This window comes from Lagopus leucura, unplaced genomic scaffold, assembly GCF_019238085.1.
Source record: "Lagopus leucura isolate 7727_CA_CO unplaced genomic scaffold, USGS_WTPT01 Super-Scaffold_760, whole genome shotgun sequence".
Taxonomy (NCBI): Eukaryota; Metazoa; Chordata; class Aves; order Galliformes; family Phasianidae; genus Lagopus; species Lagopus leucura.
The window spans coordinates 11,199,065-11,271,153 of NW_024962257.1; positions in this window are offsets into that span (position 1 = coordinate 11,199,065).

Consider the following 72,089-nt stretch of genomic DNA (forward strand, 5'->3'; position numbering starts at 1 on the left):
TCTTTCTTTTTTTTTTTTTCTTTTTTTTTTTTAAATGAAACTTGAAGCAATAGGTCATTGTAAGCATTGAAAACTCACAAGGAGTTTGAAAAATCAATGTCATTTGAAGTTAAAACAAGAAGTAACAGGTCAGTGACTCAACTCCAGTGGAAAAGAAGTTCATTAGCTTTGAGCAAGGCAAAACATGTGGAATAAATTCCAAAGAACTCAAGAGGCATAAATAGAACGTATATGCTTAAATACCATCACCATCTAAGCATCATCACCGTTTGCAGAACATGGCACAAGCAGCACTAGCTGAACAAGGGCATAGTTAACATAGAAATAAAAAAAATCTTGAACAGTTAAACAGGAAAGGAACTGAAGCACAAAACTTGCATTTTTTAGTCATAAGCATCTAACTTACAAACATTTAAAATTACCTCCATTTGTTAGATAGATTTACGATAGCAGAAAGGAAAATGGGTGTCTTTGGTTTTGTTTCTGAGTGGTCAAAACTATTAAATGTCATCTTTACTAAAAATCTGCCAGCAAGCATTATCTCCCTGAACTTCAGAGAACACAGACAAACCTAATTAACACAGAACTTAAAACCTTCCCCAGCTTTTTGCATTGGCATGAAAAGGTGTTGTTTTTCTTCTTTCATTCCTGTGGAGATTTTTTTTTAAAAAGTACATAGCAATTCCTGTGAAGAATAAAACTAATACTGCTGTTTTATACCTTCCCTTTTAATTATATTATACTCCATTGTCATGAAAATTTGGACTTATTTAAAACAGTGTGTACTTGAGTATTAGAGGTAATTTCCATTTTGGAATAACCCCCAATTATGAATCACTGCTGCAAAGGCGTAGGCTGATCCAAGACATCCTCTAGTTACCAAGACAGTGACTTATACAATATATTTAGAGAGAAACAGACACAGAGTGCTGCAACACTAACTCTACAAGAAGCACTGGCTGCAGGTATGTGGCTCAAGACAGCTGCCAGTTCTTTTCCACAACAGCAGCAGCCAGAACACAGCAGGCAACTACAAGGGACTGTTCAATGGACAGGGGAACGGCCACGTATGTTCCACTTAGAACACATCAGTGCCAATTACCCAAGATTTTAAACTTGTCTTCTCCTATCTCTCAGTTTCATGCATATAAATGTACCAGCCACTTAAAGAGAGACAATATTTTTTGCTCTTTTCTTGCATCATATTGAGGAGCGTGTGCAAGAGTGGTCGAGAGATATACAAACACACACACTGTGCTGTTGTCGGGACCTGTATTCTTTTACCTTATGAACTCATTCTCTCAACCAGATTCTCATCTTACATTTTCAGTAGATGATACAAAACTCGGAGAAGCCATCAATTCTCTTAGGGGTAGAGAGGCCCTACAGAGATCTGGACAGATTAGAATACTCGATAATCACCAACTGTATGAAATTAAACAAAAGCAAATGCTGGATTCTGCACGTGGGAAGGTGAAATCCTGGGTGTGCATACAAGCTGGGGGACAAGTGGCAGAGTCAGGTGTTTGGGACCACAGTTAAGTGAGCACTTGATGCTTTTAACCTTTTAACCTTGATGCTAAGAAGATCAAAGCACACTTTGGTTTTCTTCAAAAGTGGAAGAAAAACACTGATGTCCAACCAGATAGGTCTTAGCTAAATATCCCACAGCATAAGACTTGTCTTGGGTCGTGCTCCACTTCAATGACAAGAATATTCCTTTGAACAACCCTACTTGTATAAATGGTGAAAGCTCCGACTGCTCTTGTACTTTCTGGTTTATGAAGCACCCACCTATGCAGAAAGAGAAACTCTTCTGATGGTTCAGTTTTCTCCTTAGCTGTCCATGAACGTTTAAGCTCACGTCACGTGTTACGAACACAAATGTCAATGCAATACAAATTACTGAGAAGTATTCTTTGTTTGCCACATTGCAACAGAATAAGAAGTTGATCAAATATGTTAACTGCAAATTTGGGGTAGCACGTCGTTATCTCTTGCTCAAACAATTCCAGCATGGATCAACATGGTACTCCTCAGAGAGGGATTAAAATAACTATTAACATTTAAGTTATATGCACGTTTTTTAAAATTAACTTCAATGCTTCCAAGACTTCTTTTAACATCGTTTTACACTGAACAAGTGCTTGGCCAAAAAAGTTTTCTACTAAACGTTGCATGCCAAATCCCTAGGACTGCTTTCCTGTCTCTGGTTAGTAACAGTAGATGACAAGTCAATATAAATGGTATTCATCAGAACTGGGAACATTCGATAATCCAACTGGATAAATAAACTTAAGCAGAAACTGAAAAGATTAAATTTAGTTAATCGTTCTTTGTATAGTTTACTGCTGAGAAGTAATAAAGATGCTACTTTCTAAAGCAATGATACTTGGTAAATAACCTGTTATGTCAAGAACAACAAGCAGTTATTCAATATTTTAAAAGGTAGCTTTTAGATGCTTCTGTCTTCATAATCTTCTTAACTACAGCTAATGTCAAATATTGATTTTGAATAATTTAAACAGCAATAAAATTGTTTTTTTTATGACAGTCAGAGATATTTTATACTTAATGCTCATTTAAAGAAACATACTGCCTTCCTACCTCTTGAATTTCAAAGCCATTAAATTGCAGGTCATTAAGCTAAATTTCTTTGAATAATCAAGATATTTAATCTAACTCATACACCATTCAAAACAGTGGACAAGAACAACTGGAACATCAGGCATGTATTTTTGAGAGGTTCACCAGATGAATTTTCAGATGTACTCACTGGTACTTCCTTGGAAGAGACTTCCTGTATACTTCAAGAGGTTGGAACTTGGAACTGTGTTCCATTGAGATTTTTCTAAATGAATAACCTTCGGAAGAGAGGATACTTAAAAGAATGATTTTCTTTCCTTTTAAATAACCTTCATTCATAGTCATGCAGATCTTTATTAAGCACTACAATGTTTTACAGGATTTTTACAGGAATATTAGTATAACAATAATTTAATAATAAATATTAAATCTTTACAGGATTTTGCTTTATGGGAATATTAGAATGTAAGATCTCCCAAGTTGGAAGAGACCCACAAGGATCACTGAGTCAGAAAAAATATTTTGTGAGTACGTTCTTTAAGTGCATTTAAAAAAAAAAAAGGAGGGAGGATTAAGAGGAGGCAAGTGGATGAATATCACTGAAATGATCACACTACGAATCGAACTGATTTTTCATCAATGAACGCAATGAAACATGACCCATCACACACAGGACCAGACTGCTCAAATTTACTTACAAATGCCAAAATATCTATAAGCACCTTAATTTTTAACAGCTGTTATCTATAAGCTATCGTCACTGACTCCCGTTATCAATTCTGATCGCTTCAAACTCTGGATATCAAATAAATTACAATCAAGTACACACCTTCAGGTACCTGAGTTTGATAACTTTGACCTGAGCAATTTAGCTCTATGCAAAGCTATTATATTACTCAATATTGTTGTTACTTAAAATCCATACTACATTTATTAATTCAAGTCACTTAGTTGCTAAGTTTCTTCCACATTCTTTACAGCCCACTCCTAAATTTCTAGGCTAGAATTTATTTCAGAGACCTTCCCATATGAAATACATTTTCCCCATCAATACACTCTAGCTCAAACAATAGCATTAAGAAGATATAGCTTTCTTTTTTTTTCCCCCCACAAAATAATCATTATAGTGCATACTAACATCAGTAGGAAGAGGCAAAACAATAAATTACAGCACTGAAATATAAACAGCATGTTATGCATTTTGCAACAGCAATTTGTACTTGAGTAGAGATAAGCCATTACTGTTTGTGGTGCATTATGGATCACGAACCAGCAACTGCACACATTTTAAATGAAAAAATGGTACGACTTAAAAGAAATAAAGTTCTTTTGGGAAACATTTCAGAACTCATCCACCTACTAAAGAGCAATTACTTTCGTGGGACAGTTTCTATGCCAGATGCAGGACTGCTTTGTGTTCCCGAGGCACGTAAAACCAATAGGCACATTCTCAATAAAGACACAAATCACACGTTATGATAGTACCAAATGGAACACTTCAATTGCCTAGCTACTACAGAACACTGTAGCCAGAGTTTTATAGAACTCCTAGCTAATTTCTAAGTAGTGTAGGCCTACAGCAGCTACTACTGCTAACTTGTAAAAATTAAGAATTCTTATTTAAAAATGCTCTATTTCACAGAATTCGAGGGAAAAATATTCCCACCACTCCCACTGGAATAAAATTTTGGACTAACTCTGGGTATTACCAAACCTATGTTTTGTGGGATTATTACTGCATACTTCTTCAGAACTACAGCTATGAAAACTTCCTAATAGCTTATGTGAAATTATGAGCTCACTTTAATCATGCCTTCAACTTAATTCTTATAATGTGGCCCAACAGCAAAAAAAAAAAAAAAAAAAAAAAAAGAAAAAAAGAATCAACTGACTTTAAAAGCTTACAACGAATGTCATTATAAATACTGGATTTGCATTTGTTTCTTCAAATCGTATTGAATAATCGTTTGCATTTTATGTCCAAATGAAGTAAGAGTATCCCTAGAATGGCCCAGGTTAAAAGGACCACAGTGATCATCTAGTTTCAACCCCCCTGCTATGTGCAGGGTCACCAACCACCAGATTAGGCTGCCCAGTGCTGCATCCCATCTGGCCTTGAATGCCTCCAGTGACGGGACATCCACAGCCTCCTTGGGCAACATAAATTTGAGTAATTTTGAATCATAAAAACTGTTCTAAAAAATTATGTCCATCATACAGATTATACTTTTTTTCCCTCCTATTCATATGAATGTCACCACAATACACTAAGACAATTTGAGAGAATGAACTCAAAATTAATTCCTCTCTACAAATGCGTAGAGAAATATTGGTGTTAGAAGAGACAAAACATGAACAGCAGAAAAGATCGCTCAATTTTATCAGTGCTCTTTGGAAAGATACCTCCAAAAAACTCTTAAAAGAATTTAAAATTATACATGGAACTGTAATAGTTAAAATGCCCACCTTAATGCAGCTTACTTGGAATATATTGAAGATCAAAGATACAAATGACTGATATTGAAATTTCTGATTATTTACTATTTTAAACACTGTTAGGAAAGTACACTTAAAAACAATGAAAGCAGTAAGAAATCATAAAGACGTTAGTTTCTTATTATAAAAGGCTGTTTTTAAGTGCAGAATCTTCCATGGTATAGATAATGTTGGACTTTCCTGCAACAACAGAAAGAACCTTACTGTCCCCTCTTGTGGTTGTTAAAACAAAGTTAAAGTTCCCTCTAATCCCAGTCACATAACTTCACACAAAGTTCTTTTTTAGATAATACTGAGACTGAAGTTGGTAGAAAAGTATTGATGTCTGTGAGATGCCTACTGGAAGTTACATTCGTAAGTCCAACATACGAGAAAACAGATTCTTGATCAGGAGAGAGATTCAATATTTGAACAGCCAAAAGGAACATTCTCTGTTCTAAAATGTGTAAGAACTTTTTTTTTTTTTTTTTTTTTTTTAAGTTAGGCCTTCTCCTCTCATCAAGGAGTGCACTCCAACATTATGCATTTTTCTATGAGCCTTTTTTAAGATTTTTAACAAAGATCTTGATCATCTACATTACCTATTACAAGACACAGAACAGTGACAAACTTATATATAAAAAAAAACCTCAATGGCTCCTTACAGAAGCTATATGTGATTTCATTTTAAAAATCATGAAGTTATTCCATGCAAAATTTAACTTGGGAAAACAAAACATCAAAACGTAAATGGGAAGGAAATGTCTTACAAGAGCTTTGTAAAATAGTAGTACAAGTTTTCCACTTAAAACAGTGACTATACTTACAATATTTACTAGACAAAAGTGGCATAAGAATCAATATTTGTTGGCACAAGATTTGTTGTCTAAGGATTGAAATGATAATAATAAAAGCAATTCAGAAGAATGCTGTACGTGTACATCCATTTACAAGGATGCGTAAATGGATGAGCTGAAAAAATAAGGGACTGGGAAACCAAATGCAGCAAAGAATCATTTAGAAACATGAGATGTTAAACCCAAACCTAAGCCAGGCTCACAGCAGGGCTGGCTCTTACAACCTATACATCGGGAGCAAACAGCGTTTCTACCAGGACAAAATACACTTCGTTAGTTTCCCAAATTATTCGACAAACATTCTTTCTGTCAACACCGTATCAGTCTGCTTTCCCCATTCTGTGTGACATCCAATGCCACTGATTTATTGCCAATACAAAAAAAAACCCTGCTTTCTTCTTGAGTTTCTTTATATTCTATCTTGAGCACCACTAAGTGATGGAGTTCATGCCCTTGCTTAAGAACCTATTACATTTTGGTCATAACGTTCTTGATGGTTAGTGCAAATGTTGTAGAATCAGTATCTAGTGATAACCAAATAAAAAGTTTTGCCCTTTGAAATTAAGATTAACTGTATCCTAGCAGATGAAGATCTAGAAGAGCTTGCCCTATAACCAACGTTTGTGCTTTTTTAAATCCATCTGAAATGACAGATGATTTTAAGTCATAAGAACCAGCAGCATCAGGCCATCAGTGTAAACACTGCCTCCCACACTCTGCCATGCAATCAACAGATTTCGTGCTAAGTGAAACTGCCTGTTCCTCTACAAATAAAGTACAAAAAGATAATCACATATTTCAGAGAGATAAAACTAAGCTGCTCACTGCAGTTTGGAAATAATTGAGCATGTGTGCTCAAGCTTCACACAGATGTTACAATGCTCTGAGATTCCTTGCTGATGAATATGGTAAACCAAAACACCCATCTGGACACACAAACAACAATGCACAAATGAAACCCTGGTCAAGTAATTCACTCTGCAGTGATGACTAGGGTCTTTGCTCGTAAAAGTTATGTAATTGTAGACTATTCAAATGTGGCAGGAAAATAATAAACATTTTATTAATCTGAGAGAAATACATAAAAACATTCATAATCCTCTAAAGTTATCGCCACAGAAACTGCTTCAGGCTTTAAAAGACAAAGTACTTGGCAATTATCCTGCTTCAATATGATACTCACTGTATTAAGTTTAATCAACTGTTAATACATAATAAAGAGGTCTTCTAAGCACTGCATAGAAAATTCCTGTTAGTATTTCAATACGGTGTACAATGTGACACACCAACAGCTGAAAACATGAAGAGCACTTACACTGTGCTTCTCTAGATCCAGAGAGACAAGGCAGACTTCAGGACAAAAGGACTGCTATGGACTACTGGTCAAAACCAAATTTGCTGTTTTAAAAATTAAAACATAATACAAGCTTAAAATAATTCACTGAAGCACTGAAGGAAAAGAAGTACATTATACTGAACTTGATAAACAAACACCAACCAAAGGCAATACTGTTGTGGTAAACCTTAAGCTCCTGAAGTGGACCTTGTAATGAAAAGAAATGGAAATTCATATCCGTGTTTCAACTGGTGATGATTCTGTTCGCGATCTTCTCATAGACTTTCCACCTTAGGTGACTAAAAACTACACTGTTATTTATACTGATTAAGTTTCAAGGCTGTTATGTTTTGAGGTATTAAATTATTTATACTGTACTTCAATCAGGCTGAAATTAAGCATGTTCAGACCTGGGATGATATTCTGAAGTTGGGAAGAAACTGGGATGAGGGAAACTATAATAGAGGGACTAGGCAAAGAATACTGTCAGTTACAGAGAATGAAAATTGTAAAAGACTTGAAAAAGTACATTTGAAATGAAATTCTTAGAATATCCTCTTGATTCAAAGTATTCAAGGTGATAAAGCTACAGAAGAGTGTCTGGTGATGTTATTGTCTTGCATTAGCACCAGAATTACAGAAATAGAAAAAAACAAGTCATTCAAACTTACAGTCACAGGGCCCTGTATGTTCCGTAGAATGCTTGGAATGTGTCTTAATGCAAGATTTCTGGATTCTATTCAACCAGTTGCACAGCTGTATACAAGACTGCATACACTATCTGAGGTGCTATTAGAGATGTAAATAAGCAATTGGGGAAATGCCTGTTTGAAAAGATTGGATAGAATATACAAAAAATAATATAGCTTTAGTGACAAATAAATCTACCTATGAAATTTCTGTCAGCAACCGTATTAAGACCTCACACCATGCAGAACAAAGAAGTACTGATCTACAAAGGCTCTACTCATTACTATAAGAGATTGAAAGGGTTTGAGGACCCATATGCTAATACATTCTACCATTAATTACTGTAAAAGATAAAAGAAAGTTGACAGGTTTAAGGAATTAAAATAACGTCTAAATAGTATATTTCTCTATAATTAGTATATTTTTGTATATCCTGCTTTTAAAACAAGCTTTGATGCCTTTTCCCTTTAGGTTAAAGATCTTCCCTTTAGTACTACATGATGCATACTTAGTAAAAATAGAAAGAAGTATAAACAGAATATGGAATGGGTTGCCAGAGGAAAGCTAACTATCTGAATAGATCACAACACCTTCAGTTAAACACCTCACCTATTTGTATTAATGGATTCAAGTATTACAAATCTTCTCCAACCCCTATCTCAAAGATTAAAACATAGACAAGCTGTAACCTGTTAATCTATTCTTGAAGCAACAGAGCCTATGTTGCAAGATATTAAGTGTGCCTATAATAACATGAAGATCCTATTATGTAAGTTGCTACAGAGACTAAGATCGCATGGCCTGGTCTGCTTGCTTTGAATTTATCAACGCAGTCATACATCAAGCATGATTTAACACTTACAACAAGAGACTAGTTATAAATACAGAGTAGCCCCACTCTTGTCATGTGCTTGGTATAGATCCTGAGGCAATTCACCACTTTTTAGATGCCTCATCTATATGGAAGGAGTAGATAACAACAAACACATATCTCACACACATTTCAAAGTTCGGTTAATGCTCGGAGTTGGATTTTGAATGTCTTACTCAGATGATAAAATAACTGCACTGATATTATGAAGCTACAGCAGTAGGTTAGTACTTGTGCAGCCTTTCAAAACAAAGTCCTAAAATGTTAGTCTCTTGAACCAGTTTACTAGCTTCCAATAAAGTACCATTAGGATACTTTCAGTTGCATTTATATGACATAAATGATACTATTTTAATCATTTGTTCTTGTGATATATGGTGATAAGGGAATTATTGCTTACCTGGGGAGACAACATAATTAGAAAAGTGACACAGAAGGGACATAAAAATGAATTAAAAAGCTTCAGAAAATAACTAGTCTCACCACTCCACTGATGTTTAAGTTGTTGTAGGAGCATCCAAGTGAGAAGTATGAATGGAGAATCAAAAGAATCTGTGGTATTATAAATCATTAAAATTTCCGCCCTATCATTTCTCAAGGCTCACAAGGAGCAAGGGCGTGCAACCAACTGGGTCAGACAAATGAACCCATTCACACAGCTGGCAAAGAAGCCTGTCTGAGCATAGCTAATGTGCTGGTGTAGGAATATTTGAGTAGGTGTAATTATACTAATGATTTATTGAATGTTTGATTAATTGGAAATTAAGTGAATGCACAGTGGCAGAATTGTCATAGCTAATTGTTCAGATGTTTGGTTAAAAGGTTCTCAAACTCCTTTCAGAAAGGCAATTAGCAACATCTTAAATCATAGAAATGAATTACCTGTGTAGAATTATCTGATGCAAAGGTACACTTACACACAAACAAAAAACCTAACAAACTATTCTCACAAGGAGTGAATTCATAATTGTATTAATGTAGGTCCTGGCTACCTTATACTGCAAACGAAAGCAAAGGAATAAGTGGTTCTTGTGACAGTGAGAAATAACACGGGAGAGAAAGTTGTACAGTCAACTGCCAAACTGAGGAGGCAGTCCAGAAACATCTGGAAAAGGCTCCCACAGAAACTGATCATCAACTAATTGTTAACAAAGCTATTTCCCGGGTAAGCTTTAGATTTTATGCTATAAATGAATGTCATTTTAGAGTAACTTAGTAAAGAACACTCACTATTGTCTTGTTCGTTTTTCAGTGAACGGTACAGAATCAACAAAAAATAGGGTTCTGAAATTTCTTTTTCATTCTGTTTTCACTGATGACAAGTCAACTCCAATTCAGAACAAGTTGGAATGCTAGAATTGCAAGCTTAGCTTGGTATGTGAAACCTAGTTGCTTCCTGGCACATCCCGACCTATCATTACTATCTAGATCCAAAATCTGTCTGCAGTAGCTTCTTGGTAATGTAGTTAATGGAATAAAGTAAAGTCTCTTTGTAACAGAGACGTTATGAAAAAGCTAACATTATATAATGCAACTATGGAATCAGAACAAATGCAAATGAGTACTCAGACTACAGTTGATAATTATCACACAATAGGTTTACTATTCTTATCATTTCCATTATTTCGCAAGGCAGTTAAGAAAAATTTCAGTAGAGAACAGTAAGCCTCCAGCTAATTCCTGGAACATACTATTTCTTCAGAAGTTCTATAAAAAAAACACACAGACTTTACTATTAAGCTGAGCACTTTCAGTCCAAGACTTGGATCAGGAGACCAGAGGCATGCTGGAAACACAAACTAAAATTAGGGCCATTACCTTTGCACTTTGCTGGAAGATAGAGGTTTTTTATGAATGGGATACTGGTAAAAGATTGAAAAGCAATATCACGGAGGCACTACCATCCTGTTTGAACATTTCTGCTCAAGTTAATGCATGTTATGTGTGATAGCTAAATGAGTTTCATAAACAAGCTGCTTTCTGTATATCCTCAAACAATAAGCTTTTGGTTTTGAAGTTATCTATAGATGGGTGAAATGCTTCATTCATAGAAAGCAAACAGCTCACGGTAATTACTAATCACAACCATGACTTAAGAGGACTTTGCTACCCTTCTTCGAAGATCTTGATAGCAAATCACAATGACTGTTTTCCCCACAAGGAACTACGCCATTGTGTAAGCCACATAGTATTTCTAGTTTAAGCACAGATTTATAATGATAAAAAAATAATCTATGTTTTGTACATTTACTCTCAACAAGCAGGACTGTTGTTCTATCTACTGCTTTTTCTCATTAAGACGAAGAAGAGCTGAGCCCTAAGAGCTTGTTGAGACTGACAAAAGGCACAGGCCCAGAGAGAGATGAAGTGAGCTTTGCTTTTACTTGTACACTTGCTCTCAATTTGAATAGCTCCTGTAATGCTTGAAAACACCTCATACTGCAACCACAGTAATATGGATGCCACTTGACAGAGTCAAACGTGGAGCAAGTCTATAACATCATACTGCTCCTCCTTTCCCACTTAGTAGCAGAATCCTCTGATTCTGATTAACTGAACAGCTTAATTAAAATAAAATTAGCACTCTTTGCCTTCCCTGCTGTCCTCCCTACTGTGAAAATCTTCTGGTGTTCCAGCTTCTAATTACCAAATTGACTTACTTAAAAACATTTTCTTTGAACTTCCATTTATCATTTTTTGTTCTCCTGACAGTTTCACATTTTGCCACTTCAACAAACATCACCCTTTTAACCACACAAAAGATATAAATAAAAAGATCACTCAAGAGCTCCAAGCCATTTATCTTATGATAAGACCATGAAGTAAATAAACTAAAAAACACCAGGTCCAAACCTAACTTTATTTAAAGGAGATGTATGTAAATTATCAAGAAAACCAGCTACGGTATTGTCAACACAGTCAAATTGATGAAATTAAGAGACGATAAGAAAGAATGAATAAATTCTAGGTTATTTTCAACAATATCATTCATATTTGCTGTTGTATATAATAAGAAGACTTCCTTTAATTGTTTAAGTTTCAAAAAACGAATGTGAGCGACTATGACTTTTTTTGATGCTTTCTTCATCAAAAAAAGAAAGCCTCTTGCCAATCAGAAAGTCTCCATCTAACATCTCACTTACTACTAACATGACAAAACGTTTCTGTGCTAACACAACGACGGAAAAGAAAACACGCTCTGACAAGATGAAAAAATAAATACTAACTTTATGGGTGTTTTTGGGATACGGTATGCTATGCACAGAAAGCTGTAGACGATGTAAGGACATCCAAATAATGTTCATAAGGATGTATTAATTCCACTTCTGTTTGCACAATCTCAACAGATTTGAATAAATCTTAATACTGGAACCATCTACCACATAGTGTTCCTGCACTCATAAACTGCATTTTTTAATGAAGGACCAAGAGAGATTTTCCTTTGTGAAAGGAATGCTGAAAAATTAAGAAAGAATTCTATTATTTGATTAACTTGCTCCAAGGAATTGTATTATATCAACAGATTAGAACAAGGAACAGCTAATAGTTCATCCCTGAATATAGGAGTTTTTTTTTGTTTGCTTTACATACACATATACTCAACTAGAGGTGATGATATTTCTCTCATGAACACATGGAGAACACATTTCAATGAGACACTTGATATCAAACTACTGTGACGCATCTCTTGTCCTCAGCGGTTTCCTAAGGACCTCTTTTTTTAGAGTAAGACAAACATTATAACTCAACTATGCAACTGAAAACAGCATATAATCCCTACCCATATTAACTAGTATTGTTTTGTGTATACCTTGCAGAAAGCCTCTAAGACAAATGTATTTACACCAGAAAGCGAATATTATAAGGAACAGCCATTTTTTAAATTGCTTATTGGTTAGAAGGCTTGAATCCATTGTCTGCTACATAAAACAGTAGAATGCACGTGCATATTGCTCAAGTACTTCAGTTTCCTCAAGAAAAATCATTTCATCATTGGATGTATTTATCAATGTAAGTATTTCAGTTTTACAATGAAAAAGAGTAATTTATTAATCTATATAAGTTATATAATAAATTAATCTATTAAATCTCCTTTTGAGGGATCTTCCACACTTCATTTTCAATTTTCAGTTCAATTTGTTGTTATTTATACCATTAACATATGCTACATACAGCTGCAACTGTGTCAGCACAGATTGCGAGTCTGAAATCGTAGAGGCAAACAAAAAACCCTTTTAATGTATCTCATATAATTTAATTAGTAACTGGATTGTATAAACAACATACAATATTAATATGTAATCACAATGTAATATTACATATGTAGTATTGTGTTGTTAATACAGTTCAGTTAGTAATTAAATTGTGACAGAGAACACACACATCCCACAGCCCAAGCTGTGTTATTGTTTTTGATACGTGTACAGTACATGGCAGATCTCCAGGAAAGAAACTACAAAAACCTATGGCAGCAGTTGTGGGAAGATGCTATAGAAATTCCACTGTTTTTCCTTTCTGTTAAGAAAGATGCCTAGGAGACTTTAAGTAAACTAGGAATTAGTGATGGAAGGTGCTGCACAGTTCTTCAGATATTACTGCTCAGAGCATCCTTTTGCCAGTTGTTGTAGAGATGAGGGCCTGCCACTTGCCACCAGGCAGAAAGGTTTCATTAACTCACCAATAGGATTCATTCTTTATCGTGTTTTTGACATTTACAGAACATTTTTCATTTTCCATTACCTCAAGGAAAAACAAGAGGAGAAAGAATAAAGGACCTTTCATTTGCCAAACCATCATTTAAAGAGACTAAGCTGGTTTCATTAACCTTTTTAATTTCAGTCATTTTTGACTTAGGACAGTATTACAATCAGTAACAATCAATTTTTAACATTCTGTTTTTATTTAGGAAACCACTAGAAAACAACATCCTCTGTGTTTTATGTTATACTAATACACACACAAAAAAGGAAAAGACTCATCCCTTACATCAGTCCTGGCATTTCTTTCCATCATCAGTAGGGTTAACACCTTTGTGGGTGTAAATACATTACATTTGCATCAGTTGACAGTGTGATAAGACTGCTATACATATCACGTATCAAAATAAACTGGTGTAAATATTTTTCATGCTTCCAAAAATGAATTACTGCTTTCCTTTTAAGCATTTTTTTTTAAGCCTACTAAGTTACTTTTTCAGCCCCATGTTGGCTAAATTGAATTAGCCAGGAAAATTATAGATATACCAAATCAACTTGGTGATTTACAAGAGGAAAACAAGGATGGAAATACTGTTTTCTTTCTTCCTTTTAAGCATTTTTATATCTCAAACTATGCACGTCTTATCAATTTTGCAAAGAAAAAAGGAGGAAAGCTTTATTAGAGCAAAATGTTAATATCTATTTTTAGATTTTTTTTTTCCAAAGCAATCAATCAGTCTACCTTTGCTTTAATGCACAGGAATGAAATATACCCATAAAAAGACATCTGCATACTTTTCACTACTACATTTCTTTTCCTCAGCAGCTCCTACAATCACCCCATTCTTTCAGGGGGAAAAAAAAAAAAAAGTCAAAATAGGTATTTTTGCTGAGAATGCTGATGTTCAGCAACTCTAAGCATCCATTTTCTTTTTTATAATGCAAAAGTATTGCAGAGCTGAGAATCGTTTACTGAGTGATATCCAATCCCCTCCTACCTATCATCAGAGCACTAGAAGTAGAAACCTGTCTATCAGTAGCCATACAAAAATTGAAAGCCAGTCATAAGAGTGTTTCATATAGAAAGCAAATACAGTCTTAAGAGTTCAAAGCTCCGTGGAAAATATCCCTCAAATTTCTTTCCCTTTGTTTCGACAGGTGAAGAGCACCCAGTGATCTGCAGGTTTGGCATATAAAATCTACCCAGATGAAACATTTCATAATGCCTTCCTGATTTAAGAGAAGTGTGGTTCTACACAAGTGCATGAGAACCTTACTGAAATCTAAATATGGTTGTCCAATTGCCTATGCTGAAGAAATACTGTTAGACTATGCGTTCTATTAAGGCAAACAGAAGTAAGCTTTTTCCTACTATTCCCCAAAGATTCTGGTATTAGTGTGAAGTTTCAACTGTCTTTGATTATCTTTGGTTCATCAGGTTTTCTATTGCACAGAATTGCAATGGGGCTGCTGGAGTTGGGATTAAAGATATCACCAAAAAAAGCATTAAGTGGACCAGACAGCTTTCTACAGAATGTTATAGCCAAAGGAAATTTGAAGATCGGGACCCTAAAACAGTCTTTTTTTGCAATTGGAATAAACCTCAGGGTACAGCTTTCATTTGTTGTTCTCTTTCTACTTGAACATACGTCAGTATTATACATGAAGAACAACGTTCTTAGGAAAGCATTAAAAAATTGTATTCTTCATTAAAAAGTCCATTATACAAAATGCTGAAGGTTTTTGACCTTTTCCTCATAAAAAAAAAACAACAAAACACTGCTTATACTAAAAAGTAAATCCAATTTTACCGCATCTTAAAATGAAAAAAAAAGTGCTTTTTTTTTTTAATTAGTGGTTTATTTAACATACAAAATGAAATGCTGCAGTGTTACTTTCACAGAAGCAACTTTGAGCATTTAGACAAACTACCAGCCTACCTCAACACTTCCTTAATCTATATCTGAAGCCCTTCACACTCATCCATGCAGCAAAAACATTTGTTCCATATCTAAGAAACACTTAACATCTAACCACAACGCGAACAGGATGCAATTAAATATACAAACAGCAATGCTGTTCAATAGTAGGCACCAGAGAAATTCTAACGTGAAATCATTGCCAGGGATTAGAACAGTCACAGAGATGACAAAACAAGACCATTCCTAAAAAAAAGAGAGATTAATTTTCAGAACCACTAGTGATTAGCAGTATAGGATTCCCACTGTAACAGACATTTAGTTTTCTAATCATTTGGACTACCTGTGAAAGCGAGGATGGCTGCCCTATCAGGAGGCCCACACAGCTCCCTGCTCCAAAACCTACGTTAGCAGAAGGGGAGCCACAGGGAGTTGGATGCCAGTATAAATCATCAAGTCAGTATCTAAAAGGTCCTTTTTTCTCTGTATGATTATTTGGGAAATCAATATCCACGCTGAATTCTAAAAGTAACTTTCCAATCATATAAACTAAAGCAACGTTACACATTTATAAATCATTGCATTTTCAAGCTTTTCAGCACCATAAGAACTGAAATTGGTGTTATCATTTATCAACCCTAAATTATGTTAGGCTAAAATTAAGAAGAAGACAATAAGAATACTCAAGAAGTAGACATTTAAAGAAGTAACTGAGAGAACAACAAAATTCAGAACTAAGGAGAGGTTTATAAGAGAGCAGCACATTTCCATGAATGCACATGTAGGTATAAGAGAATCTTTAAAGAACAGTTATAATGATTCCTGAAACCACAGAGCCATAGAACATCAGCAGCTGTTTTTATTATTACTATTTTCTTCCTAAAAAAAATCTGGAACATCTAATTAGATGTCAGCCTTGATTTATTTTTTTTTTCCCCACATTTTTAAGTTTGAATTTAGTAGTTTTGCTTTCCAAAGACTCACAAAACCAAAAAAATAAAGAGAGGGACAAAGTAAATACAGTAATAGAAGTCATGTATGACTTCATCAGGTACTGTATTAACCATTTTAGTAAGGCTGATTTAGTATGTGGGATTCTGATGAAGACAACTGATACAATCCGTGTAATTAATCTGTGTCAATTCTAAGACATTCTTATCTTCTAAAGGAAATGGGTCACGATAAGAAGCATTGATTTCCTGCCCCTCCCATCTCACAGATGAGCACACGTTTGAAGAACAGTATTACTGCTTTATTTACTGTACACCAAAATCTCACTAATGTACTCAAAGAACTTAAAGGCATGAATGAATGGCTAACCTCACAGGATCAGCACACACAGGAAACCGCACACTTCTACAAGTATGGAGCAATTCCCAAATATTCTGTGTATATTCTAATAAACATTAGGCTGAAATTTTAGCTTTACAGACTTTAATGACAATAAAAATTCCTCAAGATCTTCGCGTAAATGCTTTACTTTACTTTGTATGTAGTATCTATATGCCTTAATCATGCAATATCAGTATAACCACTGATGCTTTGAGTTTCTTTCCTTCATAATGTTCTCTTTGAAAAGGCCAAGACCATTTCATATATTAAAGGATCTGAGGGACTTTCAAACAAAGCTCCGTTGATCACGTTTATAAACGTCCTGTTGCTTATGCCTGTTAACCAAATGATGCTGTCATGGAAGTTACTGTTTTGTACAGACCTACATGATGGAAATCAGAATAAAAATAACTGTATCTTTAAGGCAACTGTCCACATGTAGTATTGCAATGGAATGCCTCTATAGAACTGCGTCCTTCAAACCCTTTGCTCAGATCACATTTTCTGCCAAATACAGTGTTCTTTGAAATGTAATTAGTCATCAGCAGAAACCCAGTTTCACACAACTGTTTCTGGTGTTCAACAGACTTCAAGAGTCCTCTAATTCAGCCAGGGTTACGCTCATGAATTATATAGAGAAAGTTGTGATTAAAATTAATCCATCCTGTAACACAGCAAAAGGAATGTATGGTCTGTTGACATACAGCTTTGGAAAACCAGACACACATCTTGGATAAGTTGTAATGAATGCTCTGTTAGTGACACTCACTATCTCTGAAGAGCAAGAGCCACCACCAGCTCATAACAAAAGCAGACAATTAGCTTAACGATCATTTCAAACAAAATTAAAATATGAAGTAATATAGTGGGAAGAGCATCTTCTGAATCAGTCTGAAATTGATCATTCCAGCCAGCATACAGGCAATCGGAATCAGAGACTAAATGGGAACAACAGGAAGATTTCTCTATGGAATCAAATTTCAGAAGCCTTAAAAAGCAAAATTCTCCATCCAAGTCAACATCAGGTAATTTTGGTCTTCTACAACAATTCCAGAATTTTCAGAAGAAAAGGAAGTGCATCACGCATTTAAATATAAAAAGACAGAGAGCAGGCAGAACAGGAATCTCTTCTCAAAGATTACTGCTTCACTTGAAATATTAAGTTAGAAGATAGAGCATAGCAAGATACCGTTCGTTTTCGTTGTTTTTTTTTTTCCTGCAAGATGAAGTTCCTGATTTAACAGTGAATCTCTGTCAGCTTGTTTGTTTTTGTTTTGTTTTGTTGTTGTTGTTGTTGTTGTTTTAATTTCCCCTGTTTACGACAGCTAGATATTTAATACCTTGGATGACTTATTCAGTGTGAAACATCGTTCAGGATTCTCAAGTACTTGCTAAACTAACAGAAAGGCAATTAAGATTATTTTACTTAAAACTATAAATCATAACGGATCTACACAGTGTTCACCTCCACTTCTATCTGTACAGATTATCCCACTGAGACACATTCAAGCTACAACATCCAGATAGGAAAATTTCTTAAGCACTAAAGCCCATATTAAAACGATATCGGCGATTGAGCCCAATTTACGTTAAAACTTAATTCATTGAAAAAAATAGAAAATACAATTAAGAGACAGTTGATGTTTCAAAGAGTACTGCTACAAAACGAACGGCACATGCCAAATTTTGCCAGCACTTGAACAGACTATCATTAAGCACAAAGAGAAACAGTCAGGTGAGATAAGGCAACAGGTAGAAGTTGAACAAAGACAGTTTCCAAATACATTACGTTGTCTACTGGAGTATCTAAAAAAAATAAATAAAAAGATGACTTCAACCACAATTAACTTCATTACACAAGATGAAAATTCCATGCTTTCTTGCACAAGCTTCATAAGATAGAGCCACACATCCGTGTTGATCAGATACCTAGACAGGCAATCATTACAGCTCATCTAGTTAGCCTTACATATACACAGAGTACTATCAGTGTGGAATTAGCCACATCAAGTAAATACTCAACTTCAATTTATGTAAGAACTTATTCTTCAGTTGTTCTGTAAGTCAAGTTGGACAGTCCTTCCACTAGAATGTGTCTTACCAACTACAATATAGGTTATGAGCTGCAGTATGTATATAACCTAAATATTGGAAATTCTGATAAACAGCTGAAGAGTCGCTGAATTTAAATTTAGAGCTATTTCTCATGTTCTGCTTTAAACATTCTGTGCAATTAATGTAGGAAATCCAACAGATGGTGAGACTATAGACATAAAATCACCGGTTCACCAATGACAAAGAATTACAGTGAATGACAAAAATTCTTACTTAAAATTCTTGCAAAAAAAAGTTTGTTTCAAACTGAATTGCTACTCAGTTTGCCAATCAAACAAATCCCATTCAGCTACACAATATGACTGTGAATATATGCCTGGACAAACAGGCAGGTTCTGCCATGCACCCCACGTGCCACAGGAGCCAGGATTTAATCGACTGGATAGAAAAGGCAAGTTAATAGCAGTGGGTCTCTGGTTTATCCCCAGGAGCATTAAGTTGGAGTTTTATAGCTGAAGAATCCACTGTTAATTTCACTCTCTGTTATCTCAGTGTCAACCACTGTATTAGTTTACCCCTTATGGACAAATTTGCTAATGGTTTTTGTCACAAATACTGTAATAGCAATGATGTTATGAAAGCCTGGTTACTTGGTAATCATACAAACACCAGACACTGTGGGGAAAACAAACAAACAAACAAAAAAAACCCAAAACAAAAAAAGCACCTCCCAATAGAATTATGGGTAATAAACTGGTCAGATAAGTATGTGTAAATACAGCAATCACATTACAGAGGAAAACAAACCTCAGCAAAATAATTTGCTTTTAAAATGGTGGAGTTTGCAGCTTACTTCTTAGATCAGTAATGAATTTGTGTGCTATGAAAAGAATTAATAGAATTGCTATTTGAACATTCAGTCATGACTGTTACAAAAATAAAAACATCAGCCTACAGAAAATTACCTACTAATCACCAAATCCTTCAGCTTGGTTTTGTATCATATCATTCCTATGGTCGTGCTGTAAATTGGTTACCACATCTTCTCTTAGCTCATTCTGAGCAGAAATCAATACATAAAAAGAAAGCCTTCAACAAGATGCACAACCCCTACTCCTCTCCCTCCAACAATATTATCTAATACAAATAATGCCTAAATGACAGCAAGAATATGGGGAGGTAAAGAGGGATTGAAAGTGTGACAAGGACACCCTGATTTTTCTGTTGCATTTGATCTAATCGGAAGCTCTGATTTTAGGCTGAAGTGTACAAAAATAAGGCTTTTAAAAATCTCTAATGTCAGCCCATAAAGTAAACCTCACTTTTAATGCCTTAAATTAATTCCACTTCTTCATTCCTGTGTGAAAAAGCAGTCACTGTGACATACATGGATTTTAAGTAACCTTTAAAGATGAAACTAAAGTTCTGAACATTTTTAATCAAACTGAATGTTTTAAGTATCACTGTAGTCAACAAACAACAGTGGAGTTACATAGGAAGTGAAGGACTGGCTTGAGATGAGCCATTTGAAAAATACTAATAATTTTTTTATGCAGAATGCTAACAAAAAATTTAGTGAAATGACAGTGCACCAAATTAGGATATGATACACAGAATCAGCAGCAAAAATTAATGGAAAGTTCTATCAGATCTAAAAGAGGACAAAACAAACATACAGGCTGTAGAGTAATACAGAACCTTAACCATGGCTTATGTTGAGCAAGCCTCACAATGATTTAGAAGTTATTATAAAATTGGTTGTTGTGGGGGGAAAAGAAACCAAACCAAAACCCTCCTTTAAGAATTGATTTACTAAGTGAATGCAAGTGAATGCTTTTTCTAATTTTTTTTTTTTTTTTTTAAGCTTACACTGCCACCTCCTGGTTATGTAAGCTATTTCATCCACAATGTGCCAAAACTCCAAAGAGTACCAAAACAACATCAAATTTGTGTAGGTTTTAAATAGAGAGGAAAATAAAAGGCAGGTTAAGAACACTGTAATAATATTTACAACAGCACCTCCTTATAAAGTGAGCATCAAGCTTTGGGGCGTTTTTGAAAAGTTTTGAAAAGGCAAGGATTGGATGTGAAAGAGCAACTGTAGGGGATATTTTGATAGATGTTACTAAGTCTATTAGCATACAGAATGACTCGGTCCCAGTTCTGATATGACTGCATACTGCTAGACTGTAACACACAACATAGGCTGCTCTTAGTTTTGAATGAAGAAAATAAGCAAGCCACATTTCTAGAGAGAGGAAGAACACCAAAATAACAACTGACATGCTTTGAGAACCTTTGTATTTACATTCTTATGAAGAAGCAGGTCTTCCAAAAGGCATGACACTTTACTTCCAAGATGACTTTTACCCATATTAGCTATATTAAAAGTTTTGGACCAATAAGCTTCAGACATAGTGGCAACAACCAATATTTGCAGTGAGTCCAGCTGAGGCTATAAGTCAACCCAAGCCTTCGTAAGCCTTGCTTACCTAAGATGATATCGAATGCTTTTCACTCCATGTATAAGATGAAGTCTCACAGGACTCGTAGCTATTCCCAAGGCAGTAATTTAAATAGAGAAGCCTTACTCAATTGGTCTTAATTATTTCAATGGGCATAACAAGGACTGCGTGTATGTGAAGACACGTGAAAAACCCTTACTATTTCTGGCATCCTCCTGTTATACAGAGTAAATCAATCCAGTCTTTCCCAGACTGATACCTGTATCTTATAATGAATTACAGTTCTCTAGACTATACGTGTAACCAGGAATCAGCCTGAAAACTGACTTAAGGGCATGATTTTATTTATTTACAATAAGCTATGTGGAGTATCAGAAATAAATCCCCAGATTCAGTGCAAGGCTGATTTCAAATCACAACATTTCTATTTGTTCTTTAATGACAAGTGTAAGGAAGCACTGGCTGCCCAGAGAGGCAGTGGTGCCCCATCCCTGCAGACACGGTCAGGCTGGGTGGATGCTGAGCACTGATGGAGCCATAGTGCCCCCATTCATTGCAGGCGAGTTGGACTATAAGGGATTTAAAGGTCCCTTCCAACTCAAATGATTCTCTAATTCTATGATTTTTCTATGATTTGTTTATATTAAAATTTCAGTCCTTTTTTTAAAATCTCTTTGCTATCATATTAGATTGGGCATCTTCAGAAGGGTAACATTCTTCTATTTGAGTGCTTTTGTAAACAACTCAAATACTGTTACGAGAAAATTCCTCACAATGTTGGTTAGTAATCAAATGTCTAAGTACTTTGCATCTTGTATGGCCACAAAAATATCAAACCAGAAAACAAAACCAATCCTCTCAAGCAAATCAGGAATGTGCTCTACTGTTATGCGAAGAAGAAAAAAAGCCTTTTTTTCTTCAAAAAAATTGCCAACATGAAGAGAACCAGCGAAAGAGCCAAGAAACACAGTGTCAACTAGTCTTTCCCTACCACATCTGTCAACTGCAAGTGAAAAGCACACCTTAACCCAGGGTATCATGAACAAAAGAAACGCTGGAATCCATTTAACAGAAATAAGATCATACATTCATATGAGGAAATGAAACAAAGAAAACAATTCTGTAATACGGTGAAATAATACAAGATATTGGTTTTGAAGACAAATACTCCAGGGTCATAGCAATAATAGTGTCCTAATTTTGACGACCTAAGACACAAAGTTTTCCAGGAAAATGAACTGATGAGTTGGTGTAACAAGGTTTTGATGCTGTAAGATTCTATGAGCATCTCCTGCAAGTCTTATGTCATCAGCCAACCCGTTATCTGCTCAGGGAAGATCAGAATGAAGTGATCTTCGATGAAATAGATTTTCCTGAAAATGTAAATGTTCCCTACTGGATTTCAGGCAATCCATCAAAGTATATATTAAAAAATAAAGAACAAATTGTTCTGTTCTATTAGTCCTCAACACTTCTAAGTAACGGAGGTCAGCTTTTTTTCCTATTTCATTTATTTAAACTCAAGAGTCACAACTTGAATAGGATTCATATTGCCATTATCCAGAGAAATATAAAGAAACACTTTTTGTGCATTAATCTGCTAGGAGAAAACACAGCTTTCATATTTCAAAATCAGAATTCTTCTTTCAACACTTACACTGCGTTTTAGGACATAACCCCTGACTGCTTTTAGAAGCTGTTACATGCCATGTATTCCATCACCACCTCTCCCACAGTAGCTATTTTTAGTACTGCCTCGGGTGTCCTATTTCAGTATTCAAGCACCTCAGATAAATTGCAGAACCCCAGGATTTTTGTGACCTCAATCAGCAGCAAAAAAATTTCAGCTGAACTGTGCAAAACTGCTGTGATTACATAAGTCATTTCTGGACAGGGGATGGTTTAGATATAAACCACAAAGTATCTGTATCACACATCACATGAATACACACCCGTTTAAGAAAAATGAGAAAAATGATTAACTTTATTTTACCCCTTAACTAAAAGTCATGAGTGTTTTAGAGACAATAGAAGTGCACAGATCCAAATTTCCAAACACAGATGTATATTTCAATCTAAGTGGTCTTATAACAGAGTTCATCAGAGGGAAGTACATTGTGCATCATTACTGAATTAGTCAGTTCTATGGTAACTGAATTAGAAATTTTGAGCAAACCATCCAATACCAGAAGTCTGGGCAGCTGTAGAAAGCAATGCCACAGCGAAAAGATTTACCTGGGAAGAGATTCAATATACAAAAAACCATGACTAACTGGAATCAATGAGAAATGAATTGGATTACTGAATAGAAGTATATTATTGCATGTGTTCAAAGTACTGGGAAGGTAATAGAGCCAGCAGGTATAAAGAAGACTTTCATGCCCGCTTCCCCTTTTATGATTCAATCATAGCAATCCCGTTAATCAGGTTGGATTACTTCCCAGATATTAATTTGGCAAACAATAGCCTGATCCATTCTGTCCCCTTCGAATATGATGAAAGCAATCTGCCACTGATGATCTAGCCACACGTGTACACCTGTAAAGCCAGCTAAACAATTTATGCCTAAACAGCGGGAAAACACTACACTCAAAAAATGAAATAGAGCTTTCCCTATTCATTAATATTCCATAAACTCACCCTCTGCTTCCCAAGGAAGTGCTGAAACATTAGCAGTTGAAAGAGTCATGGACTCTTTTCCACATGACAGATAGAAAGAAATGCCGCACGCATGAACAAAAGATTACTGGCTTGTACACAGTTGGAAGCATAGCTTCCTCACTAGTCTCACCCATTCCAGTTTCCCCTACATCTCATGTTTTCCACTAGAAATTTCAGTCTATTTTTCAGACTGTTTCTACTATATTTGTAAACGGTTTCAGCAACCTAATAAATATAAAATACTGTTGATAACACCCATTGCTTTGGTTGTGCTAAATGGCGCTTGCAAAACATCAAGATCTGCTCTCTCTTTATCATGCTGACAACCCCTCCCACCTCTCTATGAGTAGGCTAATGGTGAGCAAGGGATGGTAAGGAGACACAGCTGGGACAGCTGACGTGAATTGGCCAAAGGGATGTTCCAAAGCCTGCAAGTACAAGCTGAGCAATAAAACAGAGCAGAAGAAGGGGCAGGGGGATCTTCATCCATTGACAGCCACTGTTCTGAGACTGGCTGGGCATGTGCTCACTCAAAGTGGTGAGTGTAAGTGAACTTGGATTCTCCCCTTTTCTTATTGAACTTACTAAACTGCCTTTATCTTGACCCATGAGTCTGTCACTTTTGCTCTTCCTACTCTCTTTCCCATGCCACTGGGCAGGTGGGAGAAAGCAAGAGACTGTGCAGCTAATAATTTAGCTGCTGGTCTGGGTCAACTCACCCAAATGTATTAAGCCCCATGGTTTTTCATTTTTTTGCTTTTCCTCTGCTGTACTCTTGCTGCAAAATATAAGCAATACTTTGGTTCTGATCACTGTTTTCAGTGAATCACAATTCCTGAAAAGAAACACCACAGCAAGCCAAATTCTGTATGAAACATGGGAAATTGTTATAGTACCAACCAGTGGAATTTAACAGAACTGAAAAATCATAGAGCTCCATTTTTCAGAGGTAAAAGATTCAAGAAATGATTATCTGACAGATTCAGATACTCTGGTAAGCACGCTGCCCAATAGCTAACGTGTACACAATCAGTACATCTCACCTTTTCTCTCCCATAATCATGTTGATGACATTGATAAGGAGAAAAAAAAAGGTACTTACCACAGTTAATGCTTTATAGCTAATATTCAAGAATATTTCTGTAAGAATGTTTTTGCAACTGGCTATATGGAAAACAGAACCAAAAATATAATAAGCAGTTCACTTCCTAAAAGGACTCCTATTTTCAACATAAAACTTTTGATAGAGGTAAAGTTGTTAGTAGAGCAAGGTTATTTTTGTATCTCAATCTTATGACTTAGAACAGAACACTTGTCTGCATCAAGTACTTCACGCACAATTTCAAACACCATTTTCAAGTTTCATACAGATTAGTTTCACTGAAGTCTACCTTAACACCACAGAGGAGCAGTTTGACAGAGTATCAGATACACCATTAAATAATTAGAAAACAACTGTAATCTGAATAGCAATGTTTGTGTGCTTATTTTAACATGAGCTCTGTTACAAGGACTTCAAACAAATTTCAGAAGAATTCAGTTCCCCAAATTTTACTCGCAGAAAAATCTAACCTGCAGACTCCCACCTCATCAGTAAACCTCTTGGAGGAAACTTCATGGAAATGTAATGTCTCTTTCTAACACTTCTGTAGTCAACAGTGGCTTACTTCTCAGTGCAAGGAAAATTAAAGTGCAGTGCAGAAACACTTCTATGGCTAAGCACAGATGGCCAGCCATATGTTTCCAGCCGGAAAAAAAACAAAGTTTTTAATACTTCTAGAAATATACTTTCTTTTACAGTGCATTTACTTTCAAAAACTGAGGTTTGAATATGGAAAAATAACATTTCCGAGTCCCGTGTGTTTCAGAAAACAAACCCCAGGCTATCTAAGCATACAGATATAAGGAAAAAAAAAAAAAAAAAGCAACTATTCTATGACTCCTGTTTTCTCTCTTAGGAGCACCATTTCCTAATATTTTCAAGTAACAATAAAAGCTATGCATTTATTAATTTTACCTTTTAAAGCACTTGAAAAGACAAGTTAGCAAGTGTTTAATTAGCGGTGTTCTGGTAAGTTTAATCAGTTAATGTGCAATCTGCGTATCAGTTAATACATGAAATGCTGCCCTGCAATTTAAAAAAAAAGAATTAGAATGCATTGCCTAGAACTTGGGAATAGAAAATTAATGGAATGTATCTCTGTCCCTCAGTTTAATGAAACAACATCTGCAAGATTACTTGTCTAATAAAAAAAAGCACATCAACAAGCCTGATGCATGACAGAAGGAAAACTATTACCTGTATTTTCAAAACATTACCATCTGGGGGCGTTATGTAAGAATAAATAGTCTATCAGAACGATTCACTGATTCTCTGTGAACACAAACACTTTAAGTGGCTTCCCACAGCAGCCTCGTTAGCTAACATCCTCCTAGGAGTTACTCTGCAACCTATTTTTGCTCCATATCCCATCAAACACTGATCTATTCCACTATTGCCATTGTGACTAGATTCCACCTAGCTTAATGAACCAGTCGTACTTGTTTCAAAAAAAATCATGTTCTAAGCAAGATAACTGAAGCTAATGACAGCTTGAAACAAAGGCTTTAGATGAATTCCCAGTACCTTAGTGCTGCAACGATTTATTTAAGTATATGGAGAGAAAAAAAAAAAAAAAAAAAAAAAAAAACAGGTAAGAGGGACTCTGATACCTTTTCCCCACTCTTTGCTCTCTTCCCAAACTGCCCTTAGTTTTATTTTTTTATTTTTTTTAAGTTTATCCAGTTTAAATGTTAAACAATGATATGAAAGACTACTGACATCCTCTGAGATATTCGACAAAAATGTGAAGTTTATACATCCTCGTACTCCTGTACTCCTTTTGGAGTACAGCTCCAAAAAATAATTAATAAAAGTTCTCAGTTCATAAGTACAATTAGGTATAATTTTAATTTCCCCATTCTTGAAATTACAATCTTAATAACACAAGAAAAAATCTAATTGTGAGTTAAAAAGTCAAAAGGCCACAGGTGAAGCTGTGCTCGGATTCTGTGCTGGGAAGCATCCGCCTGCAAAATAACAAGAAGATGAGTATCCATTTAGGTTGCTTGACCACCTTGCATGATCAAACCTCTCCCTGCTCCATGATAAGACAACAGCATGAGATGATGCACATCTAGAGATGAGCAGTCTTACAAGGACACTTACAGCCTGGGAAGAAATACACTGAGGAAATAGCTTAAGTTGTCCTCCGTTTCTGCTAGCTACTGAAATACAGACTTTTTAAAAAGTTGTTCATCACACAATTTCCAGTTACTATGTATGATATATATGCATTTCTTTTTGTTAATAAAGATCTCTCTAAAGTCCATGTTTTCTGTTAAAGTGCCTTTGAGTTCTTAACAAGCAAATGAAAAGGCATCAGGGAAGATAAACTCTATCAACATGGAAACTACTTCCAATAAATATAATTATCATCTCATTTTCAATTTTGAAGTACTTCCATTTCATTATGGTTTCATTATGGTTCTCGGAGCCCTACCTCACCTCCCTAAGCATGTTGCTTAGCAAGACAAGATTAAAATTTACCACGTACCTTTGTGCAGAAAGTTAGCCGAGCACATTCTTAACCTACTCCTGCAGCAGGATTTCTGAGGTGCAACAAGCACCCCGAAATGGGCCTAAGCAGCAAAGATGTTTTATCTTTCTGGATTCCTATTCAGTATTATTTGCATTTGCACATTGATGCTACAAACGCTAACTTATGACATAGCCTGTGTTTTGAACAGTCTCTACAATAATTGTGTCCTACTGCCTATCCAACAGCCATTGACAGTCAGATATTGGCTGTGACACCCTTTGTCAGATCCCGAAAGGACACAGTCACTCTGGACCTGCACTCAGTACCTCAGCTTCTTCTGTAGTTACCATAAGGCACATGTAATTCACCCTCATATATTAAAAAAAAAAAAAAAAAAGACTCACCTGCAGTCTCCAGACTACAAAATACTTGTTGAAAACTCCTGTCTCACCTGCAATCTGGGGATGGCCGCACCACCTGTCCTGTATAATCCAGAAGTGCTGCTTATCAAAGGTCGTCTGCCTGCTCTCCAGGGATTTCCACACAGCACACCCCTCCATCCTGGGAAGCACACAGCAGGTTTGCTGGGGGTGCAGGGCACCCTATGAGGTGTGACCAGCTGCCACCAGTTGCTGTGGAACGCCTCTGGCAGGCTCTGCAACTGCGCTAACTTCCAGGCAGTCCTAGCGCAGAGATGAGAAGTCTGACAGGAGCGTGGGCATCCTGGCCTGTGGTGTCAGCTACTGAAGTGAGCACAGGCCCCAGTACCACGGCTGGAGGTCCACAGCTCTCTGAATTACACTTCGTGTAATTCACAGTGTGCCATAGATGAGGTGCCTGGAGTGGAGCCAGACCAGTGCTCTTTCCTCCTGAGGCTTTCCCCTGCCCCAACATGGGGCCCTCCCATGCAGTACAGTCCTTCACAGAGCACAGCCCCTCAGGAAGGCGCCGCTACTACGCGGGATGTGATTCCCGCCAAAAAAAAAATCAGCTCCAGCTTGGGCCACAATTCTTGCCCAGAACTGCACGGGCTCTTTGCAGAGCTACGGCACAGATATCTGCACTAATACAGCCTGCTTCACCACAGCTGCAAAATCACTGCTCCAGCTCCCTGAGCACTTCTTCCACCCCCTTTCACTGACCTCTGTGCCTGCAGGGCTGTTTCTCTCATATTCTCTCACTCCTCTCTCTCTCAGCTGCTGTTCAACCTTTTCTTAAACATCCTCTCAACCAGCATCATTCATTGGCTCGGCTTCGGCCAGCTGAGTAGCAATCTGCCTTGGCTGGTATTCTAATATAATAAACATACCATACACATTCCTTATGTGTGTTCAGCATGAATAAAAGTCATACAGCTGAACACATTAACACTTCAGTGGGAGGTCAAATTATTGTTTTGGCACTTGTATCAAGTCTGTCATTTCAATTCCACTTTATCAAATTACGGATTGCTCGATACAGTGGGATGAAAAGACAGACACACACACACAAGCAATTGTCATCACTTCAGTTGTGAAATCCCATAATTGCATGTCAGTGACAGAAGGAACAAGAGAGCAGTAATAGGACTGCCATTATGATCATTCAAATACTATGGAACCTTCCAACAAGGCTTTGCACTGTCACAATCTACATGCCAGGAAACTGACTGGCTTTCTATTTCCTCCCTTCAGTATTTCCAGTATTTATTAGGCTAACTAGCACTGCACATTAGGTTCTAAGGCAAGCTTTGGCTGTCCATATTTCCATAAGTAATGCTTCTATTTGCAAAGAACATGAACTAAGACAAGGAAATGGAGGATCCTTTGATTTTAAAGATATCACTAAAAATACAAGAAGAGTTACAGAATTATTTTTATGTAAGAGTGTATAAAATTACACCTACTGAACGTAGAACGTAGGTCTGATTAAACTCACTGTCTGAGTTTGTGGTTATCTGGAGTGCACAAAATCTCAAACTAAAAGTATCACTGAGTAGGCAGCCACAGATTTCAAACAACTTTTCTGCAAAAGAAAATAAACCTGAAATTATTTTACCCTTCTGAAAAATTTCACCTCTGTGATGAAAACGACTCCAGAAATGTCATTCAAATTCAACTTGAGAGCCGAGATCTCAGTGGGAACTTTTGGCATACGATGACAGGTACATATTATCTGAACAGCTCGTTATTCTAACTCGTGCATTATTCCCTCTTGTTTCCTCTATATTCTATCCTGTCATAGGATGCTTCAATAATACCCTTATTTGTCCCACAGCTAAAGAGGCAGAAGAAATAGGAATTACTTGTTCACTCAAGCAGACACCAGGAGGTCCGGCAATTTTCCATAAGATTCCACTGATTCTATATCCAAAACACAGTTTACAGAACATAATCACCTAACAAAGTAAAGATACTTATATAGAACACCTTGATACAATACGTTCGAGTCTGCAATCTGTACTCAACAAAAAAAATTCCATTTAACGTGAGAAAAAAAAAGAAAAGCACACTAAACATTCCAAAATGATACAGACTGCAATCGGACCTCAAAAGGTTAAAAAAAAGAAAAAAAGAAAGGTACTTCATATTCACTGATAGGAAGGTCCTAAACAGCAGAAGAAGGGTTCACAACAAAAGGATACAGCGTACAATTGTAGTGATATCTTACATGTCTGCAGAAGCATTGTGGACAGTCTGACTCATAAGCTCTTTCTTACTTGATACCCTTATTAATTTCCACTCACAGTAACTTAAAGTACAACCATAAAGTAATTCTTTTCCTACTAGTAAGACAAAGTTTCCCTTAAACTTTTATGGAAAATATTTGGAAATTATCATTAAATTGAATAAATAAAAGATTGCAAGAAGTGATACAATGAGCTGAGCCCAGTGTATTTGTAAACCAAGTTTCTTTTTCTTGTTTTGCCTTGGACTAACTTTGCAGCCTTCCCTCTGACTTTCCTTCATAATTGTATTTCTGCATATGTAAACTGAGCAATATAAATGTAAGTACTTTCCTTAAAAGTGTTTTTAATCTGTTTGTGAAGTGCCTGAAAATCCTCTGACAGATGATACTAAAACAAAACAAAAACAGAAAACAAACAAACAAAAAAAAACCTTTATTTTTTTTTTCCTTCAGAAGACATAAGGAAAGGCATTGCTGCCTATCCCGTATCCCACAGAAGTAATAGAGAATGATGAAACATGACGTCACTACAGCGAAATTTTCTAACTTACTGACCTATCATGTTATTGACCTAATGCACACCCATTAAGTCTATTGCTCTCATAAAGCCTCTGCACTCTGAGCTCAAATGTGGTAAATTTTTAAGTCAAGATGCATCTCAAAAATGTTCTCTCCATGAGCTACTTCAAGAACAGAAAACGAAGCAAGATATCCTGAGTGACCTTCAGTTACCAAGCTAATAACATAGCTGCTAGTTAATGATCAGCATTTACTTTCCTGCAAGGTATACTGAAGAGAATGTCATTGCACATTGCAGCAAATGTGAGTCTGTTACTAAAAAGAGTACGCCAAAATGAAACGAAAATGAAAAAACCAAATATGAAGAACAAAACATCCCAAGCACAGTGAAATCCAGATGCAGCAAAATTACCCAGCACAGAACAGCCATTTTAAGTTAACTTCCCAATCACATGTCAGTGGCTCAAACAGTTCTCCATCCATCTCAGAACAAAGAGAAAGGAAGGCTGGGACAGCACAAGGAAGGTAACCGCATACCAGAATGTTGGTTCCACAGCACTGGCATGAATGTCTTCAGTGACAAGGGAACAATTGCAAAGCGCAACAAAGTACTTCAGAAAGTAGAGATTAAGCATCAGGAAAGAAAGCTTGTAAGAAAAGGAAGGCACCTTGCAAACATTTTGTTGTTAACTTGGAAAAATTTTCATTAGTTACTAATGATATAGTTCATTAGTAATATATTTCATTATGGAACTGCAAATTATGAAATGCTAATTATGCATGCCTTAACTGCAGTAATTTGTCTTGATTTCAGCATAGATAAAAATATTTATTTACAACGTTCCAGGTTCTACAAATTACACTAAGCTGCTAATTTACATTATCAATAAACAAATGCAATGCAACAAGCAGTAAGAAAAACCACATTACTATTTAATAAAATTGATATGTTTTTATTTGATTATCTCAGAATTGGTCATCAGTAATCCATACCCCTGGACTGAGAAGTAGAGCTGCCATTTCAGCTCAGCAGAAGCTTCAGTTCTGAGACCAAACATGAAACACGCCAAGCAACGATAGCTAATTATAACATTTAAACTCTCAAAATGCTCCAACAAATTAAGGAAATGAGGACAACTAGACAACTCTTTATGCAAGTTCTTGTGTTTGCAAGCTAATTGCACTCACATTTCAGTATCTTAATTGAACTCCTAGCATGTTTTTGTCTAACTAAAAATTATTTCCTCTTTGTTCCTGAAAACACTGTAAATCATTGGAATTCTGTAGAATCTTCATTACATAATAAAAATGAATTGTGCTCTCCTGCAGTAACTTAGACAGCATATTATACTGGACTTGAATAACAGTATTTAGCACAATCTGAACTTTCATGGATAACTCAAGTGTGTACGGGATTACATTGGTTTACAAAGTTTGCTTTTCATTTCCAGCAAAAATAACTAGGCTGCTATTAAGAAAAAGAGGAGCTGCTGAATATAAATAAAAAGATGCAGTAGCCAAAAGCAGTCCAAAAAAGAAAAAGAAAAAAAAGAAAAAAAGATCTTTGGAAAGTTGAACCAGAGAACTTCAGTATCATGCAATACAGCACAGCTAAACTAAACTAATGCTAAATTAATCATAAAAACCCACAGTTTCAAAATGCAACTTGAGAGCAGCTTCCTGCATCTCCTGGAGTGTTTTTTTATTCTTTTCTCATCAAGGGAAATCTAAAATTCATTCAATCTCATAAGGTAGTTTTGTGCCTACTGAAGTAATAATACAACTGCATTAGCTATTGGGAAACTTTAACACATACACATAAAAGACCATAAAATAATTTAATATGGTTAAACTTAAAAGAAAAAAATACAATGAAAGAGTAACTTACTAGAGCTGCCTGACATAAATGACATTAAAACAAGCCACTTACTTTTCTGTCCTCAGTTTCTACAGAGGAATTGCGCTCTGCTTTAGTATCCTGAAAAGACAAACAGAGAAAACAATGTCACAAAGCACATTCACAGAGGTGGAAAGAACTCAAGATTCAAGAAAAGGCATCTAAGTTCGATAAGCAGGTTTCTCAACCTATTATATTTTACTGTATATTTATTAATAAGCAGTACCTTTAAAGATAAGATATTCAGTACTACAGCATTTAGAAAATTTATTAAACTTTATTACAAGCACATGTGTAGTAAATGTAAAGATAGGACTGATACATTCTAAAAAACAAACCAATTTTTATATACCATAGCCAGCACAAAAGATCAAATTCATATCTTTACAGTGTAAGCTTGCTTTTTCAATATGCATCTTGATAAAACAGTCATTTACTCTTTCCTTTACCATCAATATTAAAAAAAAAAAAAAAAGGTAAAAGGTAAGATAACTATCAGCTCAAGAAGAAATGCTCTACGTTCCATCTGTTGACAGAAGTGCTGGCAAGGACTCTGAAGCCCACAATGTGTTATGGGTCCATATTTATAATCATGAGCTATTGGATGTTGAAGAGGCTTGTGTCTGAATCTCAGGGCAATATGCAAGAATACTCAAGCATCTATTTTACAGAAGCATATAGATGTACACATATATTTTTTGTTTATGCACACGTTTTGTACTTGTGTTTACTTCAGGAATCAAGCAGTCTTAAATCTAATGACACGCGAAACATGTTCTTGTTATTCCTTAGGCATTTTGACTCTCACTGAACTGCCAGGGCTTTGAACAGTAGAGAGCATGTAACCTGTTAGAGACGACCTCCTTCTTATATACGGAAATATACACAGCAAATGCTTGTCACAAATGATTGCCTGAAAGGCGCTTATGTCTTCATCATATTCCTTTGGACAAGTTACTCTTGAAAACAGAATAAACTGAATATATTCCACGTCATCAGACTGTAGACAAAATTAGCGACATACTGTTTTTTTTCAGTGTTTTTAACTTCACTTTTTCCATGCTGGCCACACCTTGAAGCTAATTTTTCTTACACACTGCAAATTTAGAGACTTCTGTTGATGAGGCCCTTTTGGTTGCTTTTGTTAAAAGTCCTTTCCCAGCCTCTTACTGAAGCTAGAACTATTCTCATCAAACTTTGAATTATTGGCTGAAGTTACTTGTTACATAAATCTCAAGCTACAGATTTAAGGCTGACAGCTAATAGCAGTTCCCATTAAAAATGGAAACAAATTAAATAAAGAAGCCGTGTTTCTTCAGCACCACGTCTATTCATCTTAAATATACTGACGCTATTTCAATATCAAAGACTTCCTACCTAAGCCATATATTCATATGAGATTAAAAAAGAAAACCTCTCAATGAAACAAATTGAATCAAAGTTTCTTGAAAAATTATTTTCATTCTCAGCAAGATATATTAAAGATATATCTAATTTTCAGTCACTTCTCAAACAGAATATTTCCAGTAAAACAATCTCTCTTATTCTAGTTAGTTTTACATATCACTTACAAATCAGTATTTCAAATACTCTTTATATTCAAAATAAAAGCCAGGATTCAGGTAGCATTTGTGCAAAGTAGTACTCAATTCTTCTCATTTTGCTAGGTGTCACTGTGTAACTGCCAGTTAAATTATAACATTATAAACACTCTAAGAGCTTTGTTACTGAGCACTGATTTGGCACAACAGAAGAAAATTTATTGTCTTGTCGGTTACTTTGAGTAGCAGCAAGGAAACAAACCAAGGTTTTATGCAGCATATCAGGAGCAATACAGGGCAAATACAACCTGCAAGAGTCAAAGTGCTGTAAGGCCACGGGTGTTTAACAGCAGAATTGCAGTTACGCTCAGCCTTGTGTTTGTTAGTAGGGAGCTCTGAAAGGTAACCTTAACACGTTCCTACCAACATTCATCAGTTTGAGAATACTTAGTGACCAACATGCACAAGATGTACGCTTGTACTGAGTACTACAGCTTACCAGATCAAGAGTTTTCTTCTTCAGTGCTAGTTTGCAGGTAACTAATGATTTATGTAAGTTGACAGCAAGAGCTGCTGGAAGGCCACAGTACAGAATACATCAGATATGACATCTATTTCATTCCTGAGAAGCCTCCCTTCCTTCACCCCCATTTTACTTTTTTCGTGTTGTTCCACAGAAACTAAATTTATTATGTTAGGCCCTTGGGAATCACATCTAGCACATTCAACCTGCGTTAGCATAATACAAGCGTTACTGAAGAGAAGTAAAAGGAAAGTTCTAGACAGTACAAATGATCATTGCTGATGACATGACTGTTTGGCAATCGCACAATTATTTTACATGTATAAAATGTATAATTTTACTTTTTGAATAGCAAAAAGCCGAACGCCCTCAAGTAACCACCAGTCATGCAAGTAATAGCTGTGAATATTTGTGATGTTTCTTTTTTTTTTTTTCCTCTTTACTTGGTGTCTCCATGCCATCCAGATCTCTTTCCACTACTTCCTTACCAGAGTAATACACAATATCCAAAACAAAGCACAAACAACAGAAGAGAAATAAATTACACAAGCTAAGAAACCTTAAAAGTTACTTCAATTGCTACTGCATTTCTTTTCCATTTGAAAGGAATGAAGTGCAGACAGCAAACAATTCCTGTATCCACGCACTACTCCACTGGCCTGTACCAGAAGGAAAGATGAGAAATTGGGGGATTTTTGTGTTGTTTTTGTCTGTAATATCATGAACAGTCAGTAGGTGGAAGCAAATAACCTCTTAAAATGGTGCTGAACTCCATGGAAAAATAAATCTACAGCACTGAGCACTTTGGTCAGCTATTTCACATGCACCCTTGGTATCCTAACAAGTGCTAAAACAAATTAAGCCTTTGTTTCCTAACACTACTTTTCCAATTCAAGAAAATGCTGTAGAGACAGAAGTTAAATAGTTGTAACAGATTTAAATTTTTACAAAGTGAAAGCGGTTCCTTTGAATGACAAAAGCATATATAAAGGTAACCCAAATGTTAAACAAAAGAATAGAAATACTTTAATTGAACAAGTACACATGAAAACTCTGTGTTGTTTATTTTCCTGGGTATTTGTATTAAGTACTCGAATACATCAAAGCCCCGCATAACTGTGGAAAATGCTTCATCTTTTTCACTATCCATTATATATCCTCATTGCTGTTAAAAGGCTACCAGCAGAATAATTCATTACAAGTTCACAATAGTTCTATTTTATCCATCCCAGAGAATTAACTGCAAGCTACTAGTTACTAGAGGAGAAAGGATGGAAAATGAAACAGTAGAATGTGACATTCAAGCCTTCACTGAGCTTGTGCTCAGCAACCGAATGACCCATGTACGAATCTCAGCAAAAAAATCTTCCAGGGTTTTTACAGTTTCAAATGTTGCAGTGTCAGAAGTGTAAGAAAAGAGCTCCATGAAGGAAAGCAATGGCTTAATCTCTAGTCACTAACATTTCTGGAGCAACAGAGGCCTCTGTCTAACAAGCTATGAGCAGAAACCAGGAGAAGACTGGGTCATCTTCACTCTTCTCTGATGTCTTAGATTCGGTCTGGAGTCCAAAAAGAAACCCATCTCACGTGAGATTTAAATTAAAGTTTCTCATGTCTTTGAGTAGCTCATTCTTTTTGTTTTGTGTTAAGAGTAGAGTTCAAGGCGGTGGCAGCTCTCAAGATTCTTGGTATATTGAACTGACAAGTTTTATATTAAAAAATTACTGGTTGTAAAAGTGCTGCTGTATTTTTCATATACAGTTTAATTGACTCCTGTGTGTGTCCCTGCCACACACCACCCACATGTGAAAGTGGATAACCTCCTTCCTTCTGATTCCAGAGTCCTGTTTACATTCATCCGCAATTTTCAAAGCTATCAAACCTGGGTGTTTTATTTAAAAAAAAATAAAGATTGATTTTTTTCTTGCATTAACATAGATTTGTTTGAGGGAGCAAGTAATTATTTGCTTGCTGAATAAGGCGCTATGGACTGAAGTGTATGAGACTTTCCCTCTCCTTTCCTCTTCATTCTCTCACCTTTGACTTATTTGCCCTTTTCTTTAATACACCAAATACTAAGAGATGCAAAGACACATCAAGCCTCTTCAGAGCAGAGAAAGGAAGCACTGGTGGGAACCAACTCATTAGTCCAGCAGGAATAAAGTTACCTGAACGTAAATCTATGTTCTTAGAACACAACTGCACAAAGCAGCATAAAAATAGACTACATTTTAAAACAAGACATATACTGCTTTAAGACATTATCTATCAGGCAGGAGGGTTTGGGAACTGCTCTTCAAACCTAAAAAAAACCATCAGGTTAGGACTGAAATTTGAGGGCTAGCAAACCTAATGTCCAAGGGTGGCAATGCAAATTTCCATACAATAAAGTTACCAGTTCAAACAGCACCAAAAAAAATGCACATCCTATGCACAACGCCATTTTGACAGGTAGGTCAAATCTAAGTGTTTCCAAGTCTCAGAGTAGCTATATTTAATTCACAGAGCAAAACAGCTGTAACAGAACAGGGTCCATCTCTGACTTCAGATGCAGGATTTTCAGTTGCAATTACAAAAGGAAAACATATGTATTTTCTAGTTTATATGCAGTTTTCAAAAGACACTTTTTAAAATCTAATTAGATTTTTTTTTCTTTAGCCAATAGCAAAAAGGTGCCATTTCAGAAGCAAAGTTAGATTAGCCATCAAAACAATTTTCAAAATTGCAAATTTAAACTTCATTGAACTAGTAATATCCTCAACAGCTCTGCTGACCTACTGGACACCTACTTGTACTAACAAACATCAGTGCATTCCAAGCCACTGGACTGAATATACATTCCTGAAATGTCCAAAAGCAGGGCTGTCAGTAAAGGTGCCAGGGTGTTGGGAGCACACAGTGCACACGGTGTGAGATGGCAACTGGCCACATACACCTGAAGTGCTGATACAATGTCCATAGAATGCAACTGAATTAGCAACACGCGTACACTGTATGCTTAGAGAAATTTGTTCACCTTTACCTGGTTTCCTAAAGGAATCAACATGTTAAATTAGTCAATAGACCAAGTGTTTAAACAGCTTTAGAAAATGATTATTAGATTAAGCCAAATTTTGATAGACTGTAGAAATAAAGCGTGGCCATCAGAAGGCAGTCCAGAGGAAAAGAGTAAAATGTCTTCCACACAAACTATGCCATGTGCACACAACACATGCATACACCTCACAGCAATTACATCAGAACCCTGCTTATCAGGCCTGACGAGTGGTAATCAGACTGAAGAACGAGCGGCGTGCACTTGGAGCTAGGAACTCCTCCCAGGACATAAAACAAATATTAGAATTTTATCTTATGAACTCCTCCATTCTGGTTTTGAAACTCCGCGTATTTCTGGCCTCCAAAATATCCCACTGCAATTTCACCATTTAATCATTCTATGCAAATTACATGCAAAATTACACCCTTTTATTTATTTTCCACCCGCATATCCAGACTTCATTGGATGTCAGCAGATCCTCTTTTCCACCTCAAGTGACAAACTATGGCAGCATTTTAAATGATTTCAGGAGATGCCTCTCCTAAATGTTAGAATGCCAACACAAAGCTGTCGGGTGTCAGGAACGCTCTCCATCTTCCCAGTGGTAGCCTCCAGCTACTTGATAGCTGGTCACATTTCAATGCTCTGCTTCAATCACAAGCGGAGACAAGAGCAACACTTAGTTCCAATTTTCTTTTAAAATATTTTCTTACCAAATCTAGAGGCATTGTTATTTAAAAAGAATTCTGCATATTCTGATCCGCCAACTCAGTCTGGCCAAAAGAATGAGAGACAAGCAGAACAGCAGTACTTGGATCACCCACAAGTGAACTTCAAATTAAAAAAGCATTTTCTAATACATATATATTTTTAATATTAAAAGCTTTTTATGAATTCCTTTTTCCAGTTTAATCACGATTCCCAAGCATAAATACTGAATAGTATCCAAGCTGCACAATGTAAAACAAAGTAAAACAGAGCAGCTTTGAGTGCTAACAAATTGTTTGCATCAAAACCAATTTTGATGGAGCACAAATGGCATCATTCCTGAATTCAGAATGCTTCCATGATGAATTACTTTCAACACGAGTGTAACTGCAGGCATTTCCCTTAAACTAAAAAGCTGGGAAAATCGTATGATAGCAGACAAATATATTTCTCCCTCTTTCTTTATAAACTAGCTTAATACAGTTTTACTTGATCTGGTAAAATTTTTCAATTACTTTTTGCAAAATCTACTTAAAATTTATGACCCTAATATTGAGAGGGTTTTTTTTTTCCTTTAAAAACCCAGAGATTAATTCTGAAGCACAGAGGAAAAATAAATCCAGTCTCCCTATGGAGCTTCAGTTTTAGTTTTAGCAACTACTGCTATCTGTCCTACTGTTATTTAAACCAAGATGGGAGCATAAAACAGGCAGACAAGTGATACATGCTTCCTATTTCGCTGCTCAGATAATCATTGGCAATAACTACAATAAAGCACACAAACCATAAAGATCAGGTATTCATAGAATTGTAAAATCCAATACTCTTCACAAAGGGGAGAAAAAACAAAATCAATTAAAAAATCTGTGCCTAAACTAACAGTACTTATACGTTATGTTTGATTGGCAATCTAAATGCCCATGAGCTATTTATTGTTTTCTTTATCAAAGCAAGAATCTTACTGGGGGTAGCTGTCATTAATGATCGTTTTATTTTGCAGCTAATTATAAAATAGTTGAAAAAAAAAAAAATCAGTTTTAAGGTAAATAGGCAAAAACTTCTCTCTCAGCAAATCACACTGCCTAAATAAATTAAGAAAAACTGATTTACAGTCTGAATCAGAGAGTGTTTCTTTAGTTGGTTCCCTGCCAATTAACCAGTTTCTGCTTTTATTTATACAAAGGTATCAATTCCAAACAATCTCTCATAACAGCTGCACACTCATCAGGCTTGCATTTCTCCTTGCTTCCAAAGCTATTAGAAAATTTCAGTGCTGCGACGTTAATTGTAATTTTAATAATAGTTCTAAATCAAATTGTATCACCGCTATAGTCAAACAAGAAAGGAGAGATCCTGTGATATTGCTGAGCAGTTTTAACTTTGTTCAAGTGATTGGTGCAAAGTATCACAACACAAACAAGGCGTTAACGTGCACAAAAAACATCTCAGATTCTTTGCCTGAATAAAAATCAAATGCTTAAGTTCCATTAGCAGATATAAAGAGCAGCATTTTCTACTTTTTTATAGCTACCTATTTCATATATTTATAAAACATATTTTAACATACTTCAGTGGAAAAAAAAAAAAAAAATCAGTAAGATCAGTTCCCAAGTTTTCATTTGGTATAGGTGTGCTTTCTCTTCTCTCTTAAAGAAAAAACAAAAACAAACAAACAAACAAGACGACCATTACAACACTCACACGTCCTTTGGATTAAAATGTTTATATAAACTCTTCTGAAACAGAAAGAAAAATGCTGCTATGTTTGTCATTGCTGAACATAACAAAAGCATGGCAGTACCTTCTTCTGAAATATAGATGATGGTCTTTAAAACTCTAGAGCACTAGTATAACATTAGAAAGACATGAGAGACTTTTTTGGCTGTTGCTTTATATAGCCTTTTCTTTTTAAATGAGTGACAGTTCATAAATACAAAGGTTACCCTTCGAAACACTGACTGGCTTTAAAAATCTCTCTTGCACAATCTATTGACTCATTAAAGAAGTATAATAAACCTCCCAGTAAAAATAACATTTCTACTACAACAGAACAGAAAGTTGTCATCCTGACAACAACAGGATGACCATCATTAACAGAAGGAATAAATACTGTTGTTCCCCTTTCGAGTTCTCACAGTGCTTTCCTGTCATCTGTGGTACATATTTTACAACACATTTAATTAAAGGACTTGATAATAAAGAACTTCAAAGTGAAATAATCTAAGCTTTGCTACCAGCTTTCTCCCGTGGTTTCTGTAGCTTTCAATTCCCACTAACTACAAACTACTTCTTTTTCACCTTGTGTGAATTTTTGACTGCTGAAGCTAATTAAATGTGTGATTTCAGCATCGTTTTTAATATAATCAAACAACAAATCTAAAACAGCAGCCGATTTTACAATAAAATACTGCAGATAATGATCACCATTTACACTGCTCTTACTGACCCTAACGATTATTAATGATCCAGGCAAAAAGATACAATCTGCAAAACTACACAGTGATAACCCAATGAAATAATTTATTAAATTATGTGGTATAATTAACAAATTATACCAGATAGTTTATGATTTTTAACAGCAGACAGAAAAAAATCCACTTCTTGACATGGTGTAATGATACAGAGCGAAGCCAACATCCGGTTGATATTCAAGAGCTTGAAATAACCTTCTGAAAAGCAGATCCAGCATGCAGTATGAGCACTGAGCTTCAGTATCACAGCTGCTGAACTAAATACCGCCTGTACTGGTCACTTCAGAATGCTAATGTTTAGAATGTCATTTATAAATTAAGCTTCAAAAGAGCAATTTAGCCCTTGTCAAAACTATCAAAGATCTAGAAGACCACAAGCAAACAGGTAAAGCACACATCATCTCGTCCTGCCCTCACACCTGCAGTTCTGGAAAAAAGTAAAACTAAAACCAAACAGCAACGAAAGAAACAAAAAGCACAGCTTCCCACACGTGCCTGTCCTTTGGAGGCTTCAGCTAACCACGCTCTATGTAACTCCCATCTGGCATCCTCAAACACAAAAATAGCTATTCTCAGTTGTCACTCACAGCTACTACTTTATCAGTGACTGACTGACTGCTGCTTTTACAACAATCTGGAATGCCAAGGGAACTCCACTGGAACAGTCCAGAGAGAGCTCCTGATCAGCAGCTTAGTTTCTTTGTATGGGAGGCCACATGAACAGAAAAGATCAAAAATCTTTTTCACTCTAAATCTGACGAGAAAAGTACCTTGAGTTCTGTTAAGCGCAATCCAGTAACTACGTCAAAGGTACCCTAACACACGTAATTCTTAAAGCCAATATTTCAATTACAATCTTACTCATCTCCAAAGCTTCCTCAGAGACTTTCTTACTGAGGATTTCCGTACCAGTTCTCAACATGTATTCCAGCTGTCAGTTTGTCTATGCTCTCAACTACAGCACTCTGAAAAACACTATTTCTTCTTCTAAAAATCTCGGGTTTTACTTTATGCCCCAAAAAATAGCTGTTAGCTTCTCCTGCAAGACTGAGTAACAAGTCCTCATTCCCAAGTTTAAAAAGAATATATATTAAAAAAATCCCAATAACCAGAAGTCTTAAACCACGTTTCTTTCCTATAGCCATCACACAATATATAAGTTGTAGACTTACTGCTGACACATATTTGGAAACGTATACATATATTGGCAATGTGAAGTTGTGGCACTGACTTATATTTCAGCATTTCAAGGTGCATTTTTTGTATCTACTTCAGAATATGCCACGTTCACATCCTCCATGAAAACATCAGCAATCAGGAGACTGTGGTGAGGCCTTGGCTAAGTGCTGTGATACTTTTATAACTACCCCTTGGAGAGAAGTGATTTGTTGATGTGAAATTCACTAGCTGAGGCAATCAGCACGTCAAGGCTGCATACAAAGGGGTTTCTGTACCTTCAGAGCTGCTAACAATGTGATGTGGTACTGGCATGAGTGCCTCCTACCACTTGTCTGCAAGACTGGAGAAGAGGACAAGGCCTTGAAGACTTAGATTAGTAGAGTCACCTTGGGCATAATTTCCAGCTATCGACACAGTTGTGTGGAACAAAATCAAAACAAACACCTCTTGGAAGTTACTTGGATATAAAAAGCATCACAGAAGTCACAAAAAGAAGTTTATCTTAGGAAAGAGACTGGGGAGAGTGCCTGGTGTGACCAGCACTGCTCTCACCATCTGCAGGATGCTAAGTTCTCAAAATATAACTCAGATACTCAGGAGTCTTTAATAGAAATCATCACTTCATATTTAGTGCTAGGTGAAAAATATGTTGAGGCTCTAAAATTAGTTGTTACATTACTTACAAAGTTAAAAACAAGCATCTTCACAAAGCACAGTTCTGGCAGAATGTTCAGGTCAATGGTAAGAGCTCAGAAGAAAGCTGAAGACAATTTGATAGCTTTAAGGTGTTTCATCTCCCTGTACAGTGCAATTAGTACCTATTATCTTATTATATTGTTAAATTACATTATTATTATTTATTGTCTCTGCTTTTAATCTTTGTCTAATTTAAATTGTGAGAAAGTGAAATAAAAGTGTGATTTCCTTAATTTGATCCAAATTAAAAGCAGTAGTATCTTTGCATACAGACACAGAACAGTTCAGCAACTCATTACATAATGTGGAAATATAAAACATCATTAGTGCAAAGACAATATATTTAATAAAAAAAAAAAAAAAAGATTAAATCCAATTCTAAGTTAATCATCCAGAAGCCCAGCTAAGCTTTTTGCATTTAATTAACCAAAAATTGGTTAAATTCACACAGCCATTATTTTTCTCCTTCAAATAAAATAGAAAAAAAGCTTTGCTACCATTAAGATTGAGCATATTTCCAGAAAAGCAAGTAAAAAGCACAACTTTAAAAGATACTTTAAACAAGTAAATAGCTGAGCAGAAGCTCAGTTTGCTGATACTATCATAAATATTATGAAATATCGTCAGTATTGTATGACAGTTAAATTTTTCAACTGTTTCAAATAACTGAAAAACTGACAGCCTAATTTTTTCTATTTCATCTCTCATTAAGGACAACGTTCCCTATCTTTTAGTCGCTTAATAAAATATTTACACATCTTCTCATTAGCGAGAAGATGAGTATTAAAAGAAGGACCCTGTCAGAACTCCAATCTCAAGATTTCCCATTCCAATTATTTTTCTTTGCAGATAAACGTAACCTTCAAGACAAACAAAACTCTAACTGCAAAGGCAAGGCAAAGAGGTCAAATCCGTTCCAAGGCTATCACTTGTTACTAAAGGTCAACTATTTTCCCTTGGCATACCACAATTCAGGAGAGTGTATCTTTTACAAGAGAAAACAGATGAAGTTAAACAGATAAAAGGTACACTTGCTTCAGAATTTTAAATTAAAAAAGTAATCAAATATGTATTTAACAAAGACATTGAGCTTCACTGTTTTTTACCCTAAGTTTAAAGCATGTGCATATTTTATAAGCTTCAGAATTCAGCGTTAGGACCTATCACGTTATTTAAAATGAAATACACAAGCAACATTCATTAGGGTTTGCTTCTTCTTTAGCCATGAAACTGCCGAGGATGTACTCCACACTTACTCATAACAAAATTATATCACTTATTTTGTCTGCAGAAAGAATATTCTTCATTCAGAGAACAATTTTCCAGCGATTGTTTTTTAACTGTGATTTTCTGAAACATTTCATTTGAATACATGTATTGGAAGAACTCTTCTAGAGACAAAGTATCAGATTTCCATGTAAGAATTGAGCCAGACTCTTCCAGCGAGTTTTTGGTAGAAAATAACAGTTTTCACTCAAAACACTGTTCTGGAAGTGAATTATTTGAGAGTGAATTATTGCTGGGATTGGCTTCTCAGAGACATAAAGCAATTTCTGAGCAAAGCTGAAAAGATTACCCAAAGCTGGGAGGAGAAGAGTGAGACACCTGAATGAGAAAAATTGTCAGCAAACTCATTATAAAACTTTCGTGGAAAGTTATTCAAAGACTCAGATCCTGACCCTTCTCAACCCATACACTGAAGAGCATTATTCTTCAATAGCAAAAGAAAGTCCCATGTTCTTAGGTTAGATTTCTCTGCTGACACAATGAATGTACATTTGCATTATAAGTATTTCCCTTAATCAGAGTGATGAAAATATGTAGATTTTAAGTGGATAGGAGTTTACAGCTCCATTTAATTCAAGTTTAATGTAACTACTAAAATATTAATACTAAAATACTAAAAAAAAAATCAACTGTAATGTAAATGAATTTAATTGCAATAATGTTGCCCTTTTAATCTTAAAGAATAGTTATAAGTGCAAATTAAACAAATAGGAATGCGATTAGACAACCTATAGCTCAACACTGGCTTTTGCTCATTTGCAAATCACTTCTGTTTATGTTTAGAACCCAAGAAAAAAAGAAATGAATTATTCACAATTTGCCAAAAGCACTGGAAAGTAATACACATTGCTAATGGAGCCAAAACGATGAACAAAGCCAAGTTCCCTAAATAGCTAAAGCCCATATCTAGACGTGACACATGAAGACATAATACCCTACAGGACAACAGCTGAAGAGGGAAACAAAATTGTAAATAAAGCTAAAGAACCTCTTTCACGCTGCAGATGTCCTGAAACAATTAACGAGTCACTACTTGGTTAGTTATGGAATGATCGGTTTAAAGAAACTCTAATCCCCATACTCACACCAGCAGCCAAACAATTGCTAAAGTGACAGAACGCGATTCATATATTGCCAACTTCATTAGCTCATTCTCATTTTAGTCCACCATGTCAGAGCAGCAATCCTCTCTCTAATCCCATCAAGGGGATATGCTTTTTTTTTTTTTTTTAGGTTCCATCTCTCACCGACTCAGAAAGGGGAATCAAATACTGAATAATACATTCAATGAGTTACTTAATTAGCAGGGTGAAGGTGAAACTGAAACAGCTGAGTCAAATAATGAGATGTCAAGCACAGCAGCTTGGACCAAGGAGGGATTTGAAAGCGTTCTACCTGACAAAAAGACAAACAGTGTTTTTCAAGCACAGAATATTAAGGGATTTCATCTTTCAATTTCATTCCCTCCAAAAACATCATTTTGGAGCAACAATCAGAGAAGTCAGTTGAAAAATAGGAGAGGAGAAATCACTCACTGTACATCAAGCATCCTAAATAAGTAAAAGTCAATTACTGTCTTGATTAGTTCAAAACAACGCAAAGAAAAATAAAGTGAAAGAAATCACAGAAAAGTATAAAATGAAAAACAATTGTAATGTAGTATGCAGATAAACCAAATAGGCCTATCTTCATTTAACAGAAGATTTTATTCTTCAACACATTCAATAGTCAAAATGTCACTCATCTATTAATTCCATTTAGTTCCCCAAGTTGCTGTTCATAGTAACAGAGAATCTGTTCTTCCTTAGCACCTGATTACAAGACTCTGCAACTGATGCTGTTTATTACAGACAGAAGTAGTTGATCAACTGCTTTATGTCTGTGTTTGGACAAAAGGCTTGATTTACCCCTGCCTTCTCTAAGTGATGATTTTGCCACTATAAGGGTGCCTACCATTATGGTTTAGCCTAAGGGAATCGTTCCAGTGACCCTGCTCAGGGGGCTCCCTCTGAGACCCTGGGCAATGGCAGGTACTCAAAACACTTCCTCGCAAATGGAGCTGGACAGTAAAGTTCTTATTCAGAAAAATAATACCGAATAAGAAGTGTCAAATGTTAAAAAAACGAGTCACAACTCAAAATGAGGTTAGTTCTCAAACCCCAGATGCATGGCTCTAAGGACAACAAACAACATGCTCTACCTCACAACAAATCAAGCTAGGAAAAAAATTTAATATTCTTAATTCTCAGAAACTCCAGTGGATCCAAGTGATTGGCACATCCCTCCATTACACAGGATGAGTAGCACTGCCTGCATCAGTTATTCTTGCCTCAAAATAACTTTCCATTAGAAGTAAACAAAATAGAAAAATAACGGTACAACAGGTGTAAACAGAAGTGACTGTGTGTCACATGGACTGGAATTTGTCAAACTCATGCCAGTTAGAGGCCATTAAAAAGTTACTAAAACCAAGTTTGAGCAATATTCTAACTAATGTTCGGATGGCAAGTTCTGCAACAACAGTAAGTAATGGCAATAATCCCCTGGGGCACCCAACAAAACAACCACTTAAATTCACATTTTTAGAAAATTAAGGCTGGGTTTATTAAGTAAATTGCTTTCCTTGAGTTTACTTAGTTTGATTCTCCCACTCCAAGCACACACACAGCTGTCAGTTTGAAATATACATCAAACGTGCCATACTTTTTTTTTGTTTGTTTTTAATGGCAGTGTAATTTTAAGTGTATGAGAAGTAGTACGATAACAACTTACAAACAACACGGCCAATTCTTATCACATCAGAAATACAGCAATTATTTACAGGTCTATCGTCAATCTGCGTATGTATGCAGATAGAGGTTAGGTTGTTTTCCAGCCACATCACTTATTCATAAAATACCAATGCTCAGGAGTCCCATGTTATAGTATATTTTTATCTTACCTACAGCAACAGTTAATCTTGGAGAAAATCTGGTTGTACTGTTACACGGATGGCCAGTTCAGGCACAAAACACAGCCTACAATGGCTTTGCATCCTTGAATAACTCTTGGCACCACAGCATTTGCCCTGGCTACCTTAGCCTCTAATTAAACACTTCATCATGTTTTGGCCCTTACCTCAATGAATAACATATCGTTGATGTTGAGGAACCAAAACACAAATGTGCACAGACAAAAAATTAAGTAACCACTGTATTCATGACTGAGGGGGAAAAAAAACCCACAAATGAAATCAGCTTCATAATGCACCGATGTCTTATTTTCATGTTGGTTTTTTTCCCATTGTTATTTTGTTTTGATTACTAAAACTTGGGATCAGCCTGGTGTCTATCTTGGAAAACCTCTCATGTTCTGTTTTACATCTTGACAGTATATTCCATCAATGTTCTAACAATATCCATCATCCCTCTGTATTATAAGACACCCACAGGAAGCACTCATTCAGTACCCATTCACAGAATTACTTGTCACATATAAAAAGCGAATACAAATGTAATTTTTAACTTCCAAAATGTAAGTAGAGCAGCAGTTCTCAAAGTTTAGTAAAATTCCGATTTTTATGCTGCGTTCTCAATCACAGACCTGCCTATAACGAGCTGATACACACTTGTGATGCAAGTTTGGTACATATCTTCACACGTAACACAGAATTGCCTGGGGACTCTCAGTAGCTATCCTTAGGATTCCCAGATGCCAGACAAAATCCCAGAGCAAATGCCATACATCTGGAAACAGCGAACACAAGAACAAAAACTTAAGGAGAAAGTGTAGACTCACAAGATAACTAAATAAACATTGTTACAGCCTAAAGCAATAGCAATGACAAGCATGAGCGAAGTATTAGAATTCAGGCTTTTGCCTCCCTAAATGACTTCATAGCTAGATTCGTAAGAGAACAGTTTACACAAAGAAAGGAGTAGCAGCAAGGTTGTGCTTCTCTCTTTTCCTCCTTCCTTTGACAGGCCATTCCTTGGCTAAACTGTTCAGAACAAACACTCAAAGGCATGCTTGTGTCTCCAATCAAAATAAGAATGCAAAGTTGTATTTCTTAATGAAATTAATGATGTAAAACTGTAATAATGTTACCACATATGCAAGGTCAGAAGACACTGTAATGCTATAGCAAATATAGTAAAGCTATTCCGTGCTGCAGTTGTTCAACTTCAAATGCTTTCTGATGAGACGCAAACTATCGAACATTACCTCCATGAGCTGTCAGGAGTTATCAGCTAACAAACTCGACGTGGAATTGGAAGTTCTGCATAGTGCCACTGCAGTAAGGGCTTGCAACAACAATGGCAGACATATCATTAAATAGGCAAGTGTAGAAACATAATTAAATTAACTGATAATCATCTCTCTTCTTCTATCCGGACTCTAATTTAATGCACTTGCAAATGTAATGAGGTTCACTGAATTGAAAAATACTGTGGAAATAACAGAAACAAGATTAAATTAATTGCAACACATACTGATAAGAAAGCTTGCTACAAATTATGTGAAGCACATTCCTGAAAGCCATTAGAAGGCCAGTCACACATCGTGCACCTTGATGACAAACAGTACATTTTACATTTTCTCTTCATTTTTTTTTTTCCCCTACCAGCTGGATGGCCCACTGTGTTTCATAGGCTAATTGGTTGCTCTGCTCTCTTTTTCAAGGCTTCACGTAGATAAAAACATGAAAAATGCGGTTAAAAACTAACATCTGTCTACCAATCAAAATGTCTTCCACACCAATCATTTCTATGTTATAAAATGTAAGATTAAAACATATTAAGTGCATTTTTACCTTGCAGACTCACCAGACTTTACAAATATGGAAAAAGTTAGATAAATCATTTTGTATAAAAATAACCAACTCTCCATTGTGCCTTCTAGATCGTGCAAGTTCTGTACAGCAAGATCAAATACACAACAGCCATCCCCAAAGGCTTTTACTGAATTTGTCCTAATAATACCAAAATGGTAGGAATTCCCTGGGTATCCTGCCCAAATACTTCAGCAAATTTGATGCTTTCAGTTCAGAAACAAGGATACCATAATATAAAAATAAAATTGAAATTTGAAAGGAAATAGTATCTAGTATGGCAAACTAGAAATTTGTTTACCATAATACAGTACAATTTCAAATAAAAGTAGACATTGTTTCAAATAATAGAAGCCATACAAAGTTCAGAATTGCAGTTGAATGGTAATACATATAAAAAAAATCCTACCAACTCATTCTACACTTATATTTCCTTATCATGCCAAGCTTAACAACAGAGGATTTCCATCAGTGTGAAATGACAGGCTGCTTAACCTTGCATTCCTCAGACACTTCTGCGAGCACTGCATTCCAACAGACAAACAGGGAGGTTCATTAAGAGTTCAAGGGTTAACACTAAAAAGCTGGCAGTGCTTATTTTAATTTTTTAGTTCTGACCAGCAGTATGCTGCAATGGCAAGAGTAGTATAAATCATTGCTAGGCGAACTGCTGCCCTAAAGAGCAAAGAAGAAAAGAGAAGGTAAAAAAACCAGGGTGTTAAGTCACAGGGAACGATAGCATTCAGGGCACTCTCTGAGGAAGGGGACAATGCTATGCAGGCTAATTATGCATTGCTCATACAGACCTTGTCTGTGAATTGTCCCTCCCTTCTGATATTGCCTATGAAGAACTGAGCTTGGACAGCTAGTTAAAATATGCTTAGTGTGTTTCAACTTTGGTAAGTCCCATCCAGACTATCAACATCCCTTCCTTTGTGTGTCTTTCAGTAGTTTTCTCACCAGTACGTATTGGTGCATCACATTTTTCTAGTTCATATCTGTAAGTGTTGAATTGGTTATTAGCTTTAACAAATATTGTTAATGGACTTGCAAAGTAAAATTGGTCATTATTCATTTAATATTCCATACTTAAACAAAGGGAAGGAAATGAAAGGTGTATTGATATGAGTGGAGGGAGTTCTGGGAGAGTTCCTGTAGTTATTAGTAATGCTTCAGAAGGGAAATTAACTGTTTATATCGCATGTATCTCTCGTTACTTACAAAAACCAATCATTATACTGGGAACAGATGGCTTCTCAAGGTGATCGCATCCAACTTTGTTTTCTATTTTCAACTTGCCTTCAATACAACTTTAGTTCCAAAAGATCTGGTCCTAAGATCCATTAAAAACTGGCAGCAGAGTAGGAATTGGTGTTAATTAGTCTGGGCTTTCTCCCAAATCTCTACCAATTAAATAACAAGTGTTTAGTGCTATTAAGCTTACACTTTATAAATCTTTATTTACATAACAGTATCAGAAAAAAAAAGGAAGAGGAGAGAAAGAGTGGGGTGGGGAAAAAAGCAAAAACGAACAAAACAATGAATACACGTCTGATAAAAGAAAAGAAGTATTTGCTTCCTTTTTCTCCCCTTTCAGCTTATCAGTAGAAGGAGGCATTTCAAAACTCATCACTATGTGAGATGAGCATTGCCATTTTCATTATCAAGACAGATCTTAAATACCACATAACAGGGAAGGCAAAATTCAAATCTCATAGGGTGATGATTTCTTGACACACTCACACATACTACTTGCACAGTTTATAGCATTAGATAGTGAATCATTAAAAAGAAAAAGATATTGATTTCTAACGTTACTCAACATTAAAATAAAATTTGGAAACAAATAGGATGCAGCACTACGACAAAATACTCAACGCAAAATACAGACTTGCATTCAGCTCACTAGCTATCTGAGCTAAATGTGTTCTCTAAAATACTGAGCCACTCAGCTCAGCACCTTGCATCTCTCTGGAGTCATAACAGATACTTCAAAGAAAGATGGAAATAAATAGCCTGTTTCCCATAAACGTGTTCTTCCTCCAAATAAGTTACAAGTAACCTACCATTGAGACAATCATCTATCCATTCATCTTTAAAACAACACAAGTTTATCGTGAGCACATTTTTCTAATACTCAAGAAGAATGTCCTGGGCTGCAGCTTGCATCCATGGCCTCTCATCCTTTCATTGTGCGCTTCCACAAGGAATATGGCTCCAGCCTTCACCTACCATTAGCTAGCTTGAGGAATGTAATAAAATACCCTTTTAGTCTCCCAACTAACCCAATGCAGCTCTGCCTCTCCCCAGCTCATGCTGTGCTCCAAGCTTCAAATCATCTTGTTGGTCCTCTGCTCACATTCTTTTAGTACATCAATCTCTCCCATACCAAATTTAATTTAAATAGCATCTGATATTTTGTATAATAAACATATGTTCTCCCATATGTTCTTATTTGGAAATTCTTCTAAAAAGGAAGGGGAAATCAGTTGTGACTAAAGCATTGATTGGACTAAGTCTTAAGAAAATTCCTTTGAAAAATGCCAATATTTTCATGCTGACCATTCTTACTACACAGAAAAAATTATGAACAAATGCTGTAATGCTGTAGCTCTGCTTAATTCTAACCAGACCATCATGACCTACATTCGTATTTATATCCTATTTAGCAATTCCATGCTATGTTACACAGTGATTGTAGTTCCCAAAACAATTAAAAATACTTTTTTACTTTAAAGAATGCCAAGAAGGGAAACAGTTCCGCACTGGGCAGGTATTAGCTTGCTTAAGGTTCAGTTATTATGAAAGGGTTATCCCCTCAGCTGGGGGCACAGCCAAGAAGTACTGCCTTCCTGTATACCAAGAGCAGCTGCAACTGCTGCATTTTGCCAGCCTTCTTCCCCAACAAAATCCAGTGATTTAAGGAGGCAGAGCTACTGCAATAATGTACAGATAAGCACACAAAAAAAAAACAGGAGCTGGAGTGAGGTTTGTGGGAAAAGGAAAAAGGATAAAAAAAATTTTTAATGGGATGTTTGTCTGGAGACACAGCAAACGCACACAGAAAGACAGTGCCAAACCCCCAGCTACAGCCTTTGCAAGTTCAAGCATCAAAAAAGGAGAACAGAGAAGCAGGTGACACCCCTCTTTCATCTTGGACAGGCACTGGGTCTGATACTGGAATTCATTTGTTGACTTCCTTAGAAACTGAATTTTCATTAAAAGAATGCAGCTAGTCCAGACGTTAACACAGTAATATCACTAACAAAGGAGGAAGATTAGAAAAGAAACAAATTCCTGACTACTTGAAGAAAATACTTTTAATTTAGATATTTAGTTTCTCTTCAGGACATCTGAAGTGAGGTTCTTGAAATGTCTGGGAGGACTGCAAGAGGTAGAAAAAGTCTTTATTTCAAAGTAGGGAAGAGAACAAAAGCAGCATGTTACCAAAGCATAACAAACCCATTGGCTTGAGTTCTCTCCTTGAAAAATTCTGGAACAATTAATCACAACTTTTTATCACTTTCAAATCTAAAGCATTACTGAAAAAGCAATCAGCCTTCAAATACAAACAGGATCCCAGAGCCACAGATCTCTGGCACTTGGGAGAGAACTGTGGGGCAACTGCACTGCACGCACTGCCTGTTCTACCTGTCCGTATGGGCAAACAGGGAAAAGAAGCAAGTTTTAATTGAAAAAGGAAAAAGAAAAAAAAAATAATAATAATCTAAAGCTAAGATCCTGCAGTCATTTGAAACAACATGAAGAATTATTTGGGAATTGGAAGGATAAACTTTAAAAGCCCTTTGCAGGAAATCGTGGAGTCTGATGCTCTGTCGTGAGGTAATTTTCTTCACATTTGGGTTTTGCACACACTGAGAGCACATCCTCAGAATCGCTTTCAGGAACCTGGCAGAACAGCCACTGCCACGACCTGCTTCGGGATCGCTGCTCTTTAAAAGTCAAGGAACTGTTTTACTTTCAAGTCAGGGAGTCTAACGTACAGCTCAATGGATAAGCAGAAAGACAAGGACAGCTGAAAAGGTCAGTTAAGTGCTCACTGCAGTAATTAAGACTTACACCTCATGAATTACTGATAGACTTTCTTTGTCTGCATTTTGAAACCATGCAAACCCGCTGGTGTGAATAACGTCAAAACCATGGAAAAGAGCATTTCAAAAATCAATGTGGATTAAGGCAAGGACGCAGTTACGTGCTGACAGTGGAGCTGCCTGCTCCAGCCTGGGTCCTTCCCACCAGCAGCAATGCCTCAGGAACTGCTCCAGCACAGGGTCTGCAATGGGCAGAACACGGCCACAGCATGCTCCAGCACAGCTCTCTCTACAGCCCAGAGCCAGCTGTGCCCAGCATGGGGCATCCCCTGCTAAGAGAAACAACTAAGGGCTTGGAGTTGTTTTGTTGCATGCGCTATCCAGTACAGTTTGTCTATCGAAATCTCAGCCAGGCTGCAGAAACAGAGTTCGTTCTCAATTTCCACAGAACACGTCCTCACTACGATGTGCCTTCAGTACTACCAAATCTTGTAACAAAGCTGACAGCCGAGCACATGCTACATAAAAAAAAAAAAACATCTCAGGAAAGATATGAAGAAGCAGGACAGGTGAACTTGTAGGTATATCAATAAATGTGATGCTTACACATCTAATTAATGTACCATTAAGAAGTTTTAATAATTAACTGTAGCTATGGGCTATGACTGGGTTCACTATTTATCACAGCATGCTCATAAAAGAACAGACGTACTAGAGCAACACTCTAGGATACTTTCTGCCACCATTTCTTCAATGGAAGATGACAAAAACATGTTACCATAGAAATATCAAGGTCTATTCTAAATGAAGTACTGGTATAGAAAGATCTCTCTTCAAGAGTGTGTGTTCTTAAACATCCTTACACTCTGTTCCATCAGGTTAACATGGAATACACAGGCATTCCAATTTACAGAGGTGCTTTAACTCATGGTGAACAAAGGCATGCATGCAAATACATACTTCCACCATTAAACATGAATTGCTAAGTTCAGAATTAAAACAAGGAAAATATCAATGTAGAACTACTGTAATTCTCAAATTATTTTTTAAATCAGATTACACTTGTTGTTGGAGATACAGAACACAACTTTAAGCCATAGGATATGACAAGCCATGCTGCACTGGGTAAAAAGCTTGGGTTTGTGTGCTTTGGGTTTTTTTTTGTGTGTGTGTGTTGTTTTTTTTATTCAAGCACAAGTGAGACAGAACATGTCACTTCAAATTACAATGATTCAGGGCCATGAATTTCAAACCTATTTCTTCCAAGAACTGATGGAAAGTTCAGGGACAGAGTCTCTCATGCCGAGGGTGCCCTATGACATTGCACCAACTGCAATTTCATAAATTCCAGCCTCAGAATGAGCAAATTAGGAATGATTCTCCTCTCCTATGCCTCCTATAAATAATTTTACCTATTGTGAAGACATGACTTTATTTGCGTTGATTAGTCTTGACTTAAAAATGAGAACAAATGAGAACAAGGTAACAGAATTTCAACAAAGCAGACATTCATCACCCAGCAATGGTTAGCAACTCTTCTAGATTCCCTGATTCCCCAGTACATTGTTTTAGAACTGGTATGGACAGAAAAGAGCACGTATGCCCATTTTAAAATGGAGAGAACTGGCATCATGGATACCAAATGAAGAAAAATTGCTGATGAAACATTTACACAGATAAAACATGTAAACTAGAATACAAAATCTGAGGTACTCCCTACTCTCGACTGATGAGGGTGACAGCCTCCCTCTATCCCTGGGTAGCTCTTTTGCTTTGGTGGTTTTGTTGTCATTGTTTGTTTGTTTGTTTTTCCCCCATTATATGTGTCTTGCAAAGATCTTGGGTGTTAGGTCTTGTAAATAAAGAAAAAAAACAACAAACCATCTATTTAATTGTCACACTTCTGGAGCTGTTTCAACTCCTTAGCACTCCTAACAAGCATCTCACTCAAATACCAAGCCTTCAAAACATAACTTTTCTTATGTTCTGCCCCATAAGACTGAAGATGTAGCCTGCAATTCATTTTTACTGCTGCAGCAAATCTGACGCTGGCTCAGCATTTGCAATTCTAGACTGTGTTGGAGACCAGAAATAATAACTCAGCAGAATTTCCAGTTACTCAGGATAAGTCAAAGAAGAGAAAAAGTAAATCCATCTGCATATTCACCAAAGTTGACCGAATACCTTGTCTGCTTATAAACATGGCAGGCCCAGAAGAAATATGAAATAGCACATACATTGCTGTAATGCGTGTTGGTCTCATGTCACACTTGGTTTGATAACCTCACTTTCATCAGACTATTTTTCACAATACTTTGTTCTTAATTCCAAGGCTTTTGTTTTAATCTGATACGTACTAGAGCCTTGAGTTTATCAGATTGGGGTTTCAACCAGTTATGCCTTTTCTCACACAGTAATTCTACCTATTTTGCAGATCATTCAGAGGAACTGGAGTACAGCCTCCAGCCCAGCCCAATCTTTACAAACACTAAGCAGTAGACACAAAGATATAATTATGCCCATTGCATTAACACAAACGTTACCATGGAATGCGCACTTGTAATGCGATGGAAAGCACAACAATAGCAGCAAAGCAGCAAGGTCCTAAGGCTCCAACAAGTAAGGATTTGCACAAACACAATAGGCATGGGCACAGAAATAAAAGGAAAGAAGCTGCTTACCTTCAGAAGACCTCAGGTATGCAGGGATTTCCATCAAGATACCCTTACCTCCACTGCCAACCCTTAAATGAGGTCTGGGAAGGGGTGGATCCTTTTGGTCAATCAGATGCATTGCATACACCTGAGCTCCCTTGGGTTTGCCTTGCCTTCCCACCAGGAAGGTAAAATCCTTTAGTAAAGGAGAAGCACTACTCCACAAACAGAGGAGATTTCTTTCTAGAAAGGTTAGATAGCTTTTTTTGTTTATGTGCACTTGGTCTTGAATGGAGTTAAAAAATGTGTATGACTGTATCAGTATGAACATGGGTTGGCAGAGCGAATGGAGCTGAGTGGAAGATGCAGGGAAAAGAAAGGGGAGAAAAATAAATGAAATAAATATAGAATCCTGATACTTGACGTAAACGAGACTAACTACTGTCCAGAATAGTGGAACAAAGGAGCACACTTTGGAGTTTATATTAATTGGCATGGCAATTAGTAAGACATATAGCACATGGTGGAATCAGTTCTGCCATGCGTTAACCGTGCCCAGGTAGAGAGAGGGCATGCTTGCCATGCTCATCAGCATTAAGATTGCTATTTCACGCCAAGTTTTATTTTATTAGGTTTATTAGTTACTGTAAGAGAATAATTACAAAAAAAAAAAAAAAAAAAAAACTATCAGTATTTTTATTTAAAATTTCTCATTAAAAAAAATCCAAATAAAAATAACAAAAACGCCTAGTACTGAAATTTGTAGCTAACCTTCAGGGTAATTAATATTCTATGTTGAGTTTATAAATTGATTTTCATAATTATGTACAAATGAATACATTTGTTACCAATGCTGCCTATAATTCAGAAATACTGTTAGAGGTTATATGATGAGTGACAGATGTACAGCACAGTTTCTCTGAAGGGTATTTAAGGTCAGAGACAGAAAAAAAAAGTGTAATGAATTTTAATTTAAGATCAAGATCACAATAGCAAAAAAGAAATATTGTTTCTCTTTTTAATCCTTAAATAATTGCAGGTATTTCAACATTAGTTTTGTTTTTTTCCCCTCTTCATATCTTCCAATATGCATATAACTATGCTGATAATGCCTCCAGCCAAAGGCAACCACTATTTCCAATAGTTAGTCACAGTATTTTATAAACAGTAAACTGAATCCTTTCCAATAGCCAAACCAGTTGGCTCAAAATTCATATCTGCCCTTTTGTTGCCTGATGGTGAGCTACACGAAAACGATTGGTGCCCACCTTCAAGAAGTCAAGAGTAAACTGACAGTTGCAGTAGATAACGCTGTTTTACAGGTCAGCATTGAACCCACAGTGATGCAGAGCCCTCTTGTCATCATTATGAACCACTTCTCATCTACATCCTTTACTTTGGGAATTAGGTGTGCAAACGTATGTGGGTGTGTGCATATTTATTTATACAGATATTCTACTGTAAAATCTCTATTTCATGATAGCTCTGTTACTTCAATAACACTAGCTACCTGAAGACAGATTTATTCAGATTTTAATGGCAGCCTCCCTGTCTCAGGAATCATCATGCATTTTGCTTTTCACTTTGCATTTATTATGTGATAGCAAGAGCTCCCCATAAATTTCCCTCAGAACATGAGCAAAACAAACCTCTGAAAAAGCACGAGAGATGATTTAGTTTTCATGAGTGAAGAACTTCCCACTTAATGAGTCACGCACCATTCAGAGACTTGCCATAGCATTTTTACTTCTACAAACAGCAAAGAACAACAGTCTTTAAAATAAGACATCTTAAATGCACTGCATATTCTCTTCAAAAGCAGTTACATTCAGTAACACCTACACATCCAGAATAAATTAGCTTTCTTATTCAATAGTGTCAACAAGAGAAAGCCCGGGAGAAAAACTGAGAAAAATTAATGCTAGTCTCTGCCAAAATACTTATTAAATACACTTTCTTACCAATGCTTCCCTTGCTGATAGGCTGTTTGGTGCCATACAAAATAAGGAGCAACATATAATCTCTAATAAGGTATTTCTGCTACTTAGCAATTATTTAAAAAATACCCCCGATTCTTACACTCATTGAAATAATGTTCAATAACACTAAATAAGGGAGAAAAATATATTATCTCCTATTTTTTATTTTTATCTGCACAAAGCTTACCGTTGAATACGTTAGAAGAATCTGAACTAAGGACAAAAAGGGGACTGCAATTACCTATTTAACTGCTGACCACTCCATTAAGAATGTCAATAAAAGTAGATAACTGTCAGCTGTGATACTTCTTTTTTTCCTCTTTTTTTCCACTAGTAACCATGTGCCTATTACCAGCTGAAGAGAAAACCTCAACTCATTTCATACCTGCAACTGAAGAGCTGTCATCTAGTAACAAATTCTTATTACTATAATGAGTGTATTTGAATTCAAAAGAATGACGAGGAAGTACAAAATTCCACATTCTGTAGTCCCACAAGCCATGCAATTCGCCCTCTTCAATTACTATTGAATACCTATATAGGCTTTTCTGCTGTTCCTGTTTAAATGTAACACTATAAACAAAATCCCCTTAGTGAACAGGGTCATGACAAGATCTCTTTTTCACAGGTGAAGTTATTTTACCCAATATATCTATTTAGATCTGTTCTGCTCAGAACATTAAAGACAACTTAGCAAATTCTTCAGCATCAGATAGAGGTCACACTGAGTAGAGTGCAGTGATGGCAAGGTGCCTGCATGACCTTACTCAGTCCTTAAGTGCAGGACAGAAGTGAGAAGTGAACCTAGAGACACTAGCATAGCTGCCTGGTTTTGGTCTGGCTTTTTTTTAATGTCAAGGAGACAAATTTTATTGCTCAGGTATGTTTCTATGCCATCTTGACAGCTGAGTCTTCTGGGTTTCATTGAGTGAGGAAGAGGACTGGAGAAATATACTGAGACAAAGCAGTGTCACTCACCAAAATCCAAATGTATCATCTGAGACAGTACTGTGCCCCCTGTAGTGACGATGACATTAAAATGAACAGTACATGATTTTTCATAGATGTGTCAAGAACATAGCATGCAACTGAATATAGGATTTATTCCTCTGAAATCAAAGCATCATGGCCAACAACATGCCTTGCGCTTCTTTACATACCAAGCCCCAGTTTTCTTTTTCTGTCACCCATAATGTCTCATGTGTACACATAGATCTTTACCATATAACTCACTAAACCAGAATTCTCAGTTTATTTAACCCATCTGAAATCCCTGTGCTCAAGTTGTAAGTTAGGAAAGCGTCCTGTTTTGCTAAAGCTTTTCTCCTGAATATTTGGCTTCTGGCTTTACAGCCATAGACAAAACATCTAATAACGCAATCCTCCCCAAATATACACAGGCACATATCTGAACTGAATAACTTTCAGAATTATAAAATCAAATTACTTGACACTCTGACTTATTTGTAAATAAAACAAGTTTGCAGAGAGAGAGTGCTAATTCTGGTACCTCATCAACTCTTATTAAACAACCATTTCTTTAGAGTTCAGAACGCAGCCAAAAATAACCTAACTGACCTATATCTAAATTAAAAGTATTTTGGTGAGAACAACATTGAACTGATTTTAAAGTACTCAGATAGCCAAACAGTATTAAAAGGCAGAATTTAACAAGCTAGGCAGAGATAATGAGGAAACACAGAAAGACTGAACTTGAACACCCTTATTCTGTGGTTACAGAGAGGCAATAACAGAAAGAGTGGATGAACTCATTGACTAGCAATCAGCTTCAAGGATGTCAAAAACGGAAACAGAACTCTTTGGGCAACCAAAAACATCACCGTAATGAAGAGAGAAGCAGATACATAAGTAAGCTAAAACCTTGGAAGCAAGTCTTATTGAGGAACACAGATAGTATCGAGTAGGTAAGTGGGGACAAACAGACACTGCCAAAATTGCTAAGGAAGAAAAAACTTCCATGCAAAATGTAAAACCAAACCAGAATAAAACACTATTAGGGAATAAAATTCAAGAGGTAGATGAGTCTTAACCAACTACATCCACTGGTAGAGACAATGCAAAATGTGATGCTGTTCTGTTCCGAGTGTAAAATCAGGATTTCAAATGAAACATTGTCCATTCAACTGGAATATAAACATCTTAGTAACTAACTCCTTCTAACTGCAACAACAGCTGATTACCTGCAACAGTAATTTAGGGATAGACAGATATTCATCATTATGTATAGATACAAATTATATGTTATATATAAATACTATTTATAAATATCACTGTATATGTTGTATATATATTTATACGTATATATATAAATGTATGGGAAATGTATGTTAAACAATAGCTAAGATTACAGGATTACTAAAGAACTAACAAGAAGGTTATTATATGAGAAAAAAAATGAGCAATATAGAGATGAGATACCTGCCCTGACCATATCAAGCACTTCTGCAAGCTTATTGTATTGGAGAGACTGAAAAACATCTTGGGAACAGCTCTTCTGTTACAGAATCAGCATCTCTGGTGCATAGTAATGTGCAAGGGTAACAACGTTAATGACTCTAAAGCTCTCTCTAGTAATATGTCAGAATTGATAATCCTTATGTTCATGAATTTATATGAAACAAATGGGAGAAGGAAAAATAAACACTTAAAAATGCTGGCCAGAAGGAAGGGAAGAATTTCTAGTCAATCCCAGATTCAGTAGTACATTTCTTTCTGTAATCTATCTTCAGGTGGGTAGAAGAAAGCCAACAAAGATGCTTTTTGAAACAGATAAAAAATGGATCATTTTATCTTGCAATTGCATGAACATAAATGCAAATTAATCAACGCCTTTAGAAAACTGACAAAGTGGCTCTCAGAAGTCAAAGACGTCACAACCGTCAAGTACTTTCGTACGCTGGCTGCAACCCGTACTATTTCTCAAAACCAACACAAGAACAAGCTGTAGACATTTTTATCCGTTAAATGAAAACACCATGGTAGACATGTAAGAGTACAGCAGTTACACTAATCAATAGGTTACTTGTTCAATAGAGGGCAAACATTACTTGTACTTCAAACAAATCCACTGGAAGTTAAGTTTTGCCTCTGTCTTTGGACAGTTCTTTTTCATCCAAGCTTTGGTTAGCCCTTCTTTCCACAGAGTAATGAGACCAGGACTTCTTCAAGACTAAGGGAGACTTTTTTTTTCTTTTCTTAGGAAAAAGAACTGTCACCTGACATAAAACAGCACTAGAGGATAAAGCAATAGTGTGAAAGTTGTAATAGAAGCAAAACGCAATGGAAAGAATAAGAACTTAAGTGCACTCCATGTTTCTTCATGACGTAAACCACGTAATTCCATTTCCTGGCAGACTTTCCTGACAGGAAAGGGCTGAGAGAAAAATCAGAGTAGCTATTGCAAAAGGGCCCAGCATCCCTGGAAGCGTTCAAGGCCAGGTTGGATGGAAGCCTGGGCAGCCTTGTCTAGTACCAGATCTGGATGTTGGTGGCCCTGCATGCAGCAGGGGGGTTGGAACTTGAAGATCCTTGGCATCCCCTTCCAAGCCAAGCCATTCTATGGTTCTATGAAAAAGAACAGTTTTAAGCTGGATGAAAATAAATGGAGACTCTAGCGCCACCTCCCATTGCTTTCCCACTTCTCCCTGAAGGAATACATGTCAGAGCACTTCATAAGAACTTCAGAGATTTTGGCTGAGATTTTTTGTATACCAAGTCGTTTTAATGCACAGGATCTTTGTTGCTGGTTGAAACACTCTGAAATGAGGATAAAAGGCATCTGCAACACCATGTTAATGTAACAGAAGCTAAGAAGAAAAAAGGAGGAAAAAAACAAAATGATGAGGACTGAACTTCAATCAGTAATAAGCCCTGAAGCAGTAAGAGCACCCAGAAGGACAAGAAGTCAAATGAGCAGTATTACAAGTAACAGCATCTTCATGGACCACAGTCTATCAGCCAAGCCCAACTCCGAGTTGAGCCATACCCTTAAGCACAAAGGAAGGACACTGTAGGGAAGCAGAATGCAGTGCCACTTTTTCTCTCTCATCTGGAAGGACAGAAGAATAGCACTATGCAGATTCCTCAGAGAACTGCCGGTTCCTACCAGGTATTTACTTTGAGCAGAGCTCCCTTGGTGTTTCTGGATGCGTAGACAGTAAATGCTGCAAACACATGGAATTATAAAAATCTACATCAGGATGAAACTTGTGTGAGTTCCTGAATAAATTTAATTAGAGCTCAGGGCAGCTGAAGACTCAAGGACTGCAATGTTACTGTGGATGCTTTAGGCTTAAATTTATAAAAAAATCATCAACTTACTACAAAAAAAAACAAAAACAAAATACTTAACAAAGCAACAGAGAAGTACCTAGAGGTAGATCTGATGTGTGATTGCCTGGTAGCAGAAAGGGGCAATGCCTACACTTAGTACAGTTCTTTTCAAAAAGCAAGCTTGGATGGGCTACAGGAGGGGGGGAAAAAATGTGTACAGAAAAGACAGAGGAAGAGAAATGGTTAGAAATGAATATATGATCATTTTAGAGAGGTTGCTGGAGATTAATGAGGGGCTCTAATATACACAGCAAGAGGGGTCTGGCAATATGCTCAGGCATTATAGCCACCCTTTTCTTCAAACTCTTCTACCACCTTCACCATTTTTGACCTTTCGATTCTCTTAGCTTCAGGATAGCCCCCATGAGAATTCAATTCCTTACAATAGGTCAGGAATTGAATGGTTTGAAAGTGCAGGGGGGACCCTTTCTATTCAGCAGTGCCAAAACATCCCTGACCAAAGAGTAACATAAACAGGAGGACTTGCAAACCCTGATTACAATCAGCCATGACCACCAGCATTGCTTTTTTTCCTGCCCCAATTGAAGGATGCAGCATTACTCATTTAATGCCATGCAGCTGGACTCAGCCCATAGGTCCAGCCTAATCAGATCCCACTGCAAAGCCCTCCTGTAGTGACACATTACTTTTGTTCAAAGCAAGATAAAGCACAAGGCAAATGTTCCAGTTCTTACTCTCAAAAAACAAATAGTGAGATGAATAGGACAACGCCCCATAGCAAACGGTGAGTGCACTAACTAAATGTCTTCTCAATATCATCTTATTTAAATGCATTCTTGCTTTCTGGTTTTACCATCTGCTCCGATTTCCTTTTTTCTATCATTTCTTACTGGAACTCTGTAGCTACAGAATCTTGAAGAAATGCTTTGCTGTTGATTGCTCATTGTGCCCTCTGTTTTGGACCTGCATGCCTTCCCACTGCAAAATCAATACAGTACTTGAATTTAAAATAAAAAGTGAGTGATAACGGTGCTTTATTCTGTAGCTAATAACACTGCCATACTATTATTTTTATGCCCAATAAAATATAAGAAATCACCAACTATAATAGCAAGACAAAACTACAGTACAGTTCTCAGTGATAAACCTAAAAAGGCAGAAGTGCTGTACACTAAGGACACCCCATTGCCGACTTTACTATCTATAACACTGAATTTGATCTCTGTGTCAAGTTTACTAATGCTACAAATTGGTTTGAATACAGTATATATCACCTACTAATTTACCAGCATATCTATGGAAGAGCAGCAGCAGAAAAAAACAGCTTGAACCCAACAATCTTCTATATGAAGCATGCCACAGAAACAACACAGAACAAGAATTTAAAGAGCAAAGGATTAGGAAGCATAACATAATCCTCCATTGTACATGTGGAATTCCTTTGCTAAAACATACAAAAAAGTGGGTCTGGATTTGCATGAGGCAACTGGCAAAAGTACAAGCCAGCTGGGATGGCCAAGAAGAGGTGGAAAGAACATGAACTGGAACTTAAGGAGGACTTAGATATTCAGCAAAATAATCACTAAAACTTCCAAAACTACCCCAATGACAAAACTCATTTGTATTTCAGTCTAGCTGCACCCATCTCACCACGTATGTATCCAAGTACTTACTGAACTAATTGACTTCCTTTGTATTTTTCATATGCATCTCACATTGCCAATTCAATACACAATAATTATTAGTACAGATTAGTGTCTATACTATCCTTTTGCTTCTAAAGTAACACTTGGAGAGTCACACAATTAAGTAATAGGACTTGTTTTCTTTACACAGCAGTGTATTTAGCCCTGGGTAACTTATTTGTCATTTTACACTAAATTTGCAATGTGCTGACATGTAACTCAGACTGTTCTAGAGAGGTATTTGTCTTGTGAATAAAATAGAAGGTCGAAATACTGTCTCTTCAATACAAAGTCTGCAGAAATAGTCTACAAGTAGTTAATTCAATGCAAACCGAGTCTTCAGACACAAAACAGTGTTAATAATTACAGGAAAAATCAGATATAGTTGCATTTACACAAATGCCACATTTGACCATCTGCTACGACTGTCTCAGGGTAGGATGTTGGCAGATATTGCATAATCATCTGCATATAACAGATCATTTTAGCCGAATCTAAACAAAAAACATGTTCCAATACAGCTAAAGAAAAAAGTATTTGCAGTGCTACCAACTATCTAAAGTGCTATTTAGTATTAATTCTAAACTTTATAAGACCTATTGTGCTACAAACACAATAAAGCAAAAACATACACTGTGCTGCCCAGAATCTTTTATTTATTTTACTCCCCAAGGTCTTTCAAAAGAAGTGCTTTAGCAGTTAAATCATACAATGCACTTCTAGTTTTGTCTGCACAAGGACTATTTGTTTGCATAGCTTATTGCTCTGGCAAGAAAGATTTTCGGAGTACCTTTGAAAAGGCTTTTTGGAACAGGAAAGTATCCACAGTCAGTAAAGGTTGTCCTTGTAGAACACATGGCAAAGATTTCCAATTTAAACAGAAATTTTTGCAGTCATATCCCATTTAACTATTTTGATTTACAACTCATTATTTAATCAGGGCACAAAAAAAGAGAAGTGTGCTAGAACAAAATGCTATTGGTACTGAAGGTCATTCTCTAAATAATGTGAAAAAAATGTTTCCTAAAGCTGCCTTAAAAAAAAAAAAAAAAGCCAAATTACTTGAAGATCTAACAAAATAAATATTGTTATTGAAGACAATTGAATTTTCTAGTACTTATTTTAAATACATTATGGAATTAAAATTGATTGAAGAGATTTAATTTTCCTTAAACACATTTGAGCAGCTGAGAGGGTGAAGAAAATGTGGCAAGCAAGTTTCTTTCAAAAAAGACTCGCTCTTGGATTGAATTAACAGGAAGGACAGCGTTTGCTGCAAGGTGTGTTATGGTCTGTACAGCTGGATAGACTGGATGCTGCAACACCTCCAGCTGTGCAACTGCCCCCAGGAAAGAAATGCTCGAACCACAGACTAATTGAAGTGGGAAGAGACCAACTGAGGTCTCCGGTCCACCTTGCTGCTCAAAGCAAGGTAAACACCCACGTGAAATAAAGAAATAAAGAAAGAAATCAGCGACATACCACCTTTTGCTGATTGTGACACCTATGGGTCTAAAAGAATGGGAAATCACACTGCCTCAAATTAATCCACCAAATGTACATAATGCAATGAGGAAAATTAACATTTCAACCCAGTATCTAAACTTCATTTCTTCTTGAATTTCACAGCACCACTCATTTCCTAGTCCTGTGCTCTGGGTGTTATTTTGAAATACCAAAACAACAGAAGCACTGAAAACCTCTTCAGGATATTGACTTCTCTCCAGCTCAATTTAGATGATACCTACTTTCCTCTTAAAAAAAAACAAAACAACTCTCTCTATCAGCTCTCATTCATGAAGAGAAAATCAAAATGGTGAACACATTTGGCCTGCAACATGCCATGCTGGAACAACTGTAACAGCCTTCTTTACAGATCCAATAAAGCCCCTTGCACATCAGCTACCACTCGCAGCCTGAGATCTCTGAATTAATTGCTGGATTTTCCCTCGTCCTGGAAGCATCCCTGGAAGAGTATTTCAAAAGAAACTGTGTCAGATTTTGTTTCTGAGAAGCACAGCCTCCAGAATTGGGCATCTGGCATTGCAATTCTGAAGAATATCTCCATGGAGCACGTTGCGAACTGCACTGCACAGCTAGCTGATACAAATGACAATGGTGCCGTAAAGAATTTCACTTTCAAATATATAATAAAAAGGAGCTCACGGATGAAACACGAGAGCACAAGAAAACAGAGAGAGGACTACAACTGCTCTTACACTGACAAGTGAGGTGTGCCAGATGCCCAGTGCTGCAGATAACAAGAGCCAACGAGACCACTCCAGCAGTACACAGAGCTGCTCTTCTGGAACAGCATGAGGTAAACACCAGCAACAAAGTTCGTTAATTAGTGAAAACAAGTTACCACAGAAATTTCAAATTCAGCACCACTAGAAGACTGTAATGAGACTTAATCAGTGCAAAGGGAAATAACTCCAAGCAACAGCTTTGATACTGCAATTTTCCCTTGGATACTGACGCTCCCGGATAGGTGCTGGAGTCAGTGGGTGAAAGGAACTGATGTGTGCCCACCTCTGTGGGCTCCTGGTACAACTGCTTCTGGCAGTAGCACTCTGTCCAATGCATCGTTCCATAAATCTTTCTATATTTAAGTACAAATTTGCATCAAGTTGCACAATAAAATTCCCCAACATAACACACAGCACCATTGCTTTGCGGATGCAGATTTCTGAAGACATCTCATTTTTAGATATATCAAAATTAAATCATTTGTAAGCTTGTTTTAATAGCGATCTGTGGCTTCTTCATGTCTATACTACTGTGACAAGTTTGAGATTCAGGGTCCTACACAAGATCTGCTATTTTCAGCACTTAAAAGGTTAGTTCCAGGATCTTAGAGCAGTTTTTCTGTGTCTGTTCCTCTGATTCAGTAAAGTAGGTCACTGTCGCCTCAGTGCCTTCCTTTGATTCTACCATCTTGTCTTTTATTTAATTACTACATGGTGGAATGATTCTCACTGCTCACAGTGCAGATTAACTCATACTAGACTGTCAGCAGTAAAATGAACCTGAAATAGCTCCTTCAGTGGTAAATGAGATAACAGAAAGCCACATTTTACAAGTAGTAAACCTCAGCAAACATAGTGAGGTTTTTCTGTGAGTTGTCTTGATATCAGGTTTGTGTGTCAGTTATACTTGACGTAAAATTTAATCCTCAAATGAAGCATTTTCCCCAAAACTACTGTTCTGATTTCCTACACCACCATCGTTTTTTCTTTACCACAGCAAAAATAAAGAACAGCATAAAGCTGTTGAAAAAGCCATCTTTCTGTTCAAAGCACTCAAATTCTATTTTTCTATTCCATTTACAGCATCCCAAGTACATTAGTTTGTTCCAAAACACTGTATTCATTGCTGCACCTCTTCTGCAGAGAGCTATGCAACTGTATTGCTCATCTTGGGTAACATTATTTAAGTAAACTTAAGAATGCCATGGAGACTGATATTGTCGAATAGATGAACACTACACTGGCAGTGCCTCCCATACCTGAGTTTGGTAAATTGTGCTGAAGGGGGAGAGGGCAGCGTGGCTCCTTGGCCCATTTTTATCCTGGCCTTTATTTGAGAATAACAGCAATGATGCTGTGCAGAAAATACAAGTTACTTGTCCACGTAGGGATTTTTGAAACGGTGACCCAGAAAGCAACAGTTCCAGTCCTACTTACTGAGCTAAATTACACTGCAATGAGCATTAAAATATTTAGAATAGTAGAATTGCTCAAATTTATTTGGAAAAATGATATGCTCCCTAAGGAAAACAACAGTTCTACCTCGTTCTGCCCTTAGCCAATGCAAACAAAATACAATTCTAAGAGCAAAGAAATGTATGAAATTGTAGAAGATCAAATTCATTTAATAAGGTATCATCTCATGGGAGACTAAAAGCCAGCTATAAAACAGTCTGCTCATTAATTTATCTGGTTTGACTACATAACACAGCATTCAAATCTGGGACACAATTTGAACTGGGACAAGCAGTCATTAGTTAACCCAGTTTCTGTAAATTCACCTCAGACGTGTAATTCTTTCCCTAAAAGCAAATACTTGATGACCTGCCACAAGATGCAAATGAAAAATATTTTGGAAAGTATTGTACCTTCTTCTTTGCATAGCTCTATGTAGACTATCACAGGAAAAGAACTGAATGGGAGAGCAGTATCAAGACAGGGCTCTTAGGAGGGCATGACAGCCACAAAAAGACTGACATAGTAAAAACTAAGCAGCACAATGAGAAAAGCTTTGCTATCGATATCTTACTGGAAAAAGGAAGCCAATATTTAAAAGAAATTTGCAATCCGCTGAGGAGTTTCCAGCAAAAAAAATAAAAAGCCTTTGCCTGTGTGAGAGCACAGGTAACAGCAAGGCAGCCAAAAAGACAGCAATTGGCATCAGAATCAAACCCAGTTCCTACACAGTGAAAGGCCTCACACAGGCAGAATTCTAATCCACCTGATGTTTAAGAGCACACGGCCAACATTCAGCCATAACGTTTATCATACAGTTTCCTGCATAGGATCAGAACCTTGGAATAGGATAGGGGTGCCTAAATGGAAAGGAACAATCAAATGAGAATATATACGTTACCATCCTCACATACAAAATGACAGCTATTTTGGCAAGAATGACCCAAGAATTGTATTTCTTTTTAATTATTGTGAAGTGCCTAGGAAAGTTTGATGCCAGCAAAAGGCTGACCAATGGCTCTGTAGGTGTATGAGTTGTTTTAGAACAAGTCCCGTTCTGTGGTTTCCCAAAAGAAACGTCTGCAGTCCCTGAGCACTGCATGCAGCAACTTGATGGTTTTCTTTATTTTAGCTGAGACATCCAAGCACACAACTCTTACACTTTCTTACAGGAAAATAACACCAGCTAAAGCAGGGCTTCTGTGTGCTACTGGCTGCTTCCCTGCTGCAGATAGACGGCCTTCACTGTCACCTGCTCTCCATTTTATTTCTCTGCTACCCTGGCTCCCTCCCCCTCTGCCAGTCAGCTCTCATGACCTTGCAGTCCTTGTGGATTCCAGCTCTCTCCTGAAGTAGCCATCAATCATGTAATTAAAGTCTTTTACTCTCACTTTAGGACTCTAGCCAGGTTGAGACATATGTTGCTTAGGCATCTTATTGAAACATTAATTCAAGTGCAGACTTTTGTTTATCTCATCACCATCACAGAGAATTTTCATCCCCCCCCCATCTTCCAGCTATCATATTTAACACAGCGTGCACAGAACGTAACAGAACCATCAACACTGCAATTTATTATACTTCCCAAGAATTAAAGGTAGAGTTTTGTTGGGTACTTTAAAAAAAAAAAAAAAAAGAAAGAAAAAAAAAAAGATGATTGGTCACTGTTGTGATTATCTCTTTTAGATTATGCCCTTGCCAGTTCACAATTAGTGCTCATAGAGGCCACCATGAGCTGTGCTGAGAGGGTCAGGGAAGTTTCTATGGAATACGAGCTCAGCTGAATACGGTCGTGGCCTGCAGCAGCCACAGGGTTCTGCGACCAGACTGCAGGCACACATAACTGTGTTGAGTCCACATCATGGACTGCAACACAGCAAAAGGTTAAAGGACTGTTACGAATGCCTGCTGCCTTTGCAGAAGCAGAGAATTAAGTGATGATGAATCACTGCCTTATAAACGCTCAGAATTTGTAATTCTGTCGTTTGTAAAGAATGCTCTCCTGTTTTTCTTTTGTCAATGAAACAGAGAATTGTAGTACTCATGTAATAGTTTCCACAACATAATAGAAGCATTTAAATGCACTCTATTAACGTCTAAGAGGGTCTGTTAATGATGAGTCAGTCTGAAAACAACCTGCAGTGAAGGACGGTATTTTTCCTTCTTAAAGCACAAGTTCTTTCAACTATTTTTTTTGACTTTTTATTAACAAATCACAGCTCTGGTACAGCGTGCTTTCATTTTCACACATTCACTTAGATTAATTGAGAACTAAGTAATTTCCATTCAGCACTTTTCACCTCGTTACCATCATCAGCACAGACCCAGGCAGACCATGTAGTTCAAACAACATCTGCTTGCTCTGAAAAAGTACACTTTAGCAACAAAAAGTCCTTACTTAACAATTTTTGCTTGGAATTAGAAAGATCTTTTTGTCTGCGTGCATGCAGGAATTGTGATAACTATCTGAAGAAATGGTGGTACTAAATAGTGCAGTACTACGGGTAAAGCAAGTAAATTCCCTAAATGATTCAAGGAAGGTACCACATATTGGTAGTCCTGAGTTACATACAGTAATGGAAGTGCTCCAAACTCAGTGAAATCAAGAGATCTGGGAGGTCATTTTCTTCACAGGGCGTTTCAACGCTGACCAATATGTCATCTCATTATGAATGATGAGACTTTGTAATAAACACATTTGTTTTGCATCTATTGTTGTTTTTTTAATGTGTGTAGCTCAGCTGTTTAAATAAATTAATTCCAGACATTCCACTTAAATAGCAATCACAAATAGTTTAGCATTTCTTACAAAACAGAAAACTCAGAAGCTTACATTACTGCTAATTAAATACTTCAGTATTTACAACACTGGGTTGGTGGAATGAATGCAGAACACTGGGCCAATCTATGCCATTCTTACTCATTTTTTCTGCTTGTATGAGCCCTGATTTATTATAATGAGTGAGGAAAAACAGAGATGCTGCCTTAAAACTAAAGAAAAACCACAGATGTCTCAAAACAGCCAAAAAACTTGACTGAAATATAAGCTGCCTTGCTTATGCAGTGCCACAGCTACAAGCAATGTTCCCACTTCCTTGTGCCTCCTGATTTATCTTTCACTTCAAAATACAGAAGATGGGTCTTCAGTTTGCACTGCCTGTCATACAGATTTTTGTTTCTGCCTGCTTTTTGGTTTTTTGCACAGCAGTGCACACAATTTCATGTCTTCACAATCACAGCTTATATTCTGTATATTTTTTCTTTTTAAAACACTGTTTGTTCCCATCTACAGATTCTGCTTCCATAGTTAGAATTCACTTTGTAGGAAACAGACGTCCAATTTCAAAGAAACAAATAGTTCAATGAAAAAAAAATTATGTTTTTCCATGCATAAGACACAATTCTTGGAAAGGACATCACAGAGGCCAAGCAAGGACCCTCATTCTCTTGGAAATTGTGGCAGGATTGATTCCTTGTGGGCAGCTCTCTAGCCTCTCAAATCTTGAATGTTTTTGAAAATAACATGATGATAAATATTTCTTATTTCCCTCCACCATTCACTCTTCTTTTTGCAAAGCTGTTGCTCGGTTTGGCTTAAGGGAGCCTGCTTGATCCTCCATAAAGGGCCTTTTTGGACACTATCACAATTAGTGTGGGTTTATCTAATTACAAGAGAATCTGGCATCACTACACAATTATCCCTGACAAACTACTCATTATTAGTTGTACACACTTACTCTGTTAACTAATAGCCCTGGGGCAAAAGGGTGAGTGCACAGATGAACATTTTTCAAGGAAAAGTCATTGCTATTAGCAGCCAGCAGGTTTGGTTTGGGCAGTGCTATCACTATCAGAGATCCCCAAAGTACTACTGAGATTCCTGAAGGGCTGGGCACACCTGGCCTGCTGCCTTAGTAATGCATTGTGTTAGAAACAATTATCTGCCCTTACTGCACTAATTAGTGTGAAGAATGCAACCCACTACATTCATACTATTAGTTACATGGGAGTTTTCATAAGAGTCTGAAATATACACACAGCGTAGTGCCTGGAGGAAAAACAAGATTTAAGCAAAGTTTGCAATACATAACTGGTTAATATTAGCCATCTACATCTTTTGTGAGCTTTCAGGAAAGCCCATTTTACTGCTCTGTAGATCCAGCACTCCATGCATGCACCTCAGCTTACCACCTCCTGACAACTCTTTCAGGGATGCCATCAGGATACTGCCACTCTATGAGCATCACTCACCTCCAGTGGGAAAACAGTAGGAGCACTTAAAAATCTGGTGAGGAGAACTGAACAGGAGCAGTAAATGGGTTCTAAGACAAAAGCCTACATTCCAAACTTCAGCTGGAGCTGGCGCATTCAGGTTCAGCTCACCCAGTTCCTACTGGAACTTCACATTTAGAAAGCGGATGCCCAGACCTCAAGCTTTTGAGGAGCCTCTGGATGCACGTGAATTTCAGTGTGACGATCAGACATCAGACTTCACTGACAGCACATTTATTCCTTTAAGTGGACATCTCTGCCTTAGCCACATCTATTCATTAGGGATACACTCCTTGCCTGCATTCACAGCCTCATTATTCTCACAGACACTACAGTGTTCCATTTGCCCACCCAGAGTTTCTCTATTCCTTTCAAATGAAAGAGCAATTTTGAAGAATACCAGAACTACTGATCTGCCTTTCTTTTGTGGTTTTTTTTTTTTTTTTTTTTTACATGTTCAAACTCCCCTGCTTCAAAAAGTACAAAGTCTGGTGGTTTGGTTCTTCTGTACTACACTGCAAAAAGACAGCAACCTGAAGAAAGAACTAAAATACAAGAAAGGGAGAAAG